Raw genomic sequence first — 60,948 nt, 5'->3', positions numbered from 1 at the left:
TTTTACATTCTAATTATGCAAATGTCAGATATCATTTTTAGTTTCAGTATTTCTTTAAGAAATAAGAAAGAGTATAAATTTCAAATAACAGGCACTAGGGGCACACTATTGGATATAGATCAACTTTTGTATCTCGTTATCTTGTCTATTTAGAATTCTTTTTTAGTTCTTTAATCCAGATGATGTTGAGGTCTATTTAATTGTGCATGTGTTTGGCCACAAGCAGTGTTGTACAATAAGCTCTACAACCTAATGCCTTTTCTTTGTAAAGCTGAAAAGTATTAGAAGCACAGTAAACAATTTAACGTATGTTACAGTCAAAAGTAAAAAAAATCTATTGACTAAAAAGTCGTCCTGCGCTTAATCACCTTATAACAAGGCATAACATTTTCTTAAGTTCAAAATAACTAAGATTCAAGTTTAGAGATTTAAAAAAAATATAGGTAAATACAATCATTTGGACTTTATACCTATATAATTTTTCTTTAGATACAATAGCTGCAAATTGTTAAAACATATTTTGGTATCTATTTTTGTACCCAATAATACCTCCTAAATAAACTGACAGTTAAACGTATACATTTCTTAATCTTATTTGGTACGGAGTCCTTTTGTTATTAAGATTTTAAATTTCTTCTCCAAATAAAGATCTGAACATGAAAAGTTTAAAAAAAAAAAAACCCTCACATTTATTTTTATATTTTTAGTTTTTTGAAAAAACAAATCACCTCCTCCCAATCTTTTTTTTTCCCAAATTAATCTTTAAAATATATTCCTTCCCTTTTTTTGTACAATATAGATTTAAATCTGACAAGTTCTAATTATTGTCACTTTTGCTTGTCAAGTTAGTGTCAAATGAGTGTCATGGGGGTGAATTTAAAAAAATTTCAACAGCTCAGCTTACAGACGTACATATACAGACATTCTCCTATTATATGTAGGCTAAAACCTAAAAACAATCCTATAATGAAGTGAAATGCTATTTTCAGCTTATGAATGTAAGTAGCATTAAGTTTTAAAAAAAAGGAGGCTTGTTCTCTGTTTTAAAGATGCCAAGACAAACTAGATGAATAGTGATTCCCCTTTTTTAAACCCAGGGAGTTTAACAGTAGCTTTGATGTCTAAGGAAAAAATGTAGAAATGAGCATTCCAGGAGTTGACAGAAGGTTAAGACTAGCAATACATGTAAACAAGAAGAAGAAATTTTTAAAAAATTTAACATTAAAAATGTATTCATTTAGACATATATATTGCGAAGGTCATTTTGTGGTCAACATTATTCACACTTTTCAGAGCAGTGGTGTAGCCAGGAGTTTGCCACATTTGGGGGGCTCATGGGGCTTGACCTCTTTGGGGCTTGGCCCCTGCATTTTGCCTAATATTTAATATTTAATGTAAAATACAATTTCAAGCACTCATTTGGGTGGGGGCCTAGGGAGATTTTCAAATTCTACCTTCCCCTCTCTAGCTATGGTACTATGGAAGTTTTAAAAAAAAAAAAAAAAATAAATAAAAAAAAAATAGAAAAAAAAAGGATTGTCAATGTTTCTGCAGTAAGACTATTAGCTATTCTACCTTTTAATGGTATTATATTGTGAGTTGGACTTTTTTTTTTAACTTGTCCTTTACTTAATTACAGTTGTTAAAGAAATTCCTGAAAATAAAAATAAAATAAATGCAGCTAGGTGTTGCCTGTGATTCTACAAAGAATCTTTATGTTGTTAAGCATGATGTAGTATAGGATAACGTACACATTTGCTATGTTTTCCTCAGACAGCCGGTGTGTTGTCTCCCTTTAGTGCAATCACACAATGCTTTCTTTTGAGTTCTCTTTAGAGACAAGGGTTCTAATATTTGATTTGAAGAGCATTCTTGACAATTATTGTACTTTTAAAATCTGAAAAAATTTGTTCTTGAAGAAATTCTTGTAACGTTAATTTATTTTTAAAATCAATTTATCTTATTACAAAAATTCCTTCTCATCAGAAGATACATACATCCATTTGTCAATCAAGTTTTACATGTTAAATTTAGATTTAGACTCTTATCTATAGCAAAAGACTATACTGTTTCAAAAAAATTTAAAGATTTGCTTAGTTTGAGGGCCATCCCAAAAAAAGTAATAAAAATTTCCTTGAAAAAATGTTTTTTGGATTTTAGGAAATGATTAAGTTTTTGAAACCTTAGTGCAAAACAAAAGTGTTTATTGTTCTTTTACAGCTTTCAAGGTAAAACACTACCCTACTCATAGATTTTCTAGTCCAACTACTTTGTACTACTCAATAGTCCAACTACTTTGTACTTCTCATCTCAACTGCTAGTAATTCACTTTTTTTTTCCTGTCTCAAGATGAAAGTTAAAAGAATAAAATCACATTAATTCTAGAATGATAGAAACTTTATTGGCTTAACAATGTTTTAAACACGTTTGATTGTAATGAAATTATGTCATAGGTTACAACAGTTAGAATTATGGGCAACTTGTCCAATTAGATTATCTCATTCCCATAATGCTAGTGCTAAAGAACAGTCCAGAATAAGCTACAGGTGTAGTTCTTATTTTCCTGTTTACTGAAACTGTGCCTATATTCGTTTACTTTTTTTTTTAATTAGAATTTGGATTTGTTCTTTTATACATAAATTAACATTAATAATGACAAAACACACACGTTATACAAATCTTATTACTTATTTGATTATTGATGTCTGAATATCTCAAGACATCATTAGAGTTAATTTTATTCTCAAAAAACATTTGAAGTTTTCTTTTTTGCATCATACGTAAGTAAATTACCGTTTTCAGTCATCACCAGGATTTGAACCCAATATCCCCTGATTCAGTAGCCAAGTTCTTTACCACTTGACCACCACATCTTTTTGCATCATTTTTCTTTTACTTTTTAATTTACACAAGAAACTTTCTATATTAGCATTTCAGTTCTGTAGTACTGAATGTTTTTTTGTTTTAAAGTTTAGTTATATGTATGCATTTCAAAGTAAGATCATAAGTTATATGAAACAATTTTCTTTCCACGTAGCATTTTCTGAGACATCAGTTTTCAGAAACTTGACCATTTTGTTTCCTTTGCCAAGATTTATTTTTGTCAATATTGTGCCTCAGCAAATGATGTCCTTTAAACAATACATATATTGAATATATATAGATATTGAACAAATGTATCACTACAGAGAAAAGCTACATTCTAATTTTTTTTTGTATTTGTGTTTTTTGTCTAAGACCAAGATTTATTATATTGTTCACACAGTGAATGATTATTTTTATTTGTTGCTCATTGTTTCAACTTTTCTGTGATGAATTTATTCAGTTAGCTTTCTACTTTTTCAGTGACGTTTGCTAACTATTTTTATTTTTTGATCTTTAATTACAGTTTATGATTCAGATCTATAATTTTGTGTGTGTGTGTATAAATTGATTTTGTGTTCACAGCCAGAGAAAATATTGTGTAAATGTGACATTTAAATGTATAAATTGATATATATATATATATATATATATATATATATATATATTTGGTAAAAAAATTTGTGACCAATATATTATAATTTTACAATGTTTGTGTATAATTTTTTTAAAATACTTAGTTCTATTATGCTAGTTGTTTGATATTAATAAGTTTTGACTTATTGTTACTATGAATTATGGCCTTGGTGAAAGATTCTTGTGTTTGGGTTTGTTTTGAGAATTACTGCTATAATTAAAATACTTCCCAGCCTGCCATTTTCTATTAAAACAAAAGTTGATAAAAAAAATATAAAAAAGAGTTTACTGAAGATAAGAGCTTGAAATGGAAATAAATATTAATTTTTAGAAAAAAAAGGCTGACCTTAGAAATCCTAAGTTTGACTGATTCAGAGGTGGCCTTTGGGGTTGGCTTAGCTAGTAGGATAACAACCCCAGGTCTTACGGGGGCCACCCACAAAAAAGATAATCTTTTTTTCTGCGTCAGCCCATTGTGCAAATATTCATGGCTCTGATATGATTTATGGTTGCCTTTGGCTGATGGTTAATACAGGTATATCTAGCCTTACAACTTACAATCTAATTAGTGCTAGATAGTTAATTGAAATAGTTAATAAACTTGAATCTTTTTTTAGCATCCAATAAGTTATTTGAGAAAATGTATAGAATAATTGAATGTAGACAAATATATTTTTTTGTTCATTTCTATTTTATTATGTTTATTATTCAAAAATATTTTTGTCTCGACACAAAATGAACTGCACTCTAGGTATATTTTGTGAAGTGTTTTTTGTTGTAGATATATACAATGCCTCACACACCTATATTTTGCTTTATGTAAAAAAAAATCAAGAAATGCACCATCTTTCACTTTTTCATTACCACACCATACATTTTTTCACAAGAGATGACATTATTTAACTTATATAAATCTTCTTTTGTACATTAACCATAATACTTCTCTTTTTTAAAGTAATCTTGTTGTTTTTCTTAAAGGGACATAAACTCGTAATTTATACTGTTGCTATTTTTTAAAGACTGCAAATTATTTATTAACTCCCTTTCCCTATCTGTACCGGCTACTAAATTACTGGTAATTTTTTTTTTGTTTTGTTTTGTTGTTCTCGTTACCTGTATATATAACTCTATGTGAATGCTATTTATATGGATTGTTATGATCTTATAAAATGGAAAAAGAAGGCCAATTTGTGATACAATTGTTGATACGTCTATTTATATAACCACTGATCTACTATTTCAATATTATACACATTATGATATACCTAAATGCTATATGATAATGTTCTAAAGTTTAAAAAAACAAACCACACGTCATTCAGGACACAGAGTCTAGTGAGCATGATGTGAACTAATACAATTAGAAATAAAACAAAGTATATCAAATTGATATCGTCGTCAGGTTTGTTATTGTGTTTTCCTAGTTTTTATGTTTATTTTACATTATCTTGCACATTTCAAACGTTCTTTTAATAGAGAACTTGGTATTAGTTTACGAGACTAGAAACGCTAAATCAGGTTTCTCTTATATTTTAAGAATATGCAGAAAAAATGCAGATTACAAATATGTAATTTAATTTCCTCGGAGATAAATAGTTTTTAAAATATAAATTTTTAGGTTTTATTTCTTATTACCATATATTGTCATTGGAAATAGCCAATTTGGTTTTAAGGCTTAATACTAGACTATCTCCCTTGAATTACTTGCCAACATTTTTCTGTTTCTGTTTTGTCTTTCTTTCTAGCAGCTATTAGATCTAATATTAAAATTCATTTAAAATAATAGCATAAGAACAAAAAACTCTCTTTAAAAAAGTTATTGAAAAAATGAAGAAACAACTTCATCAATTTATTATTAACATTTTCTTAGACCTTCATTTCAGTACATACACTTAAAAATGCATAAGTTGACAGCATAAGAACAAAAATCTCTTTAAAAAAAGTTTAATATAGATAAGGGATATAAATATGCTTAAAAACAACATGGTGGTCAGTAAATGTCTCTGGACATCTAAACTATTACCTAGAACTTAATTAGCCTACCCGTGTGCCAAGATAGTCGTGGATGGTGATTAGAAAATTGCTGCCAAGTCATTGTTGTTGTTTTTTCATGCAACACGTTCCAAGCGGAAAATCCTTTAAAAAAACAAGGTTACAAAGACAGTTTGTGTGGAAACACAAACTCGAAATCGGCCCCCCGAAGTGGTCCACCCAGGCAGGTAAAAAGGCAGGTTTCAATATTTTCAGAAAGAACATTAGAATAAAAAAAAATCTATCAAAGACAAATGACAGAGAAGAATTTAAAAAGAAGGTTGGCAGATCTAAAGGGAAAGAACTCCGCCCTTAAAGCTATTCCCCCTTCCATCCCAGTTCCGTTCCAGCCCATGGCAGGCTCTGGCCTGCTTTAGCACATTCAGATTTCACCTGGGCCTTTCATTACCACGCCCAAGCCCCAAGCTGTTGTAAATGTGCCTCCACATCATCAATCCAGCGTATTCGTGGTCTGCCTTTGGGTTGCCTGCATTTTTTTTTTTTGCCTTTATACAATTTTCGCTTCTCTGTTTTCTGACATTCTTTCAAGGTAACCTGCGCAGCGAGGTATGTTCTTTTTTTATTTCTGACACTATCGCTGAGTCTTCATACAATTGATGGTTAGTGCGTGTCCTCCAGCCTGTTTCATCTTGTATAGCATCATAGATTATCCTAATTATTTTTCGTTCCCAAGTATTTAGAATATTTTCGGTTGTCTTTGTCAGAGTCCAGGTCTCACTTGCAAAAATTGCTGCTGATCTTATTATGCTTATGCTATATGTATATATATATATATATATATATATATATCAATAATGTATACTGCATTTTCCTTATTCGATGTCAAACAAAAATAATTAATTACCAATAATTAATTGACTTGTTTAGTGTTAGGTACAATAAATAATTGTTTAAAGTATCAAGTTGATCGGATGATGCGTGAGGGAGAAATAGTGTTAACAATTATTTAAGAGGACTAAACCCAACAACTTTAACCATATCTGTGAATGTTGAAGTATTAGTTTCCCTTGTTGATATCAAACAAAATAATTCATTACCAGTAATTAATTTTCTAAATTGTTTCATGTCTTGTCTATGCCAATGAATAATTGTGCCAAGTTTCAACTTGATCAGAGAATTGGGTGTGGGAGAAATAACGTGTGCAAACTTTTTACCAGACAGACAGACACACAGATAGAAAGACAGACAAACAGAGTGAGTTGATATAAGCTTTGTAAAAACACAATTCACAGCCAACTGCAGATTGAAAGAAACATTTGCATTTAAGACTAAGACGGCTTTATTGATACTTAATGAGAAATTTGATGTTATTACAACAACAATTAGGAACATTTACGCAAATAGAACAGACACAACATAAAAGAGTTCATTGAGTTACTACACGCAGGCGTCTTGAACCTTTTCGTACTTCCTAGTCAACGGGTAGCGCTGATCCAGTCTGACAGAGTAAGGAACGTATGAGTTTGTACAAAGCTTATATTAACTCACTGTCATTCTGTAGGGTAAAAAAATGTGGACACGTTATTTCTCTCTCACCGAAATTTCACACAATTATTCCTGACAGCTTATGAATCAATCAAAAAGTTAACTAATTTGTTAATTCACTCTTGGTAATTAATTATTCTGTTTAGTATCTTGAACAAGGGAAAGAAATCGTGCTTGACAGAAGTGGTGGTATAAGTTGAATTAATCCCCTTGAGGACTCGAGCCCCGAGTGAACTCTTTTTGTATGCATTCATAAAACGATCAAGTAAACATTCACAAGATGCCCCCCCCCCCCTTTTCTTCCCTCCCCCTTTCACAACTGCTCCAGACAAGTGATAGGGTCAAAGTGCATCGAGAAAGCTAAAAGCTAGACAAAATCTCGTGATCAATAAGTGTTGTTGTTTTTTTTCCCCGTATATATATATAGTAGATTAGTAGTATCAGTTGTTTGTTCCTTCTGAAATCTATTGGGTGTTCTTTAGTTTTTTTGTGACATGAGAATGGTTTACTCGCAGAAATGATCAATAATGTTATAGTTTACACGGTAAAATTAACAATAGTTTATTTAATTACAGAATCAGTTACCAATTTTATTATAGTCGCTGAGAGGTTTGGCGCTTGGCTTCAAAACCTGGGTTCCTCGTTTCCAATCTTGGTAAAGACTGGGGTTTCGAGTTTCGGGATTTTTAGGGTGCTCCTGTATCCTCCCAACTCGTAATGGATTCCTGACTTTAGTTGAGGAAAGTAAAGGCGGTTGGTTGTTGCGCTGGCCACATGACACCCTGCTCGTTAACCGTTGGCCAGAGAAACAGATGACCTTAACATCATCTGCCCTATAGATCACAAGGTCTGAAAGGGGGAACTTTAGTTTGCTTGGAAGAAGTAACCTATGGTTCATATAGTGTACCATTATGCTAGGTGATTGTAACAAATCTTTTGAGGGTATTGCTGGCGTTATTAGCTTAGGTGTTGATACTGGTGTTGTCTTTTCTCCTGAGTGTTGTATTACTTTTTGCTAACGCGGGATGTCGATTAGTTCTTATCATCATCATCATCATCAAACTCCATTAGAGTGAGAGCTTGAGAGGCTCAAATCCTCTCTTGCAAAAGCCCTGGACAGAAACCCTGTTGTCTTGCGTAGTGCATACATGTCGCCATACAGGTCGAGAATTTTGGGTTTCCCAGACCTGTCGAGACGGAGATCAGCAAGTCTGGGGGAGTCAAACAGAATATGAGGCACGGTTTCCTCTTCTTCCCCGCAGCGAGGGCACCGTGAATCGAAATTTGGCCATAGCCGCGAGAAATATGAGCCAACAGGACAGTGGCCTGTCCTGCACTGTGCTATAATAGCTTGCTCTTGCCTCGACAGCCTCCACCACGGGGAAGTGCGGTCAGGGCGCCTCATGCGCTCCCAGACTCCACGGGCTTTTTGGGACTTGTCCCAGCACTCAAACCACTTTTCCATTTCTTTTTTTTGTATTATAGCCAGGGCTTGATGAAAGCTTACAGCCTGATCAGTGGGTGGAATTTGCCCTCCCTGGTGGGCCAAAGAGTCTGCGATTGTGTTGCCAGTTCTTATAACTTAAGTAGCACAACTGATATCAGAAATAAAAAATTAACTCATCGATCAGCAGACGATATACTTTTATTAATATAAAATGAAATACACAATCCAGCCTTAGAGGCACAAATAAGGATGAACAACCAGAATCACTTGTAAAATATTACATCCAATATACTTCATAATTATGACTAATAGTTATATTTTACCAGCGGAAGTAACCAAGGGTATCATTGTTTACCGGCAGAAATGTTTAAAAGTATAATAGTTTACCAGCAGAAGTTTAATTCCTTTTTTTTTCGCCGGCACAATGAAACATTATTTTTCTAAATATTAGCCTGGTCTTGTGGCCAACACGTCGGGCTGCCCTCACGATGGATAACTTACAAGTTTTAAAAAACTGGAGGATATATAAAACAAGTTTTCAAAATTCCTGTCTACACAATATTTCGAACCTGACCTTTATTCTGGAAGAAAATGAGCTCTAAAAACTCAAAAATTTGTAGGGTTTGTTTCCTAGGAATTGGGAAAACAGTGAAAGTTTAACAAAATTTTTTTTTATGATTTTAAAATCATTACATAGTAAATTGTATTAATACCTAATACCCTAGTAATAGCTTTTCCTTCAGAAATCTTATATTGACCATATTGTGGTCTTAATTGTTATAAGGACAGTGTCCGTCTGTCACACTCAGATCTAAAGAAACTAGAAAAGAATTGAATAATATTATTTTCACTGAAAAAACACATGACAGAGTGTCTGTCGTTGTTAACCTATTTTAAACATAATCTCCCATTAGATTTATGTATTGTTTTAGAATTGGCGTATGTTTATGAACAAATCACCGCATAATTAATTTTATAAACTAAACGGTTTGCTTTTAGAAAAGAAAAAGTAGCCGTTGCACCTAAACTTTGCAAGCCTCAACTCATTCAAGTAACATCTGTACCATATAAGATAAGATTAGATTTGCATAATTTAAAAAAAAATATGCTAATAGTAATTTATTTAAGACTTGTTTTCCTAACTGATATTGAAGAAACTGGAAAGTTGTTTTCAACTACTGTATGAAATATAACAGACGACAAAAGACGGAGCAGACGATGAGAAGGAACTCAAACCGTGAAAGACTGTCACGTCTGCGTCATATGTCACAGCTTGATCGTTCGCTGCATTTTAAAATTTCCTCACTCTCCTTTAATCTAACTTAATCTTCGGTTTAATGATTATAGCTTTGGCGTTTCGGCTGCATTAAGACTGCTGATAAAATGACTTTTTTAAAAAATGTACATGAAGTTTATATAACTTGTACGAAAGCAAAAGATCAATGCTTTAAGAGTTGGGAATCTGACAAAAAATGCAGATGTGCTTATCATTTAAAAAAAAAAGAAGGGCCAATATTTGAGCGACACCAGATTGGTCGGATTGTGGAATGCTGTCAGTCGTAAGTAGGGAAACCATATGTACAGATTATACCCATCGGTATCTTGACAAAACCTATCATGTCCATCGGTATCTTGACAAAACCTCTCATATCCATCGGTATCTTGACAGAACATCTCATGTTCATCGGTATCTTGACAGAACCTTTCATGCCCATCGATATCTTGATACAATCTCTCATGTCTATCATTATCTTGACAAAACCTCTCGTCCATAGGTATCTTAACAAAACCTCTCATGTCCATTAGTATCTTGACAGAACATCTCATGTTCATCGGTATCTTGACAGAACATCTCATGTCCATCGATATCTTGACAGAACATCTCATGTTCATCGGTATCTTGACAGAACCTTTCATGCCCATCGATATCTTGATACAATCTCTCATGTCCATCATTATCTTGACAAAACCTCTCGTCCATAGGTATCTTAACAAAACCTCTCATGTCCATTAGTATCTTGACAGAACATCTCATGTTCATCGGTATCTTGACAGAACATCTCATGTTCATCGGTATCTTGACAGAACCTTTCATGCCCATCGATATTTTGATACAATCTCTCATGTCCATCATTATCTTGACAAAACCTCTCGTCCATAGGTATCTTAACAAAATCTCTCATGTCCATCGTATCTTAACAAAATCTCTCATGTCCATCAGTATCTTAACAAAATCTCTCATGTCCATCAGTATCGTAACAAAATCTCTCATGTCCATCAGTATCTTAACAAAATCTCTCATGTCCATCAGTATCTTGCCAAAAACTCTCATGTCCATCAGTATCTTGCCAAAATCTCTCATGTCCATCAGTATCTTAACAAAAGCTCTCATGTCCATCAGTATCTTAACAAAATCTCTTATGTCCATCAGTATCTTAACAAAAGCTCTCATGTCCATCAGTATCTTGCCAAAAACTCTCATGATCATAGGTATCCTGACCAAAGCTCTCATGTCCATCAGTATCTTGCCAAAAACTCTCATGATCATCGGTATCCTGACCAAAGCTCTCATGTCCATCAGTATCTTGCCAAAAACTCTCATGATCATCGGTATCCTGACCAAAGCTCTCATGTCCATCAGTATCTTGCCAAAAACTCTCATGATCATCGGTATCCTGACCAAAGCTCTCATGTCCATCAGTATCGTGCCAAAAACTCTCATGATCATCGGTATCCTGACCAAAGCTCTCATGTCCATCAGTATCTTGCCAAAAACTCTCATGATCATCGGTATCCTGACCAAAGCTCTCATGTCCATCAGTATCTTGCCAAAAACTCTCATGATCATCGGTATCCTGACCAAAGCTCTCATGTCCATCAGTATCTTGCCAAAAACTCTCATGATCATCGGTATCCTGACCAAAGCTCTCATGTCCATCAGTATCTTGCCAAAAACTCTCATGATCATCGGTATCCTGACCAAAGCTCTCATGTCCATCAGTATCTTGCCAAAAACTCTCATGATCATCGGTATCCTGACCAAAGCTCTCATGTCCATTGGTATTTTCACAGAAATTATCTTGTCCAATCATGTTTTATTATAATAATTTTCCTTCTCTGAACGTTTGGCACTAAATGTCTAGACTGAATAGTGTGATACCCTTTATTTATTATTGACTATTCGCCAATAATATCTTAAAAATTTAAACTCAATCGCAAATGCTTCTCAAGAACTACTTACACTGACTACATTTCTGAACTATTATTACAAAGAGAGTTTGTGTTATCACAAAAAACTCACGGGCGGCCTTCACCAGATCAGCCCATAGACAAGGAATATTCAAGGAATATTCAAGTCATAGATTAGTTTTAATTGTTTAAAGTAACAATATTTCAAACAATCCTATAGAATAGCTTTTTATCTGAAACCAAAACTTAACAATCTATTATAAAAAATAAAATTTCTCACTTTTATTAATATTAATTTCATTGCCTAAAAGGCTTTTTTTTTTTTTTCGACCTAAACGTGACAGACCGACAGACAAACAATGCAAAAACTAATAGAGATTCTAAAACAAATACTGATAATTTAAGACTTTTTTGGGGGACTATCATACTTCCCTGTCCCCCAGTGTACATTCCGAAATGGAAATAGTCGTTATTAGTTTTGTGTGATCTGTCTGTCGGTATGTTCATCCGTCCCGTGGTCTGTCTGTCTGTCCGTCATTCCCTTCCGTTCAGATCACAGAGATTAATAAAAAAAAAAAAAGATATTGAAAATAAATTCGATGTCGTAATTTTAGATCTTGCAAACTTCTTTAGTAGCGGCTACTTTCTTTTTTTTTTTCTTTTCTAAAAGCGAAATTAAAAATTTTAAAATAAAATATGATAGCAGGTTTTTTTTTTTTTATATACACCATTTTTCTTTAGTTCATTTTTCTTTTCTAAAATATTGCATACATAAATATTTGTATTATTAAGTAAATTGTTTTCTGATGTACAAGATGTTTACAGTTGTAAGGAAGTTGGTTTTGTTGTTTTTTTTTTTGCTTTAAAAGAGAAAGAATGCATTCACTGTGTATATCAAGTGATGATATTTTTAAAAGACATTTAATAAGTAGTGCTCCATATAATCCAGTTGGATTACAACACGTGTTCTAACGGTAAACAAGTACAATTTGATAATCATTCAATAACGTCAGGTCATCTTCACGTTAAACCAAATTTTAATAAGCGTCTACTTGATACGAACATGGGTGTGGGAGAAATAACGTATTTAATTATCGAAGGGAGGCGAGGTGACTGAGTGGTAAAGCGCCTGGCTTCCGAACCGGGGGTCCCGGGTTTCAATCCTGGTGAAGATTGGGATTTTACATTTCGGGATCTCTGAGTCCACCCAGCTTTAATGGGTACCTGACATTAGTTGGGGGGAAAGTAAAAGGCGGTTGGTCATTATTCATTATTGAAGAAAATTGCTATATGTTTTGATCGTCTGCTAGAGAACCCCACAAATACGATATAAACTGGCGAGATCCAAAGCAAAAGGCAGGCGATATAAGACCCGGGTACGCCATGCTACCTCAACGTGGCACTCGGGTGGAAACGATCACTTAAGGAAGTGATTAGGCTAAATGAACAGCAAAACAAAACTCCTGTGGGAGTGTCCAAGGGAATGCGAGAGCTTTCCCATTGCACGTGCGGAGTTGAAAGAGAGCTTCCACGTCACTGTCGATAATCCACGCGCCGTTCCTCTAGGGACCGTTACATTAGTCCTGCACGGTTAGCTTGGTACAACATAGGAAAATGGCGGAGGTTCCCGGTGAACTCGGCCTTCGGCCATGCATTTTAGTCCAAGCGCCTGGGGTGCCAGATACGTCGGAAATAGCAATGATTTACATAGGCATTGACTTGGATCTCTTCCAGACAGAACGGTTGTTCACGTAGGCTTACATGCCTAGAGCTTCAAGAGCCTTCGGTTCAGCACTTTTGACAATCAAACGGCGATATAAGACGGAGCAGATAATGAGAAATAAACTTATCTAAGGGGATAAACCCCCAAATTTTACAATATCTTTAAATACTGATGAATTAATTTTCCTTATCGGTATCGAGCAAAATAATCACCAGTAATTAATTACCTAATTGGTTAATTTTTCTTATCGATTCATGCATGGCCTGGGCCTGTGAATTACTGTGCCGAGATTAGTTGTGTGAGAAATAACGTGATCATGTATCTAAGGAGACTGTGAATAAAAAGTAAAGTTCCCCTTTCAGACTTTGTGGTCTCTAGGGCAGATGATGTAAGGGTCATCTGTTTCTGTGGCCTACGGTTAAAGAGGGATGTCATGTGGCCAGCACAACGATCAACCGTCTTTACTTTTCCCCAACTAATGTTAGGTAACCATTAGAGCTGGGTGGACTCAAGAGTCGCCCAAAGATCCCAAAATTAAAAATCCCAGTCTTCACCTGGATTCGAACCCAGGACCCCAGGTTCGGAAGCCAAGCGCTTTACCCCACATAGTGTGAATAGTGATGGATTAATTTAATTCCCTACTTTCTTTGAGCGTATTATATCTAATTGAAAGTATTTTTCTTAAAAATATATAATAGACAATAGAAAAGAAAAAAGAAGACGAAACAAAGTTGATCTGCTTTTAATTATTTCACTATATCTTTGGAAATATCAGAGGTTACATTGGAATTAAAAATAAAATATTAAACAACAGGGTGTCTCCTGTTCGAATTGTACATCGTATATTTCAATTTACTCCATTGTTATAAATTCGTAAACATGTTTAAGCTTTTGGCTATATGCATGATATAAATTCATAAAGTCAACCTGATAAGCGGACAATTATATTTATAAATCTAACAGAGTGAATTATGTAAGACAGACGAAATGAGTTGTTTGATGTTAGAAAGATAGTTGAGTTGTCTACCCCTATGCTATGTTTACAGCTCCGTAGGTATTGCAAGATACATAATCTAAAATCGTTAGATTATCAAAAAAACCCGATTGAAAGACATGGCTTTGAGAACAAAGAAAGAGTCAGCTGTGCTTCGCCCATATCATTTTTTTTTTTACTTTTACATAAGCAATATTCTTCTTTGAAAACATGTATTGACTAGCAGCATGTTGCTTTCAATAAAAAAACCTTTCTTCTCGCTGAATGGATTTCCAAAACCACAGTGATAACAAAGAGGCAGGGACATAAAATATATTCACATTAAAGTTAACCTATTTAACTTATTTTTGTTTTTGTTATAAATACGAGGTTAAATTATAACCTTTGTTTTGACATTCAAGAAATTGAAATATTGATGGCTACTGAAAACAATGGTAGTGTCAGGAAGATTATAATTAGCTTTTAATAACTGGCAACTATAGTCAATTTTAAATACAGACACATAAATTGTTTACTTACAGAAATAATAATAAGAAAAATAATAAATAACAGCAATAAATGTCACTAATAAATAATAAGCAAATCAGAAAAAATCAAAATAGTGGAACAATAAAGATAGTTTCATTTAAAGCATCCCTCGAGACTTCTTATTTGGGATACACAAAATCAAAGATTGGGGTCGCGTGAGTGGTTAAGCGTTGACTCTAGTTTGGGAAAGTAAAGTTTTTTGGTCGTTGTGCTGGCCACATGACACCACGCTCGTTAACCGTTGTCCATAGAAACAGATGACCTTAACATCATCTGCCCTACAGACCGCAAGGTCTGGTCTAAAAGGGGAACTTTACAAAATCAATATTCTACATATATATCTTTGTAAAATGTTTAACATGTTTTGGATGTTCCTTAAGAGTTGAAGATAATCTACTTCCTAGTCCAAACCTCCCACAGGACGACGGGGGTTTTCCGAACGAAAGTCCAGTGAGCATACCGCACGACCAAGTGTATATATACAATGGTACAACAGTTTCTGATTCTTGAAGAGCTTCTATATTCTTTCATATTCACACACATATCTCCTTCTTCTCATCTGCACAAGCACGAAATGGTTTCTACCACTGACCCATCTTAAAGGGGATAGAAACGTAACAGAAAAGTGTGTTTGCTGAAAACTGATAACAACAAGCAAAAGATCAACCAGGACTTTTTCATCAACACAACATCCCAATAGACCAGGGGTTTCTCAACCTGTGGATCGCGACCCCCTTGGGGGTCGATTGACGATTTGCCAGGGGTCGCCTAAGACCATCGATAATATGGACTGTTGTTGTCTACTCTTCTATTGCTGTATTCGTGTGGGGTTGGTGTTCGCGGCAGAGTGGGGGATTGTAAACAGGGGTCGCCGAGCATAACAGGTTGAGAACCGCTGCACTAGACGCTACTGGACTAATTCAACACTCTATGAAAACTACACACTGGCCATTTTTCAAAACTCAAAACATTGAAGAGTTATCCATAACCAGGGCCAGTCTTATGTTAATGTAGGCCCTGAATGAAAAAGAAACAAAAACAAAAAAATAAGACGCAATGAATTATAAACCTTATCTTCTTATCTTATATAATACAGACGTTACTTCAAAAAAGAAGATGATTACGTCCTACGCGTCATGCATTTAGTCATGCATATTAACCAATGACTTAAGTCCATTGGTTTTCCTGGCTAGCTCAGGCAACCCATGCCATGCTCTAATAGCACTAGGGAAGAAGGAGTATTTGTACAAATTTGTCCTAGCATTGGTGATGAGGAATGTGCCTTTATCTTTGTGTCTTTCAGAGTATTTTATTGAATTTTGTTTTTGTATTTAAATATTATGGTTCAGTGTTCTATATCTATATATATATATCAACAAATAAGTTAAATTTATACAGCGCCGATTGCATGAATGGACTTCATGGACGATTTATGATTGCCAGACTAGAAAAAACTTTGGACATGTCACGAAGAGGAAGAAACAATGGCCTTATAACATCTGTAGTCTAACAAGTAGATCTTATCATTGGTCTTATAACATCTGTAGTCTAACAAGTAGATCTAAACATTGGTCTTATAACATCTGTAGTCTAACAAGTAGATCTTAACAATGGTCTTATAACATCTGTAGTCTAACAAGTAGATCTAAACAATGGTCTTATAACATCTGTAGTCTAACAAGTAGATCTAAACATTGGTCTTATAACATCTGTAGTCTAACAAGTAGATCTAAACATTGGTCTTATAACATATGTAGTCTAACAAGTAGATCTTATCATTGGTCTTATAACATCTGTAGTCTAACAAGTAGATCTTATCATTGGTCTTATAACATCTGTAGTCTAACAAGTAGATCTTAACATTGGTCTTATAACATCTGTAGTCTAACAAGTAGATCTTATCATTGGTCTTATAACATCTGTAGTCTAACAAGTAGATCTAAACAAGGTCTTATAACATATGTAGTCTAACAAGTAGATCTTATCATTAACGAATAGCTATGCAAGTAGACATAGAGCCATAGAGTTTTGCTCTGTTTGTGGTTGGGTCCATGTTTAACTATTTCTTTTCTCTAGAAAAAAAAAATTTTTTGTCTTGTGCAAGCCCCACGTCTAGTTTTCCTAAGCCTAAGGCCGGCCCTGTCATATGTAAAATGAAGTCATCTAGAAAAAAAAAGTCCCTTTAAAAGTATACTAAACAAAATCAATTAACCTGATTGGCAGAATGAATATGATTACAGGATTGTAATGATAAAATGAATACGATGATAGAATGAATAAGATTGCGGCCATTATTGTCATCAGCAAATAATTTGAAAAAATCAATTCCTTGCTTATGCTACAATTATATAGTAAAATATACACAAGAACGATCGTGCCCTACCTTTAAATGGGGGTGGCCACATGCTAAATGGATATTACTAATACTCAGTAATAAGAAAATAACATTAAAATTGTTTGTTTACCTGAGTGCAGTAAATGAAACCTTTTTGTGAAAGGTAAATGTTAAAAAAGTAAATACAATAATCATAATTATTTAATTACTTGTTCATCCAATCCCTTTACATGTCCGAAGTCCTGGAACTGGGAATTAGAATGAAATGTCTGCAGTAGTCTACACGTTTTCTTGAGCTGCAGGTCACTTCCAAAGGCCACTGAATACACCAAAAGGCCAAAAGAAAATCCTGTACCGAGGACAGAGGTAGACGGCGAAATATAAATCGACCAAAGGCGGAAAATGGTTATATCTGCATTGGGTGTGGCAAAATATGTAGGTCGCAGCTGGGGCAGCGTAGCCACGGAAAATACTGCATTCCTCATTTATCTTCTTATCTTATCTTATTTTATCTTATCTTATCTTATATAATACAGACGTTACTTCAAAAGAAGATGATTACGTCCTACGCGTCATGCATTTAGTCATGCATATTAACCAACGACCTAAATTCTGCCAAATCACTGGTTTTCCTGGCTAGTTCAGGCAACCCATTTTATGCTCTAATAGCGATAGGGAATAAGGAGCATTTGTACAAATTAATCCTAGCACATGGAACGAGGAATGCACCTTTATCTTTGTGTCTTTCTGAGTATTTTATTAAACTTTGTTTTTGTATTCGAAGAGTATGGCTTGTTTGCAACTTGATATTGACAAGGCTTGTTATTATAACTCTCCATATAGATAATGACTACTCATGGAGAGAAACGGAGATATTAACTAGGATTTCTTTACCTTTATTTGTTCAACCTAATTTGAATGGGGTATTCAAAGAGGATATGCCAAATATCAAGTTGTTTATTTCGGGATTAACTTCTGGAGACTTTTCCCTTTTGTGTTGCATCGTGTTTGTAAACGAGTATAAACTATAGTTAATAAACATTTACATGTTTTTCTATCTTTTTTACATGTACAGAATAGTTCTTAAAATATTAAATTAATTTAGAAAAGTTTCGTGAAACTATTCCACATTTTTACAATGACAGTAAGGTTTCTTGAAGGAATCCGGCTCACAGTCCGCTTTGCCTTTATAGAAATTTAATCTGTCGATAGAATCCCCAACAGTCACACCAAGAGGATTCTCCTGACTTCCGGATTTAATCTTTTGAAAGTAATCTTCTAGCTCTTTATCCTCACATGGTTTGGTCTGGACCGTACCTTCGTAGATGGCGCCCCCAGGAGAAGCATCAAACTTAATCTTAAAGATCCGCTTCTCTTTGGACATAAAAGACGGTAGACTCACATCGACTACTAGTAAAATATCCTTCAGCTTGAGTTCTCTGCATAAAGTTTCGTTTCGTTTGCTGTTGACGGCGGTGAGAACAACATTAGCGAGGCCTATAGAGAGGTTGGACTTTTTAGGAAGCTCCTTCAATTCTTCTTGGTTACATAAACAGAACTCCGGTGGAATGGGTACGTCCGGACACGTTCTGTTTTTAGGAATCTCTTCGAAAAGACTTATCCCATGTTTTCTTGGACCTAGCGGAATATCCCCAGGTGATTTGAAGTAAAGAAGATCTCCAAGTGTCGCGTATAAGTCATAATGACTTGTTAAACGCTTTGTGTTGATTTCCACGTTCTTGACCACATCCGGGTACTTTTCCAGAAACCACAAAGGAAAGGTCAGCACAGCGTAAGGCGAACGACTCTCCATGATGCCGTGAAGCGTTGACCGTATTGGACCCCATCGGGGCCCGTGGTCGGAAAAAGTAATTAGCAAACTGTTGTTGAGATGGCCATCATCTTTGAGGGTCTTGTAAAATTTGTACGTGTGTTCATCGACTCTCTTGTTTTCGGTCATCTCATCGTGAGATACTTTCGTAAAGAATGCAGTGGCGAAGGTTGGTGACTTATTAAATGTTTTAAGAAAACGAAGAATGTAACTAAAGTGAAAATTGATCTCGGCTTGATTTCCAATACAATGCCTACCAGAACGCCAGATATCTTTGTCTTTTTCTATGGCTACACAGATAGGATGACTATAGTATGTTGTCGGGGGAAAAAGGAAGCCCTCCCTTGTGAAATGAAAGGCCCCGATTGAAGGGAAGTCCTCGGTGTACAAAGTCCGGTAACCCGCGTTGCTGTAATCTCTCCAAATGGTGTCCAGCGGATCCAGGTGATTCGATCTGTGCCACCACAGAGAAACCTCGTCTTCGGAGCTGCCGGAAAAGAGTGTAAGAAAGTTTGGAAAAGTGTTGATTCCAGTTTGACTATACATTGACAGGTCGAACGAGTGAAGATCTTTCATTAGAAATGTGTACGTTTTGTTCATTCCCCTCAAAAGTTGATTCCTAGATACCCCGTCCATCCCGACTATTATAATATTTAAAGTCTCTTTAGGTTGCGTCGTTACTTTTCGTTTCTTGAGCCTCAACTGATCTAGCTCAGTGACCTTCTCGTGCTTAGGAACAAGTGCATGATACGTCTTGGAAACTGTATTCGTTTGATTGTCTTTACACACAACGACAATAAATTCTGTCCCTTCCGGAAGTTCAATACTGGACGTAAACCAATCGCTCCAATTTCCAAACTTGACATCTTTATCAGAATCAGGATGTCTATAAATAGATTGATAACTGCAAGATGTAAAATTAGCCACTGCTTTTGCTTTGTCTAGATCAATCATTAGTTTGTCTCCATTTATATAGGTTAGATCCGGCATGTAGCCTGAACATTCTATAGTCTTTTTATCAAGACCTGAGAGTTTTAAAATGCTTGGCTCGTATGGGTCTAGAGGGAAAAATTGGCAGGCTAGTTCTTCTGGCGTTCTCGAGAATCCATCATCTACTGCTGATTCCTGCTGGAGCGAGAAATTCCTAACACTGCTGTTGTATTTTTCAGACTTGTCCCATTTGTTAAAGGAAATAGTCTTAAAGATTGAGAGTTCTAGAAGAATGTAAGCTATACTTAAGGTCAGCAGAATAGCGAACACTTTTGGAATAAATCTAAAGAGAAAAAAACGACCATCTGTAAAAAAAAAAATAAAAAAAAAATTGTTATTTCTTCGTTGAAAAAAAAATAATTATAACAATGTTGAAGAGAATGTATATGAATTTTTATCAACGATTTGACATTGATAAAATATTTATACTACTGGGGAAGCGTGGTCGAGAGGCTAAGTACGCTTAAACTTGAACATGACTTGAATACCTATGAAAGGTGCTCCAGGTTAGACTCGAGCAGAGTTGTGTTTACCCCCCCCCCCATCATAGCGCTCGGAGCTCGTAGCATGCTATAGGCATGAAAGGAGCGCTATATAAAAGCTATAATTAATATATATTATCATTATCAAGCTTTAGCTTTTTCTTCTAAAAGCTATACGGTTGTGCAAGGCAAGGATGTCAGCTAGGGCGGCCTTAGCAGAGCGCGGGGCCCTGGGCGAGCGTCATGTGCGGGGCCCTTAGCGTTAGGGTAGACTATTTATATATATATATAAACTCATCATACTGAAACTGAACTTTTTTTTCGAAATAAAAAATCTGTTAAGAGCTTACATGGTAATTGGTATCATAAGGATACTGGGAAAATATTAAGTAATAAGTCCTAGTTTATGACAACTGATTTGGTTTTCGAAGTTGGTGATAATGAAATCTCCAGTCGCGGCCCCCTCCTCTCAGGCGCGGGGCCTGGGGCGGTTGCTTCACTTACCACCCCCTAAGGCCGCTACTGATGTCAGCCTACAAAAGACAATGATTTTGATGATTTTGCCTAGAGAATTAAAAAAAAAATGAGGCATAGTTTTTCTATCCCCAAGAGAAATGTGTCTCTATTAAGCTAGAACCAATGACACGATGGCCTGAAAAGTGCTGTGCCAGCTTTTTTTATTTAGGCGAGACCAATCGTTATACAAGGCCCATAACACTGGCCTGATACTTTGCAACCTGATGGCAGTTTATAGCAATACTTCATCGGTTGCGACGTCGCAGGTCAGTAGAGATTGGTCAAAGTTTAGGTCACAACGAGAGGTGGGGGGGGGGGGGGGGGGTAATCAGAGGGCCTAATGCGATGTTTTTTAGCGGCCCCCCGAAAGGGGTAAAGACGCTATTAGTTTTGTGTGGCCTGTCTGTCCGTCTGTCCTGTTTAGATCCCAGAAACTAGAAGAAAAAATGAAAGTCGGACATTATGATATTCTAGATAATTCAAAGTTCTGATGCAACGGCTATTTTTATTTTTTTTCCGAAATCGAAAAATCTAATTTTTAAATCAATTATGCAAGCAGTTTTTTCATAAAAATACACCATTTTTACAACTATCCACTATTAGGCTAATAGTAACTAACACTGTATGCTTTTTAGTAAGCGAGTTGACTATTTAGTATTTTCTTAACACATCTAGGCAAATGGTTTTAGATTTTTGAAAAAAAGATATTTTTTTTACAATCGTATTGCTAAATTATGTAAGTTCTCTCGTATTAATACTACAATTACAAAAAAAAATTTAACTTTTAAAGAAAAAAAATCTATTTACTATACAAATAGTTTAAACATAATTTAAAACAACAATTAATAAGTAGTATTTCATATTATCACGTGAATTGCAGAGGACAATAGTCAGCATAAAATATAAAAACTAAAGGATAATTTAATATTTTTTTTTACTAAAATGATTTTTTCTTGAGCCTTTGAATAAGAGATTGACCCTTTACAAAACAATTAGATACTCATTATAAGACATCAGTTAGGACAGGTTCGCATCTAACTTCACATTCACTTTGACCTATCCCTTGGACTGCTGGACCTTTGGGACACCACACAGGATCAGTCAACCTTCTTTCATCATTTTTCTCTGTCCTTTGCATTTGATAGAATTTCATTATGACATTCTTTCTGAAAATATTGAAAGCTGCCTTTTTTCATGCCTGTGTGGACCACTTCGGGGGCCGATTTTGAGTTTGTCTCTCCACACAAACTGTCTTTGTAACCTTGTTTTTTTATATTGTTTTTTTTTTTGGGTGGGGTAATTTTTTCGATCAATCAAACCATTTTTCTGCTACTGGTTATACCCACTTGAGCACGACGAAATCTCTTTGGCTGCTCCAAGCATAGTGTTAGTGTTCCCTGTAGGCCAGGGGTTCTCAACCTGTGGGTCGCGACCCCCCTTGGGGTCAATTGACGATTTGCCAGGGGTCGCCTAAGACCATCGAAAAAAATGGATTGTTTTTGTCTATTCTTCTATTGCTGTATGTGTGTGTGGGGGGGGGTTGGGGTCGCGGCAGTGTGGGGGATTGTAAAAGGGGTCGCCGAGCTTAAAAGGTTGAGAACCGCTGCTGTAGGCCGATGAGTATGCAATAGTTTACTAGTTCTACCTATCTGGCCACGGTGCAATGAAATAATTGTAAACACTCAAAGATATAAAGTGTCTGTCTTTCATTTGTTTTTTTCTTGACTACAATTCTCTTCATTTATCCAGGCTTGTGGACAGGGTGCTACAGTCTTATCTAATCGTAAATAATACAGACGTTACTTCAAAAAAGATGATTACGTCCTACGCGAAATGCATCCAGTCATGACATCTAATCTTATCTTATATAATACAGACGTTACTTCAAAAACGTTGATTGCGTCCTACGCGTCAAGCATTCAGTCATGCATATTAACCAATGACCTTAATTCTACCAAGTCACTGGTTTTCCTGGCAGCTCAGGCAACCTATTCCATGCACTAATAGCACTAGGGAAGAAGGAGCATTTGTACAAATTTGTCCTAGCACATGGAACGAGGAATGTGCCTTTATCTTTGTGCATTTCTGAGTATTTTATTAAATTTTGTATTTGAAGATTAAGGTTTAGTGTTTTATGTATAATTGCTACTTTACTTTTGAGTCTCCTATCCTGAAGTCTTTCTAAATTTAGTGATTTCACTAAAGGTGTTACTCTAGTCAAATGTGAATATTCGTTTGTTATGAATCTCACTGCTATATTCAATCGGCACAGGAATTACTTACTATCGGAGCACACCCTGTGTGCCAGTTGACATGTGTACTTTCCAACCATTCGTCATAATGTGTAAATTTTCATAAAGCATTGAAAACTCATATCAAGCTTGCGTTAGTAGACTTGAGTTATTGCATAACTACATAGTGAGGCGCGATGGCTCAGTGGTAAAGCGCTTGGTTTCTGAACTGAGGTCCCTTTTTCCAATCCTATTGAAAACTGGGATTTTTACTTTCGAGATCTTTAGGGAGCCTCTGAGTAGACCCAGCTGTAATTGGATGGGGGTCATGTAACAGCGGTTGATCGTTGTGGACGCCAAAATGACACTCTCTTTAACTGCAGGCTACAGAAACATATGACCTCAAAGCATCTCTGAAGGCGTTCAGCACAGACCCATCCACCTGGGAGACAGAGGCACATGACAGAGCATCATGGCGTCGCGCTGTGAAAACTGGCACACAGGTTGCTGAGGAAGGAGAGCAACGCTGGCAGAATAAAAACGCCAGAGAAGAAAAGCAAGGAAACGACACTAGCTCCAGCTGGAATAACATGCCCAGCATGCAGCCGATCATTCCGGGCACACATAGTTCTCACCAGCCACACGAGGAGGCCTAAAACCCCAGTGCAAAGCCCTCAGCCCCCTGGATGACAAAGTGGTCATCAACGAACCAAGGTGGACAAACTATATATATATATATCATGGTCTTAGCCAGGGGGGAGGGGGATCGGAATTTAGTGGCTGATTTTTTGCTTTGATTTTGTTTATTTTAGGTGAGATTTTAATACTAAACTATCACTTGCCCTAGCACAGCAAAGGAGGTTTTGAGTTTAAAACCCCCTACCAGGGGTTTTTGAGTTTTTTGAGGGGGGTTTGAGTTAAAAAAAAAACTACAGGGGGGTTCGAGTTTAAAACCCTCTACCGGGGGGGGGGGAGAATTAAAGCTAAAAAATACCTCTTCAATATAAAAAAAAAATTAATTACAAACTCAGAACCCCCCCCCCCCGAAAAAAAATCCTGGCTACGCCCATGATATATATGTATATATATATATATATATATATATAATGCAAATAGATAGATAGATAGATAGATAGATAGATGTATTAGGGTGTAATGAAAGTTTATAGAGAAAGAGAGAGGTAGCCATGTTAATCTAAATTATTGCAAAATTTACCAAAATGAATTCGTTTTAGAATCCACATTTTATGTTTTATTTTTTTTTTAAATATCCCTTGTGGTACTGAACAAAGTAACTTCAAGACTCCAGGCTTAAATACCACGAAACGTTTTTCTCAACAACTTTATTCACAATACTAAGGAGCCTATACATGAATCCGTGGACACAACATGAACATTGCAACACTTCTAGACACAGAAGTATTATTTATAGGTAAGATTAAAAAAATAACAATAACTATTATTGGTATTCGATGTGTTTACTATTTATGCGCACTCAGCTTCCTGATCTCATATTTCGTTACAGAATAGAAAGTGAAGGCGAGAGCTTTAACATTCCTGTGTACATGTACCATCTGCCTTATTGATATTTTAAAAATAATCTCTTAGCTAAACCGTGATCCCTTGATCTAAGTCACAAATATATGTGCCCTCATACCAGACAGCTTGTAGAAAAAAAGAAACACATCTGTGAGGTAATAAGTTGAAAAATATGTATGCGTGTGCATATCAGCTGATATATAAAGTAATTATATAAAATACTGTATTGCTTCCAGCCAGCGCAAAGTATTTTTTAAAGTTATAATTGGCTCGCGCAGACCAAGTGCCACTCTTTAAACTAAATGTAGTCCACAGCAGCACAGAAGTCTGAGACGGCTGTGAACAACAGATAGCCGTAGGTGTTCTATCGGAGTTTCCGTCTCCTAGACTGGCTGCAGACCAAAGCTATAGAGCCAAGTCTGCCCAATGAACGAATTGTTGATTTAGGAAATATCGTCAAATTAGAGCCTATCACAGCTAGATCTAGGTCGAGACTCTAAACGTGACATATAAGGTAAATGGCAATTATGGCGCCAATATATGTAGGTCACAGCTGGGGTATTTCTCATTAATCTTCGGACTCGAAATAATGGTTTTAGCAAGCCTATCAAGTTGTGTAGCCAACTAATAAAATCCATGTCACAAACATTGGCAACACTTTGTCATGTTGAAATAACAATGTAGTCTAGGGAATAGGTCAATCCAAATCTTAAGAGAAGTCGTCTATCTCCCTTGGACTTTTCTTGCTGTGCTCTGCTGGTTAAACCTATGACCTTATAGCAGCGGTTCTCATCGTTTTATGCTCGGCGACACCTTTTTACAATCCACCACTCTGCCGCGACCCCCCCCCCCACACACACACACATACAGCAATAGATGCATAGACAATAACAATCTATTTTTTCGATGGTCTTTGGCGACCCCTGGCAAATCGTCAATCGACCCCCAAGGAGGTCGCGACCCACAGGTTGAGAACCCCTGCCTTATAGTCTCCCCTTACTAGAAGCTCGCTCTCCAGCGGCAGACAACTTACGTCAACACTTGAAAGATGGGTGCTGACCATGGGCGCCGGCACGGGGGTGCAAGGTGTTGCACTAGCACACCTCCCCCCCCCCTGGATTTTGAGTAGACAAATTCTAGCCAATTTTGTTTGCACCATCAAAGCAATTATCTTCTTAGTAGCAAGTGAACAAGCAGTGCTTCCACTGAAGGACGGTGTGTGTAAGGATACATTAATGTTACAGTAGACTAGCCTAGGCTTAGCAGCAGCGGTTCTCAACCTTTTATGCTCGGCGACCCCTTTTTACAATCTACCACTCTGCCGCGACCCCCCCCCCAGACACACACAGCAATAGAAGAATAGACAACAACAATCCTTATTTTCTGATGGTCTTAGGCGACCCCTGGCAAATCCTCAATCGACCCCCAAGGGGGTCGCTACCCACAGGTTGAGAACCCCTGCTTAGCAGGAATTGATGGCCGACAATGTACGTGCACCCCTCTGGATTCTGAGTAGTCAAATTTTAGCCATTTTTTTTTACACCTTCTAATCAATTAATTTCTTCTAAGTAGGAATTTAACATGTATTGCTTTCACTGAAGTAAGGTTATAAAAAAAAGCTTTTATTGTAATAAAATAGAATAGACTAATTTGGAGTTGATGCTTTATTAAAGGCTTGAAATTGTTTGCACTGTAAAGGGAGTGAAATACTGTATAGCACGGTAGTCAAACGGTTAGTCCTGACGATTGTTCTTATATGCAGATAATTATAGTTATTATTATATTTAATTAAGGCCTAGAATATGTTACATTTTGTAGGGGTTTGTTTTTTTTTTTTTTTGTTTTTTTTTTTTTAATTGAATGAGAAATCTCTTTCCAAGTGATAAATTAAAAAAAAAATTTCTTTGAACAATAGTGAATAGTGTAGTTATCTTTTTTAAATGCAGCTAGGGCTAACGCCTTGAGCAGTTGTGTTTAGTGTTAGCGCTTGATAAAATTGCAGGCTAAACAAGTGCACCAGGTTACGATGGCAGAGGTTATAAGAACGTTCGTCACCGTGGTCCGAGTCTATAAGGAGCACTGGCAGCAGCTAGAAACAAAAAAAAAAAAAAATAATACGAGCATCATCCTCATGAATTAACTGCATTGGCTGGGTATTTTGTTGATGGAACTGCAAATATCTCAGGCCCTTGTCTTTGGGCGTTCTGTTTGTTAATGCAATTGTATTGGAGAAGATTTCATTGGTTTTGTACCTGATGTTCAGAGAGACCCACTGTCTTGTGTCTAGTGTCATTATCAAAGAATACATTATGTACAGTCTAAACATGGGCAAACTACTTGGCCAAGTCTACGATGATTGCCCGTGAAGGCTATCATTCAGAACTGTGTTCATGCAAGGGCCCGCAGGGGGCACCGAAAAGGGTCATGTCATTTTTTTTATAGAGATTGTTGTATTTGGTTTAAATTGTTAACGAAAAGCTTGCACGAGTTTCTCCATACATCTACAGTGACGCCGAAAAGCTGTCTATATCGTCCACAAGAAAGATATTTAAAAAAAAACTTAAAAAAAAAAAGGTTATCTTAAGGGAAAGAACTCCGCACTTACAACAATATTTCTTAATAATGTAGAACTTATTTCCCTTATTCAATGTGAACCGCAATAATTAATCATCAATAATAATAAATTGATTGACAAAACTGGTTAATTACTTAATGAATTGTTTTGATTGATACAATAAATAATGGTTTAACTATATACTTAGCCGTATCTGTGAATACTGAAGGATTGATTTCCCTTGTTGGTATCAAACAAAAAATAAATTACGAATAATTAATTAACTAATTATTGTTTGTTTTTTTTTTTAAATTGATACGTGTCTTGTCTATGTCAATAAATAATTGTGCGAAGTTTCAACTTGATCGAGAATTGGTGTGGGAGATATAACGTGTAAAAACTTTCGACCATCCCACTCTGTCTGTCTAGTAACATTCACGTGAAACCCATTTCGTTGTTGCCAAATGTTTTCCATGTTTCGGATAGTTTACTTCCTAGTCCAAACCTCCCGCAGGACGACGGGAGCGGGCAGGGTTTAAACCCTGGACCATCGAGAAGTCAGAACAACGGTCCAGCGCGCAAACCATCTTTCTCCCCCCCCCACCTTTTTTTTTCCTTTTCAAACTGGTCCTGACAAGTTATTGGATCATAACGCCTTTAGAAAGCATGAAATTGTGCTCAACAAAATGTAATTGGTAAAAATATTTTTAATCGCCACAAATTTATTAATCTTCGTTCAGATCTATTTCAAGTTTAATTGCATGACTGATCCAATCTAATTGATCTAATTAAACTTAATATCAGCTTTGGTTTTTATTTTGAGTTTTTTAAAAAATATTTTTCTTGTTTTGAATTGGCTTTCACAACGCTAAACTGTGATATGTGTCATTTGGTTATATCTTCCAATATTACATTCAGTTTTGAGTTCACCATAGAAGACAGACCTACGTCTAAATGTACAAAGCATGAATATATAGTCGATAACCAAGAATCAAACAAATGAAAGATAAACTTCAATAGTGGAAACAGCTGATATAGTTATAGTATTTTTAAAGTATTTGTTTAACTAGATAAGCTTGCCGCTTGAACTAACCGAAGTTCTTGATCCCTGATTATTATTAATGAGTTAAAGCTACGTTCTGATAACAGCCTAACTATTTGCAAAGATTAGTAAGATATAGATTTAATAGTTTAACTAGTGAATACTTTTTTTTATAATTCTACTTTCTAGCCATACGATACGATGAAAACAACCTACAGATTTGAAAAGAAACTATGTTTATTCATTCGATACCTGCCTATATGTACACATATATAATTATAAATTTGCCTATTTTTTTAAAAATACTTACACCAACGTCTCTTAAGAGGACGAGCCATCTGCTTTGTTCATGATTCTTAAATAATCCATAAACTAATCTGTAATCCTTTTATCCAAAATAATCTGTATATGTCTTCATACCAGCCCACAAATGACTACAAATGATCTACAAACCAATGAATTGAGAAATATTTATGGGTATGCTTTTCAGCAATAAAAAAAACATACTTCTAAGTAGCTATAAAAGTTCTTTCCCTTTAATGACTACATGATTTGACATTATACAATATAGCATCCTTATTGGTAACACTTGGCCATTAGTGCATTTACAATTGGGAAGCGTGTTCGAGAGGCCAAGTGCGCTTGAACTTGGCTTGGCTACCTAGAAGGGGGCTCGAGGTTCGACCCTCGACTCGGGCAGAGTTGTGTTTACTGAGCGCCTAAAGGCAGCACGGAAAACCAACTCCTAGATACCCCCTCTGGTTCACAAATGAGATTGGACCAAAAGCGCTCTGAGCATGCTATAAGCATGAAAGTAGCGCTATATAAAAGCTATAATAATAATTATCAATTGTCCACGTAGTCTAGGAAACTGATGAATCCAACTGACTCTTGTAGATTTCCAAGCTCTCTAAGGACTACTTCGTTCTTCTATTGTTTTCCCGAGAAATTCTACGCGCTGATAAAAATGGAAAAAAAAAGTGACTCCATTCACGTCACCGGCTTACTGCAGCGCACTAAAACATTTCTTTGCGAACATGAACAGGTTTTAATGAATCGATTGGCCCAATTAGACATTTGCGCACCATCTTATTTAGCCACTATTAGCCTTGTCTCCGAATTTAAAGTGTAAACAATTTATAGAGCACTTATAAAACACTAATATGTAATCATACATGGCAAATTTAATATTCTTTTTCTTCCAAAAATGCTAAAATCTATTGGGATTTATATGGGCCATTTAACTTTGTTACAAAATGCATGTTTACCATATAACGTAGAGCAGCGGTTCTCAACCTTTTAGCTCGGCGACCCCTTTTACAATTCCTCACTTTGCCGCGACCCCCTTCCCCCTTACACACACATAGCAATAGAAGAGTAGACAATAACAATCCATATTTTCGATGGTCTTAGGCGACCCCTGGCAAATCGTCAATGGACCCCCAAAGGGGTCGCGATCCACAGGTTGAGAACCCCTGACGTAGAGATTAGGCACCATCTGATGTTTCGTACTAAAACCAAAATGAATATACTTATTGTAATATTAAGAGTCTCAACGTAATCATTTGAGAAGTTTTACCGTAAAGACCTTCTTCCAAGCCACTAAGAGGCCAATAGTTGTACGCACAAGATCTAAAACGACACGACGTGATCTGAGTTTTTTTCTACATTGTTGTTAGACCCACTGGCGGATCCAGGGGGGGGTCGGTAGGGGCGATCGCCCCCCCCACTAGGCCGAACCCCCCCCCTGAAGGGGGGGGGGCGCCGACGATTTATAGTATTGTATTATAGAATTCACACAATTTGTATGCGAATTTATTACTATTGTTAATAATATATACTAATTATTATATTTCAACCTATTTTTAGATTATTTCGCCCCCCCTTCTAGTATTTTGGCCGATTCGGTAGGGTCGGGAGGGGGCGATGGCATCAATCCGTCCCCCCCCCCCCACCATAAACTTTCGAGTGGGGGGGGGGGCGGTCCTATTTATTTGTAGAAATCACAGCTTGCTAACAGAATCAATTAAATATCTATATGATTAAAACTTGTTATTGGTATTTTAACCGGTCTTTATATATTTTCGTTCACCTGTTGGCCGATTGGAAGGGGAAGAGTGAATACCTCCACCGCCCTTCCCATCTAAACCCTTTGAGTGGGGGGGGGGGCGGTCCTACTTTTATGGAGAAATCATAGTATGTGAACAAAATTAGTCGAATATCTATATAATATAAACAGGTGGAAGTGCGATACATGCAATCCCCTTCCCCCCATCGGACAAATCAATACTTTTTCTTTTTGTATTATAGTAAGAAATTACAAAATTAAAAAAAATCTGTCACTAATAAAATTTATATATGCTATAAAGTAAATTCTTATATCGAGTCGCCCAACCCTTATTCTTTAATGCAAAATGCAATCAATAGCAGAAATTATAACAAGGAGCGAGAATTAATCGTTTTCATTTTACCGCCCTTCCCCTTTCCAGACAGAGTTTGTGTAATTTGACATGAATTTATCATAACTATTTTAAGAAAGACTTTGCTTTGGAAAAGTTATAATTCAAACGAAATTTTTCAATATAACAGTCACGGTTGAGATGAGTTCAAAAGCCAGATAATCTTTTCCTAGTCGACTTTTTCCAACCTTTACTCTCATATTTTTCTAGTTAAATAAATTTAGGACTATAACTCACAATGTATGCTAGAATTTCATTGAATATTATTAATCGAATATTTTTTTTTCGGCGGCGATCCTCAAAACCTTAATCTAAATATGTGGGGTATCTAATCTTTTCAAAGAACAAATCGGTTGTATTTGCAATGTATTAAGGAACTATAAATTCATATTAGAATATTTTTCTCATTATTCAAAAGGCACTTTATAATAGAATGAATAATGAGCTGTAGGGCACGAGAACGCGTTACTGCAGTGAAGAATGCCAGAAAACGCTTTTAGCGTCGAGGCTTCACCCAGAACCTCACTGATGAATAATAAGCTGTAGATGTCAGGAGAATGCGTTTCAGCCGTGAAAAATGCAAGAAAACGCTTTTGGCGTCGGGGCTTCGCCCCGAACCCCACTGATAAATAATGAGCTGTACATGTCAGAAGAATGCGTTTCTGCAGTGAAAAATGCAAGAAAACGCTTTTGGCATCGGGGCTTCGCCCCGAACCCCACTGATAAATAATGAGCTGTACATGTCAGAAGAATGCGTTTCAGCCGTGAAAAATGCAAGAAAACGCTTTTGGCGTCGGGGCTTCGCCCCGAACACCACTAATAAGTAATGAGCTGTAGATGTCAGAAGAATGCGTTTCTGCAGAGAAAAATGCAAGAAAACGCTTTTGGGCGTCGGGGCTTCGCACCGAACCCCACTGAAGAAGCTTACAGCGCTCTCCCAGACCCCCAATCTTGCAAGAGAAAGACTGTTTTTTTTTTTCTGTTTTTTTTCGCCGAAGATTGAGAAACAGTCTTATTTTATTCTCAGATATCGAATATATATATATATATATATATATATATATATATATATATATATATATATATATATATGCTGTACGCACGTTTATGCATAGGGTTAGGGTTTACTGGGCGTTAGGGTTAGGGTTTGGAAAAAAATCGCCCCCCCCACTCCAAAGTTCTGGATCCGCCAGTGGTTAGACCTAACAGACTTTCTATTCTAATTGCCTTGTACAATTAAAAATATGGTAATTGATTATCCCCCTTGCTAAATAGCCTCCTGTGTTTGTTACTATTAATAGTGAATAGTAAAAATTATGTATTTTTTTATGGACAAAACTGCTTGCATAGTTAATTTTAAAAATTACATTTTTCGCTTTCAGAAAAGCAAAAAAAAGCCGTTGCATAACAACTTTGAATGGTCTAAAATATCATGATGTCGGATTTTCAATTACTATTCTAGTTTACGACATCTAAACTGGACGGACAGACCGACGGACAGACATTCCACACAAAACTAATAGCGTCTTTTCCCTTTTCGGGGGCCGCTAAAAATAGAAACTTGAAAATAAATTTAAAAGTTTTCTCAATAATGGCTCTAAAAAAAGGCAAGTCTTTAGATAAAAACGGCTTTTTTTGTGACGGTACGCACCGGTACAACGTACCTGCACCTTTTTGTATGTAGGGAAAAAATATTACTTTTCTTGTATTTTAACGTACCGGCACCTATTTTTTTTTTTACAAAAAAGCACTGGATATATGTATTATTATTATTACTAAGACTTTGTATATAGACATTTGTAAAGTGTAAGGGCTTCCACTTACTAGAATCCGGCCCTGGACTCATGTGTGAGCTTTCCAGGGCCCTAGTGACTTTTGTTAGTGTAATTTTGTTTCAAACGCAGTAGTCGTCAACAGAAAGATATACAAATTCGACCTGAACGTTTAAACCACTCGCTGGTATATTATGGTTAAAACTATTTTCATTGTGTGTAGTGCTATGGTCCATACTGAATGTTAGCCTGAACATTTCATTTACAATAACATAGAATAAACGAAATTCGGGTAGATATAGTTTGCATAGAGCTTTGAATAAGAAAGATATTTAAAGATGTTCAATGCATTCTATCTATTTGTTGATGCATGTTTATTTTACCATCGCAGAGTGATGATTGATAAATGTGCCTATAACAATTTTGTAGACTATTCATCACAATTTTAATGCCATTATGATCTCAGGGGCGTAGCTAGAAATTTTCCATCATTTGGGGGGCCCAAGGCTTTTCCTCTTTGGGGCCCTCTGCATTTTGCGTAATATTTAATTTTTAATGTAAACAACACTTATTTTGGGGCCTCCCTCAAGTGGGGGCCCGGGATGATTTTCAAATTCTCCCTCTCCTCCCCTCTACGCCACTGTATGATCTGAATATTTTTTTTTATCTTCTCCAATTAGGAGCTGACAAATATAGCTCTATAAGGTGGCTGGGTGGTTAAGCGCTTAGCTTCCGAACCCAAGGTCCTGAGCTCGAATCTGATTGCAGACATTGATTTTGAACTTCGGGATTTTCAGGGCGCCCATTAGTCTAACTGGTACATGACTTTAGTAGGAGAAAGTAGAGGCGGTTGGTTAACCGCTGGCCAAGGAAACAGATGACTTTAACGTTATTTTCTCTATACATCGCTAGGCCTGAAACGTTTTTATATTATTCTGGAAAAAATATTTTTTTATAAAATAAGGTGAGTTAATTTTATTGGTCCAAACCAATGGAAATTCAGTTTGACTCAAGTTGTGGGCATTATTACTATAACAAGAACAATGTATAGATGCAAACCAAGAACATGAAACACACATACACGAGAGGCGATTGATGAATTGGAATTGGAGTGTACTTCCTGGTGAGGGCAAATAATTTTAACTCTTTCTCTCCGTAATTAATTATCACATTCTGGTGGAATCAACGTTGGTATCGTCAGTTAGGAGAGAAAGAGTTAAAACACCCTGACTGAAAGTGGAATTAAATTAGTTTTTAATTTTTTTTCCTCTTTCCCCAATGGAGAGAATCCAAGCGACCACTTTGTACAGACATAATGGTCTAATTGGTGCAGAGTGTCTTTAAGAATTGCGTATGTTTCAGATAGACATCTCCATCATCCGGTAGCTGTGTTTGGGTGATATTAGATAAACATATAAAGTATACAAATTTGTTGCATTGCAATTATAAATATTTCGTTAAACTACAGTTTTACAATAGCAATAAGGTTTCTTCACCGCGTCCGGCTCACAATCTGCTTGGCCTTTATATAGATTTAATCTATCAATAGAGTCCCCTATTGTCAACTCCATTGCATTATTGTTACTCCCAGAAGTAAAATTTTGAAAGTAATCTCCCAGCTCTGTATCGTTACAGAGTTTTGTTTGGACTGTACCTTCGAAAATGGCATTCCCTGGCGTTGTCTCAACTTTAATTTTAAACAGACGCCGGTCTTTGGACAAAAGTGGCGGCAGGCTGACCACAACTATCTGTAAAATGTCCTTCACCTTTAGTTCTCGGCATAAAGTTTCATTTCGTTTGCTGTTAACGGCTCTGACTACGACTTCGGCGAAACCTTTGGAAAGGCTGGAGTTTATAGGAAGCTCTTTCAGTGTTTCTTGATTGCATATACAGAATTCCAGTGGGATGGGAATGTCCGGACACGTTCTGTTTTTAGGAATCTCTTTAAATAAACTTATCCCATGTTCTCTTTTGAGAAGAGGAATATCCAGAGTAGATTTAAAGTACAGAAGATCTCTAAGTGTTTCGTGAGTGTCAAAATGAGTTGTTAAACGCTTAGTGTTGACTTTCAAGTTTCTGGCCACATCCGGGTACTTCTCCAGAAACCACAAAGGAAAGGTCAACACAGCGTAAGGCGAACGACTCTCAATGATGCCATGAAGTGTTGATCGTATAGACCCCCATCGGGGCCCGTGGTCAGAAAAAGTAATTAACAAGCTGTTGTTAAGATGACCATCATCTTTGAGGGTCTTGTAAAATTTGTACGTATGTTCATCGACTTTCTTGTTGTTGGTCATCTCATCGTGAGTTAATTTCGTAAAGAAGGAAGAGATGAAGACTGGCGACTTTTCAAATGTACTTAGAAATCGGAGAATATAACTAAAGTGGAAATCGACCTCGGCTTGATTTCCAATACAATGCCTACCCGAACGCCAGATATCTTTGTCCTTTTCTATGGCTACACAGATAGGATGACTATAGTATGTTGTTGGCGGAAAAAGGAAGCCCTGCTTGGCATAATGGAAACCTCCAATTGAAGGATAGTCCTCGGTAAACAAAGTCCGATAACCAGCGTTGTTAAAATCTCTCCAAATCGTATCCAGCGGATCCAAGTGTTTGGATCTCTGCCACCACAAAAGAATCTCATCTTCGTTGTAACCAGAGAAAAGCGGAACGAAGTTAGGGAAAGTATTTATTCCCACTTGTGTATACATTGACATGTCGAACGATCGCAGTTCTTTCATCAGGAACGTGTACGTTTTGTTCATGCCTCTCATTAGCTGGTTCCTTGACGTCCCGTCCATTCCTATCATAATTACGTTCAGAGTCTCTTTAGGGTCAGACTCAGCTTTTCGTTTCTTGAGCCTCAACTGGTCTAGCTCAGTGACCTTCTCGTGCTTAGGAACAAGTGCATGATACGTCTTGGAAACTGTATTCGTTCCATTACCTTTACACACAACGACAATAAATTCTGTCCCTTCCGGAAGTTCTATACTGGACGTGAAGTCTTCGCTCCAATTTCCAAACTCGACTCTATGATCAGAATCAGGATGTCTATATATAGATCTGTAGTTGCAGAATGTAAAATTAGCGATGGATTTTACTTTTTCCTTATCAATTACTAGTTTGTCTCCCTTTAAATAGGTTAGATCTGGCATGTACCCTGAGCATTCTACAGGCTTGTTATCAAGACCAGAGAGTTTTAAAATGCTAGGCTCGTATGGATCAACTGGCATGAAGTTACAGGCTAGTGGTTCCGGGGTTACAGGTACCTCGTCTGCAAGTATTGTTTTTTGCAGGATGGATAAAATTCTAAAACTGCTCTTTGTTTCTTGAGACTTGGTCCATATGTTCAGGGGAAACGTTTTAAAAAAATTGACCTCAAGTAAAATGTAAACTACACTTGAGAAAAGAAGAAAAACAAACGCTTTAGGAATAAATCTGAAGAGGAGGTAATGACCATCTGTAAAAACAAAAAGCAAAAAACAAAAAGGTTAAATTATTGCTGGCCTCTAAGCAAATAATACATTTAAAAACAAATTAAGAATAATTTAAGTTGAGGATTGTTTTAAAATATTAATATTACCAATACACCTACACATCCTGTATGGCGATCTAATAGAAGGCAGGAGAGCCACCTCGTCGCCCACTTTTACGTTATACGGATGTATGCAAACGCGACATGAACCTCTTCAAAATCGACACTGCCAACTGGGAAGAGGTGGCACTGGACAGATCCACATGGAGAGAGAGCATAAAGGAAGGGTCACAGATTGCAGATGTCATACACAACAGAAGCAGAAAGAAGGGTGAAAATGCAATGGCGCCTGGTGATTATATATGCCCGACCTGCGATCGCAGCTGTGTATCAAGGATTGGCCTCTTTAGTCACACAAGAAGTTGCAAAGGGAAAAGATCGTCTCTCGAGACGTAAAATGCCACAGAGATCACCTACCCGAAGAAGATTCTTATAAACCGCTGGCAAGACAGAATTTCGAGTAAGGAACTGTAGCAAAGAAGAAAGCAGCAGCCAATTGAAGTAGATATCCTTTAGAGACGCTGGAGATGGATAGGTCACACCCTCCGATGGCTGCATCCAACATAACAAGGCAAACCTTAACATGTAACCCCCAAGGAAAGAGGAAGAGGGGACAGCCCAGGAATACATGGCGCCGCGATTTGGAAGCAGATGCCAAGCAGATGGGCCAGACGTGAGACAGTTGGAGAGACTCGCCCAGAACCAAGACGCCTGGAGGAAGCTGGTTGGTGGCCTATGCCCCAGAAGGGACCACAGGCAGAAACGATAGATGAGATATGATTACCAATACATATTAAAAGAGAAAAGAAATTTATGTAGATAATGATTAAGAAAATGATATTTGTATTCACACATTTTAAATAAATATACGCTACTGTTTAATGTAATTTGCTTCTCTATCTCTATTGTAGACTTTCACAAGAAACTAAACTATGTCATGATTTTAAACGTTGCCAACTCAATAAAAACAAAAAGAACAAGATTACAAAGACAGTTTGTTTGGCTACGATCTCAAAAACTACAAGAGAAATAAAATATAATATTTCCCTATGCGATGCGGATTGCAAAGTTTAGGATCAACGGCTACTTTTTGTTTTCTAAAAGCAAACCTTTTAGTTTATAAAATTAATTATGTAAGCGATTTTCTCATAAAAATACACCAATTCTAAAACAATACATAAATGTAAGGGAAATAATGTTATAACATGTTAACAAAGAAAGACAATTATGTAAGCGATTTTCTCATAAAAATACACCAATTCTAAAACAATACATAAATGTAAGGGAAATAATGTTATAACATGTTAACAAAGAAAGACAATTTTTTGTGTATTTTCAGTATCACTAAATCAGGTATATATATATTCGGTGTACAAGAAATGTTCACAAGAAAATATAAATATTAATTAACTGTGTTTTTTTTTCTGGTCAACTGTCTGCTAAAAGAAAACATTTAGGTTTGTTTATAATGTCTAAGTATGCACTTTGTATGTAAATAATTTTACGCATTTTTTCGTGCAGTGGCGTAACGGCCGCGGCAAGATTTGGTACTAAACAAGTTCCCGAAAAAATTTAAACAATCATATTGTATTTATTTTTTGTTTAGTGCCCCCATCAGGATAAAAGACGCTTATTTTTGTTCGTTTTGTCTGTTGTCCGGTCTGTCCATCACGTTTAGATTAGAAAATAATCATTACCAGAAGCTATTGAAAATCTGATTTAACCTGTAATGTTCCTTCTGAAACACTGTAATAGTTTTAAGTATCTGTAATAGATTGTTCCGGATGTTTTTGTGGAAATCAAATCAATGCCAACAAATGTTTGTTTGCACTTCTAACTTATATTACATTTCATTTCCGTGCTTAAACGTTGCAAAATGACATGATCAATAATGTGTTGTTTCGGTTTTGTAATGTAAATAGCATAGAAATGCTAAATGAACAATTTTAAACTGACTTATATTTTATTAACTATAAAGTTGTTCCAAATATTGTTTTTAAAAAATAAATTATGTCAAATGATTGTTTGAAATCGCATCATTTACACTTATATTCTTGGACATTATGTCATTATAGTTTAATTATCGATATTAAATTGTTTCGTATTTTCCACTTAAAACAAATTTATGTCAAATGACTTTTTTTTTAAATATCGACATGTTCATGATTTTAAAAAAAGAAAGTAATTTACTAGAAACTATTATTGAAAATCTCTTTTTAGACTTATTTTACTGTTAATTTTCTTGCTGAAACATAACAGAAGATTTTAACGATAAAGATTGTTTTGTTTTGAAAGAGAAATCGATCTTGTAGATCTTACTTTAATTTCCTTACTAATCGTTGCCAAAATTGTTCCGAATTTAATATGAAAAATCTACTAAAGACAAATAACTGTTTGAAAACCCTCTTCTAATAAATAAAACAAATAATCTTCTTCTTATTTACAAAATAAAAAAAAACGGTTCTTCCGGATTTTTATGAAAAACAATTTAAATCTATTTATGTAAAATCTCACTTCTATCTTACACTACATTTAATTTTCTAGCTGAAACGTTACAAAATCTAATTATCGTTAATATCATGTTCCCATTTTTATGGAAAACAACTTCCTAACACGAAAGTATGGTTTGAAAATCTCTCAACAAGGCTATGGTATATCTAATTTTCAGACGAGACCATCTCTAAAATTTAATTAACTTTATTAGATTTATCTCAAATTCTCTTTTTCTCTCACTATGTATATTTAAACATCCGGAACAATCTATTATAGATACTTAAAACTATTGCGATGTTTCGGAAGGGAAATTAATGGTTAATAAGATTTTCAATAGCTTGTAGAATTATTTTTTTTCGATATCAACATGACGGACAGACAGACTGACAGAGAAAAGCACAAGAAATGCGGCTTTAATCCTTTAATCTATATTATAAAGTAGAATGTGTGGAGTATGTATGTATGTATGTTACTTATAGACATCAAAACCGCTTGACCAATCTTGATAAAACTAGGCAGGAATGTTCCTTGGGTACCAACTTAGACCTTAGTGAATGTATTGTAGCCCTAAAACAAATGTAAGACCCTCAAAAAAAATAAAGTTGTCCGACTCTATTACAGCTATAGTATTTTATGGATCTAGGCCATGTCTACAATGTTGTCATGAGAAAAGATAGAAAGGATTTAGACCTAGATCTAATTTTAAGAAATACACTTTGCGCAGATAGTTTTTTACTTTGACACATGAAAAGACAAAAGAAGATCCATTGATTTCATTATATAATAAAATTAACCTTCAATTTTGTGTTTCAAAAGCATTTTTTACATAAATTAGTTCCTTATATCTGTGACTACAGATTTCCTGACGAACATTCTTTCATTAGACAATACCGTAATGAATCGCGTACTAAATATTAATTCGTTTAATTGTTTACTTTATAATCCCATCCCTAGATCTAAAACTCTAATTCAACTCTAAGATGATAAAACTTCTCTTCGCACAGATAGTTTTATACTTTAACACATAAACATATTAATTAAAGTCCATTCATTTCATATTTTGATCAAATAAACATTCAAATTTGGTTTTCTAAAGCTACATTCATTTACGAAAGCTGCGAAGCCGAGTTAAAGGCCTAGATCTATATTCATTCATGAATCGCGTACTAAACATTATTTCGTTTAATTGTTCACTTTATAATCCCATTCATTTAACAAAGCTATCGCTCTTTTCGTTTTTAATAGATAAGAATGTATCGACTTCGGGTAAACCCATTTTCTCAAAACTAATTTTATTTTCGTAGCGAAAGAGAAATAACGTGAAAGGATCATTAGCTACGTTTAACATACATCTAAATCCAATCCACTAGATTATCCAAAAGCATTTTTTACATAAATTAGTTCCTGATATCTGTGACTACAGATTTCCTGGCGAACATTCTTTCATTAGACATTACTATTACCAAATGGTTACACATTAACACATCTCTCTACTGAGTCTATTCCTAGGCCTAGGTCTAAAACTCTTATTGAACTCTAAGATGATAAAACTTCTTTTCGCAAAGATAGTTTTATGCTTTAACACATAAACATACTAATTATTGTCCATTCATTTTATATTTTAATCAATTAACATTCAAATTTGTTTTTCTAAAGCATTTTTAATATATTCATTCGCTGTTCGCTAAAGCTGCGTAGCCGTGTTGAGATAGGCCTATATTCATTCATGAAAAAAAGTTCACGCATGCGCAGCACAGAATGAACTCAATAGTCTATTAAAGCTCTAGATTAGTGTAGATTTAGATCTATGTCTACCTCAATATCTACTTTATACTTTATACACATGAACATACAAAATTTAGTCTATTCATCTGAAATTTTAATCAAATATATGTAGGCCTACAAGCAAATGTTTTAATTTGAAAAAAAAAATGGATTTAAGCCTATTAGCTATTTTGATTTCATAGTTTCATTCACACTATTTTTACTTTGACACTTTCGCTTTACTTATTACATTATTATTTCGTTTAATTGTTTACAAAACACTCTCAGTGACTATATCGACAGTAATGCGCAAATAAAGACCCGCGGGTCGCGGGTAACATATGTCTAGTATATATATATACAGAGACAGAGAGAGTGAGAGAGATTTATATGGATAGCTTTCATGGATAGAAAAACATCTGCACAAAAAAAAGCAACTAACTCTTTAAAATTAAGAGACCTTTATTTAAGTATCTTTACTTGCTCATTATAAAATTAACACTTTTTTTTCCAGCAAGTCTAACACTGAAGTGATCATGATTACACTAGCTTTTTTTTGCCTTTTTACTTTAAGAACATGTTTCTGGGGAGGGGGGGGAGGGTCTGAGTGGTAAAGCGCTTGCCTTCCGAACCCACGGGTCTTGAGTTCCAATCCAGGTGAAGACGAATTTCCAAATTGTTAGCGTGCCCTTGAGTCCACACAACTTTCATGGGTACCTGACTTAAGTTGACGAAAGTCAATGCGTTTGGTCGTTGTGCTGGCCAGATGACACCCTGCTCGTTTACCGTTGAACAAATAAGCAGATGACCTTAACATCATCTAAACGGGAAACTTTTATTCATGCTTCGCTTTAAACTCATAAATCTATATCTAATTGAAAGAGATACCTACAGCCTAAAATGCAGATATCCATTTAAAAAATAATTAATACTAGAATTATTAGAACCAGAAAAAGTTAAAGTAATTGAGATTATTAGTAGCAGTAGTCAATGTTAGAGAAAAACAGGAAGTATAATAATTACAACTTATAAGACATTCACCACAAGAATTGCTTGCTAGCGTCATTTTAAGTCCATATTTCTATTTGCCAATTTTCTCCAATATTCCTGACTCAAAGACGTCAAGAATTTACACGTCTATTTAGGCACACTAACACATAAAATGTATTGAATTTATCCAGATTTTGAAGAGGTACTTCGAGAACATACGAACCGTCTCTAGATATGGAGTATTCGTATGAAAGTCAAACCTATTTATAGTCCAGCCTTCAAAAATTAAAAAAAAAAAGTAGTTTTGTTGGTATTTGATTTTCTTTATCAACTGGTTTATCAGACTTAACGTGACTTGGAACAAAAAATGAAAGAAAGTTGATACAGTCTCTGTTGTTATCAGTATCTGCCATCAGTAGTTATTGATATTGTCGACAATTCTCAAAACTAAATTATAATCCCCTGTATAAGGTTAATTCACTTATAGTCCGACCAACCTAATACTCTAGAAACATTTATATGAAAATTCATTAGGTCTAGAGTAAAGCAATACCCATATCACAGCACATCATCTAACCTATGAATTAATAGTTCTATATAGCACCAGCGGCCAACTTACAACATTATAGATCTATGCACCACTATCAGTTACAGTGGTAGCTGATAGTCCACCCGACTAACTATAGAATGCTTCCAATGACATGCGTCAAAAATAGCCTCAGACAATCAATCCAACTCATGGCATTCAGGTGTGTTCCGCTGAACGCTAATAATTAAAAGTAGAAAATGCAAGGGCGAGTTACAGGAGCCCAAACCAGTAAGCATTGGGCAGGAGGGTCTCCTTAGCCTAAACTAGCTACCCACCTAGGAGAAGGAAAACTTAATTCAATTCAATTTTGCAGGACCTGCAGCTGTATCTATGGGAGCGGCTAGGTGGTTAACCCTCTGGACAAATCAGTAGCAGGTGAAGATATTAGCCAGCCTATGAAATTATAGATCTCTGTAGCAGGTTCAGCCTACTTGTAGGATCAATTCAACTACTCTAGGAAGAAACATATGTTTAGGCAATCAGGTTCTATAACCCTAGTCGAGAGTGGATAATGTAAAAAAAGGGAATGTAAAGAAAGGAAACAAACCGAAATTTAGAAAATACAGCAATAGGTCTAACATATCCTTACCTTTTTATAAAGTCAGAGATCGGACTCTACAGTCATCCTTGAGTTTATAGGAAATGAGATTGTACTAATCGTTGACCACTAAAAAGGTGCTTTTAATTGTTAGTTATTATAATTTAAACCCATTAGGGTATAAAGGCAGCACACTCCATACCAGATTGTTTAAGAGCCTGAATTTTCTGTTCCTGGGTTCGAATCTCAGTGAAGTCCAAGATTTTAAATGTCGGACTCTTTAGGGTGCCCGTAAAAGTCCACCCAGCTGTAATAGATTCCTGACTTTAGTTGGGGGAAAAAAAGGGTGTTTGGTCTTTGTGCTGGCCAAAGTGGTGTGATAATAATAACAATATAATAAAATTACTAAATATTCAGTCATGTTATCAGCCAAAGAAAGGGGGATAACTGAACTAATAGGCATCTCGTTGACCCTAAAGATTCTTTAAAAGATTCTTGTTGCTTGTCAGTAGATAGTATTAGTACTGTACTGCAGGACCTGCAACATCACCAGAAAATTCCTCAGTAAACACTAATATATACTACTACTACTATATACACATACCTTATTTCATTTGCAAATTCTATGAAAATAGCATAGACATGTGGTCCCATACAGAAAGGATATAATAAACCGTTGGTTACAAGGCATGCACTTATGACATTATACAAATAAACTTTATTTCACACATTTCAGGTCTCTTATAAGCAATCCAAGAACTACTACCAACTATATTACAAGTTTCATAATAGCACTGTTATTAATTTTAAAGCAGCTTAATTTGTATATATCATGCGGATAGATTTTATCCAAAATGTAAACCATATCGACTATGATAGTGTGATTATGTTTTCATTTTGCTGTACACGATAACTTGGCTCTACTATAATCGTGTGGCATAGTATGCTAAAAAGTCTCTTGAAGGTACGAAGGAAGGATATGACCATAAACAGGTATAATGAGCCAAGGGAAACAACAATAAATATATTGTGAGTATACATTGCACGTACACATTACTTCCCCATGAATAATATAAACATTGAATCCAAAAATCCTTCACTTTCGTCTATCTCTTAGTCTGTTGGACCGTTGGGGCACCACACAAGATCTGTTGACTTTTTTTCTCCGTTCTTCTCTGTCCCATTGCTAGGCCTGTCCATTCTTTTATGTTGTCTTCCTACCAATTTCTCTGCCTCTTCTTTTTCCTGGTACTTTGCGAGTCACGAACACCTTGTAATATGGCCGTATGGAGACAGCCCTTCTGATATACTTGGTAATAAATTCACTTAGAGCCCAATTCTTGAATTCATGTTTATTATCTACAGTTTGAAAACATCAACGCTGTTTAGAAAATTACCTTTTTTTTTCCTTCATAATACGTATGCTATTTTCAGATAGATTAACTTCGTCTCGTTACGTCAAGTCTCTTATTTTCTTATAATTCACAGACTTTACTTCATATGTTTCTTCAAGATGTAAGAGCAAGACGTTCTTCGTATCAATATAGTCGTGTATGTTAATAAGAGACATGAACTCTAATAAGTCATTTGTTTTCTTGGCTAATTTAAGCCACCCGGTTCATGATCTAATGACACTAGGAAGAAAAGGTACACATAAAAATCAGACCTAGTCTATGTCATGAGAAGCCCCCAATGTCATGCGCCTCTGAGGGGGTTGTGTGTAATTAAAATCGATTAAAATAATTTAGTTTTGGGTGTCGTTAGGCCTAGGGGTTTCTAACGACACCATAGACCAGCACTCATTACAGGTTGGGTAAACAGAACACACAGGTAGCGTACAATAGAGAAGAGGATACCTTTAGTTAACAAGATAAAATGGTGAATGTAATTACTGATAAACATGGAAGGGATAACAATGGTGGGCAGAATAATGATAAATCTTTACGTAGTGTATCTATGAGTCAAGATAAATGAAATAATCAAATCATAATATTACCTGATGTTACAAATATGAGTGTCCTATTGTTTACAAAGTGGAGGCTCAGTGGCTGGACGGATAAGCTCTTGGCTTCCGAATCGGGGTACGGGGTTCGAATCCTAGTGAGTACTGGGATTTTTAATTTTGGGATTTTCGGGGGCCTCTGAGTCCACCCAGAGTACCTGACATAAGTTGGGGAAAAGGAAAGGCTATTGGACGTTGTGCTGGCTACATGACACCCTCTTTAACCGTAGGCCACAGAAACAGATGACCTTTACATCTTTTGCCCTATAGATCACAAGATCTGGAAGGGGAACTTTACTTTACTTTTCTAATGTTTATAAAACTTTATTAATCCTGCGTTAAGTTTTAGACCTCTCAGATGTTCATCCCTCTGCCTTGGTGCTGTAGGCTGTTCAAGATCGTTAGCGTGAGTATCAGCGTTGGGAGGTGCCAACTTCAATTGAAAATTGAGATTTAATGGCTTCAAAAAAAGAAGATGATTACGTCCTACGCGTCATGCATTCAGTCATGCATATTAACCAAGTCACTGGTTTTCCTGGCTCGCTCAGGCAACTCATTCCATGCTCTTATAGCACTAGGGAAGAAGGAGCATTTGTACTTATCTTATCATATCTTATATAATTCAGACGTTACATCAAAATGTTCAAAAAAAATTTGCGCATCGTCTTCTGAGTCTAGATTTAAATGCCTATCATTGGAAGTATTCAATTATTTAAAACAAAACATGGCGCAGTTCGCCATAGTGTACCAACTATGAGATAACTGAGTACTTATAAGGTTGCTTCAAGTTAATTAAAAGTATATCTTATCTTCATTAATATGTTTGTACCTAAATGTAATATAACTACTTGTAGATTCTAGATGTAAAAGTAGATCTAGATTTAGACTAGTTCTTAAGAGTTCTAAATCGGAAGGTAAAATTTTTCCTTTCTTTATATCTGACATTCATAAGCTATTCAGAGCAAAATATTGGGTCTTTAAGATGTATATGACTAAGACTTCTTTATTCATCCTTATGGAAATCTGTTGTGATTACAAGGACTCTTTTCTCATATACAGACAACACAACAGAAACATTCACATAAATAGAACCGACACAACATACAGAGTTCATTCAGCTACACACAGGCATCTTGGTCCTTTTCATGTTTCCTGACCAACGGCTGGCGTTATAGTCTTACCAAGTACGAACGAGTTTTTGTACCGTTCTGTTCTTTTCTTGAACGACAGTAGTCGCCCACTTGGCGACGTCTTGACGTAGTTATGATAGAGGGGGTGGCTGTTGTCTTCCAAGATTTTTCCAAGTTTTCTTAGAGATTTCTCTTCAGAAAGTGATTTTTGATGCCCTCTTTATAAAGTTTTCTAGGCTGCACTACAGTTTAGATAAAGCGTTGCCTTGCCAACTAGTTAATCCGTATGTGAACAGATTTTGCATAGTCGTGCAGCAAACATTATTTAAGATCTTGTTTAGTTTAAAGCTATTGAGTTTTTGAATAGGAAGAATAGTCGCTTGGCTGTTTTCTTTGTCAGAGTTCCAAGGTGGTTTTCCCATGAGACCTTTTTATCTATGATGACGCCTAGATATTTATAAGATTTCACTTGTTGTATTGATGTAGTCTTTATCTGGAGTTAGTGTAGCATCTTTTTTTTTTCTTTCTGAAATCTTTTATAAATTCTTAAGTTTTTTGTGACATTAAGCTCTACATAGTTTTCAGTGCACCAGTCTGTTAACTCTTCTATCGTGCTTCGATATGGCAGTATCATCAGCGAATTTAATTAGTTTAACTGAGTCATAGATGCTTCTTATGTAATTAATGTAAGGAGTGTACAGTACAGGAGAAAGTACACAACCTTGTGGAGCACCCGTACATAGTATTAGAGTTGACGATTCGGTGGTGTTGACTTTAACATACTGATGACGAGGTCTTATCTTTTTTAAAAGTATTTTTAATGTCTTGTTTTTTTTTTGTAACATCCGTGTACAGCATTAATTAATCTATTAATTTTAAATTAGAGCACATTTCTTTTTTCACATCGCCATCGGTCTCTTGTTTTTAGACTTAAATTAATCTATTTCTCTTATCTTATCTTGTAAATTACAGACGTTAATTCAGCAAAGAAGATGATTACGTCCTACGTGTGTCTCTTAGTCAATCTAGTCAATGACTTAAATTCTGCCAAGTGATTGGTTTTTCATGGCTGGGTCAGGCAACCCATTCCATGCACGAATAGCACTAGGGAAGAAGGAGCATTTGTTCCTAGCATAGAGGACAAGGAATGTGCCCTTGTCTTTGTGTCTTTCTGACTATTTTATTAGGTTTTATTTTTGTATTTGAAGATTAAGATTCAGTGTTTTATTATAATTGCTACTTGAAGGGTTACTAAATTAAATGATTTTATTAAAGATGTTACTCTAATCAAACGTAAATATTTTTTAAATAAATATCATTGTTCTATTTTGTTCATTTGATGCATGTTGTATAAAGGCTTTATTTAAAGTCAAAATAAATACATTAATAAATGCATAGAACTGGACTATCAACCTTCTAAAATACATACACACATAGGTCTACTAACTCATGCACATAAACACACAGAGACATTATTATGACCATAAATTAGGAATAGGCCGAAATATCATGTTCTTTTAAGCCGGTAACAAGTTCTGACAGTAACAGTAGGGTTTGTTAAAAGGGTTCAGCTCACAGTCTGCTTGGCCGCTGTATAAATTGAGCCTGTCTATAGAGTCTCCCACCTTAACGTGCAATGGATTGCTTAAGTTGCCTTTCCATAACTGTGCCAAGTTATACAATAACTCTGCATCTGTGCAAAACTTAGTCTGCACAGTGCCTTCGTAGATGGCGTCGCCTGGAACTGTCTGAACCTTAACTTTAAACAGGCGAACATCTCGGGTGTTGAGACTAGAGACGTTAGCTGTTCTAATTTGTAAGACCGCTTTTAATCTTAAAAGGGAGCAAACAGAGGAGTTGGGCTTTCTGTTCACAGCGCTGACCACGATGTCAGCTAAACCTCTTGAGATGTTAGAGGAGACATGGAGATCTATCATCGTCTCCTGGCCGCACAGGCAAAATTCCATCGGTATGGAAGCGTCAGAACACGTCCTGTTTCTAGGAATCTCTTGGAATAGGCTCTGGCCGCGCACTGATGGTGCTAGAGGGCTCTTTTTTCTAGCTTTAAAATACAGAAGATCTCGAAGTGTTGCGTGGGTGTCAAAATGGGTCGTCAAGCGTTTTGTGTTCTTCTGGAAGTTTTCCACAACATCCGGGTACTTCTGAATAAACCAGTTCGGAAAAGTAAATATGGCGTACGGTGCGCGGCCTTCTACGATGCCGTTAGCCGATTCTCTAATAGCCCCCCAACGGGGACCGTGGTCAGAAAATGATATAAGCAAAGTATTGTTAAGTTTACCGCTATCCTGTAGCAGTTTATAAAAGTTATATGTATGAAGATCTGCCATGTTGTTTCTCGTCGTGTCATCGTGCGTAAGCTTCTTCAAGAAAAGAATGGCGAGATATGGATTCCCCTGAACTGTTTCTAAGAAAGTATTTAAATAGTCAAAATGGAACATAGTTTCTGGAGTATTGCCTATACAGAATGATCCCTGACTCCATATGTTGTGGTCATGCTCCAATGCTAGGCAGATGGGACGACTGTTGTACGTAGTAGGCTGATATAAAAAGCCTTTTTTCAAGTAGTGTAAAGCGCCAATCGTAGGGTAGTCTTCAGAGAACAATGTCTGGAAGCCAGCGTTTGTGAAGTCCCTCCATAATGTGTCAAGGGGGTCTAAGGGTTGCAGCCGTTCCCACCAGCTCTCAACCTCTTCAGCAGTGTGTCCGGATAAGAGAGGAACGAGGTTTGGGAACGTGTTGCTCCCAACCTGATTGTGCATGGACAAGTCAAAGGAGTTGAGCTCCCCCATGAGGTAGCTATAGGTCTTGTTCATTCCTCGCATCATCTGGTGCCTTGAGGTTCCGTCCATGCCTATCATTATAATGCTCAACGTCTCGGTCGGATCGGACTCGACTTGGCGTTTCCTGAGCCTTACACGGTTCAGCTCAACCACATCATTATGTCTGGGCACACGTGCGTGATACGTCCTAGAAACAATCCCAGACGTACTGTTCCGGCACTCGACAAGAATAAATTCTTCAACTTCCTGAAGCTCGACAAAGTTTGTAAAAGCTTGACTCCAGTTTCCAGACTTCACGATATTATCAGTATGTCTGAACAAATTTCTATATTTACAGGAAGTGAAGTTTTGGACATGGAGTATCTTCATCTGGTCCACCAAGAGTCTGCTTCCGTTAACGTAGGTCAAATCTGGGAAGTAGCCGGAACACTCTACAGCTTTTTTATCGACTCCGGAAATTTTCATGATGTTTGAACTGTAGGGGTTAATCTCCATAAATTTGCAAAATGTTGGCTCAGTCCATTGCTCTTCCCTGAAGATACTTTTTAAGTGAACTAAGAGGACTCTGGTTTCAGATGTCTGCACATCCAGTCCACCACTGAAAACAAACTCCACAGCGACAATACAGAGAGCTGCGACGGCTAGCACCAAGAAGAGTTGTCTGTTTCTATAGTAAGCAAATACTGAAAATGGAAAACAAGATATTTAAATACATAGAAAAAAGCATAAGACCTAGGATATAATTATTTTGAAATATTGCATTTTTGGAAGAAAATCATTACATTTATTTACCATATAACATGTAGCTCACAAAGTAACCTTTACAGGGTCACACAATGGTGCTTTGTAATACAAGGAAACTAGCAAAGTGTTACAGGGATAACTAAAATGGACACTCCTTTAATTGGGAACAGCGTTTGGAAACAGAAACTCAAAATCGGCCCCCGAAGTGGTCTACCTAGAGTCTTCACCAGGATTCGAACACGGGACTTCTGGGTTAATTCAATGAGTTAGTTAATAAATAGAAAATATATTTTATAATGAACCATTGACACTTTTACCATTGTGACATTAAATGCAATTTTTGTACAAATGCGCAAATCTATGAATGAAGCTTGAGATTTTAATGAACAAGTCCATGACATTTAAAAAAAAATTTACCTCCCCTGAAGTTTTTCATTGAAAAAGTGGTGTAATTTTTTTGAAAAATCTGCTTGCATATTGCCGTACTTAAACAATAACAAAAACCATTTTACATTCAAAGCTTTATTACACTGAATGACAAACAACTACACACACAGTAGAGTTCACAACACGAAATAAGGTCAGTACACAGTCTAACAAATGTAAACAAACACTAGGGGCGACAATCATATAAACAAATTCACGACACATATATAATTTTAAAAATTAGATGCTTCACTTTCGGAAAAAGAAAAAAGTAGCCGTTGCATCAGAAGTGTAAATGATCTAAAATATCATGATGTCCCATTTTCATTTTCTCTTCTAGTTTCTGAGATATAATCGGGACAGACGGACGGAGAAACAAGCGACACAAAACTAATAGTGTCTTTTCTCCTTTCCAGGGCCGCTAAAAAAAAACAAAACATAAAGTTAGAACGTAGATCGATTTCTCTCCTAACTGACGCTACCAGCGTTGATTCCACCAGAATGTGGTAAATAATTACGGAGAGAAAGAGTTAAAGATTGGGCTCAAAGGCTAAACGCGGAGGCACGAAAATTCAAAACCAAGATCTCATCCCCCAGGAAGTGGTCGACAATGAACTAAAAAATATTAAATTCCAGAATTTGTCTGTTTAAAATTATATGAATAATAATAATAAAAAATAATAATAATAATGAAGTCTTGATTATGTTGATGCCTATTATGAAAAAGACAAGAAAGATAACTTCTTACATCGATTGCAACGTATTTTATTCATTTTTATGTCCCTTTCATTGGGCTTTTATGTTTCGTCTAATTCATCATGCCACATCTCATCACATCATCCCATCACTAATTTTGATGTTCTCAATTTTCTTTTCATCTGCAAAGAAAAAATAGTTTTATAAGTATACCAGTACACTAAATACGCTTTTGTTTTTAAAGATTTTATTTTATAATTGTTATATAACGATGGCGGCGTAACATAGGTGTTTCGCGTAAGCGCTTAAAAGATCAGCTCAGGCGCGATCAGCTCAGCTCAAGGGCATAGAGGAAGTAGCTGGCAGCAGATGGCCTCTGAAAGAAATAGTTGTAGAGCTCTCACAAAGGCTGTGGGACAAATATTTAAGACTCAAAAAAAAAAAAAAAAGCCATTTGTCACCACCTCAAAGTTGGTGCCATAGAGTAGAAACCCTAATTCTGTATTGTGTATGTTAATTCCATATTGTGAATCTTATTCACAACCCATGTTGCACTAAGGTGAACACTTTTGACCTTAGGTGAACCAGAGAGTTAAAGGCAGTCAGTCCACATAGAGATCTTGTAGCAAGCACTTGATAGAGAGACACTTAATATATAGGCAGTAGAGTTAGATGTTTAAAGTAGTTGGTTATAGAATAGTTACTAAGTTCTTATATTGGTAATATTTCTGTTGGATTAATACTGACCATTCCTGGGTCGCATTGTATATCGTATTCACCATGTTATATTAAACTTATTTGTGTCTGCTACATCCAGCGTCATTTCATTATTCTGTGATTTATAACCGGAACCCAATGTCACCACCACGCCTACATTGATGAACCGACAATAATAGCACAGCATCAAACATAACTACAGCCACATTCATAATATCTAAAATAACCCGGTGACACCATTATTCAAAACAGGCGCAGAAGACGGAAAGAAAACTTGATAGACCGCCAGCGGACAACGACTTTGTCTGCATAAGACTGCAGGAAAATATGTAGGTCGCAACTGGGTCTACACGAAGCCATAATCTTCTGAATCGATGAAATAGCCATTATCAGTGGCGTAGGTAGGGTGGGGGAGAATTTTAAAATCTCAAATGAGTGTTTTTTACATTAAAAATTAAATATTACGCAAAATGCAGGTCCCACAAAGAGGTCAAGCCCACGGGGCCCCAAAATGATGTCAAATTATTAGCTACGCCTCTGGCCATTATTATAACGATGAGGTAGCTTCTAATGATCACCTTGAAGGAAGTAAATGATCTATTAATTTTACCTAGTAATAGTAATTCCGAAGATTAATGAAGATTGCAATATTTTCCGTGTCTACGGAGCCCCGTCTGTGACCTACATATTTAGCCACAACCTGGGCAAGCATAACCATTGTCCGCCGGTGGTCGATTAAGATTTTCTTTTCGCCGTCTACGCCTGTTCTCGGAAGCGGAGTTTGGTATTGTTACCTAGTACTAGTAGCGAGTAACTTATCTTATGAAAAAGAGTCGTTACTTCAAAAAAAGAAAAAAAAGATCATTAGGTCCTACGCGTGTTTCTAGATCAATCTACACATACATGTTGATCAATGACTTAAATTCTGCCGAAAACAGTCCCAGTGTGACTTTATTGTCAATTACGAGCTCCCATGTGACCTATAGCTAGAATTTAAATTGTGCCGGCGCGTTCTTCCCGTGGTATGATGGTTCTGTTATAAAGATTAAGTATAACCTCTAGGCATGTAATTGCGCTAATGTATACCAAATAAGTCTTAACAAGTCCCAAGTAAACATATACATAAATGGTGTATGTACAATTAAAGTCAATTAGATAAACTCAATTAAAAATAAATACACTCTTATAATTACACACTCTAAGATAGTATGATAAGGCGCACAAGTTATATATATATATATTTATATATATATATATATATATATAAAAGTTCCCCTCTCAGACCTTGTGGTCTATAGGGCAGATGATGTAAAGGTCATCTGTTTCTGTGGCCTACGGTTAACAACCGCCTTTACTTTTCCCATTAGAGCTGGGTGGACTCAGAGGCGCCCGAAGATCCTGAAATAAAAAATCCCAGTATTCACCAGGATTCGAACCGGTCTCCGGTTCGGAAGCCAAGCGCTTTACCGCTCAGCCACCGCGCCTCATATATTAGAAATAAATTTTTAAAAATCAATCCTATGCCATTTGGCAAATCTAATGGGTCATTCGGGAAAAACTTTCTAAGCCACTTTTAAGATCACAGGCTTCAGTTCAACACATGGCCACTTTTAGTCATGCTAAGGTCTAGGCTTCAGGTCAACACATGACCTCTTTTAGTCATGCTAAGGTCTAGGCTTCAGATCAACACATGGCCTCTTTTAGTCACGCTAAGGTCTAGGCTTCAGGTCAATATATTGGCCACTTTTAGCCTGTCGCAACTATCTATTTAGTTTTCTAATGAAAATATACACTATCTAATAGCGCCGCTTTCATCAATAGGCGATGACGTCATTTGTGCTATTTTATTTCTGTGCAGTATTTTTTTTCTCCCCTTGTCGCTACGTCGTAATTTTGAGTTTAAAACCCCCTTCAGAGAAAAAAGCAAATTACACACTAAAATTCTTTGAGCGTAGCCAAGCCAATTGGGGGTTTTGAGTTTAGACCTCCCCCCTCCTCCAAATGGCTTTGTTTAAAGTTTAAAACCCCTCCAGATGGTTTAGATTTAAAATCCCCCTACAGAGAGTTTTGAGGTTGAAAACCTCTCTCTTCAATATTATACTAAAGCAAACTAGAGTCACCAAATTCTGTGAGTGTAGCTTAGGGGGTTTCGAATTTGTTAAAAAAAACAACTCAAGAGATTTTTTAGTTTAAAACCCCCCAACAGATGATTTTGACCTAACGCAAACTATAGCACCTAATTCCAAGAGCGTAGTCAGAGAGGTTACACTTTTCTACCAGTGGTTGGCTCCATCCATCAATAAAGTGCAGTGAATAGTCATCTGCCGAAATTGAATAACACTAAGACAGATTTTAGGAGTCAGTAATAGAGATCGGGTCTAAATCAAGGAAATCCTATGCCGAACTGTGTGTCGACCCATTAATAAAGTTGTGACAGAGCGTCGCATAAGGTTTGCGGGACATGTTCTCCGACAAAATGAATTACGCATAATAAGAGTTGCGATGACATCCTAGTACAACTTGGCGCCACACATTCATGGAGGTCCTTAGAGCAGGTGAGAAGAGGCTTCAGACATAAGATGGCTGCCTGGTCGTGCGGTTTGCGCGCTGGACTGTCGTTCGGATTTATCGACGGTCGAGGGTTCAAACCCTGCCCACTCCCATCCCCCGTTGTCCTGCGGGAGTTTGCACTAGGAAGTAAACTATCTTCAACTCTGAAGGAACATCCGAAACATGTAAAACATTTTACAAAACATTGCCAGTGACAGAATTTTGTAGAAACAGCTTGCCACCAAATGCGCCGAACGGCGCTGGAGGGTCTAAGTAGGTAAGAATAGCACATTAGGTTTTTTGAAATAAAACTTTTTTAATACCAGGATAGTGCACTGTAGATACCTCAGAATGTGCATTTTGTTGGCTTTCAATACCGGAAATAGTTCTCCCATCGCTCCACCACACCCCTCCACTAACTCCAGGAAGAAGCTACTCTAGGGCACAATAAACGTCTTCCGAAAGAATGAAGAGTCAGAATGTAATAAAGATTAATTATGTACACACACATACATACACACATACATATTTTTTTTTTCGCGGTGGGGGGTTGGGATGCTGGGGGGAAGGAACCCCACCCCCACCCCCCCGAAAAAAATCCTGGCTACGCCCATCTCGGACACCATATTACAATGTAATAAAGATCAGTTATGTACACACACATACATACATACATATATATTATTTTTCGCGGTGGGGGGCTGGGATGCTGGGGGGAGGGAACCCCCCCCCCCGAGAAAAATCCTGGCTACGCCCATCTCGGACACCATATTACAAGGTGTTTTTTTTTATTTGAAATAATAATTCAGTAGTTAATGGAACTAGACTTTGATTTAGTAGTTTCTCATATCATACTATATGTACTTGTATTCATTTTTTTCTTTCCCATTAGAGGTAAGTCATTTCATTGTATAAATCTTGGATTAAATTTATAGTGTAATTATAAATCCCGAAACACATCGTTTATTAATTTATGTTCAACTGGGTGTGTATGGTGTCACTTGGTGTGTCTGTTAGGCTGAACCTTAGGACTGAAATATATATAATAAGAAATTATAAATTAATTATAACACACATGCACATTGCAATCCCAATTACAATTTTAATACCTAGACAACTTAATAATTATTAATTAAATAATCTTAAGACCTGACATAGCCGAAATAAGGTGTTGATGAGCTATGAGCGCCAGGGAAACCCGCTTATAGTCATCCGTTCGGCAAAGGATTTTCAATGATTCAAAACTAATTTGAGCTCATAAGACGTAAGGCTAGATAAACGTCACGTTAGGGAATAAAAAATACATTTACCCCGAGATGAATATTAGCAGGGTTAAAATATACCTTCACTTCAGTCAAGTACAATTTCTTTCCCTTGTTCGAGATACCAAACAAAATAATTAATTAACTAATTGTGGTTTGTTTGTTTTTTTAAATTGATTGTAGAGTTATTTTTTTATTGATTCTAGTGTTGTCAGGTAAAAGAAATAAGTGTACAAAATTTCAGCTTGATCTGAGATTGGGTGTGGGAGAAATAACATGCACTAACTTTGTACTAGACAGACAGACAGACATACAGATTGATCTACATACAACACTCGTTATGTGATGTTATCGTTCCATCGTTTTCTGTTTGACGAAGTAAATAAAGCAGATGAAAGGAGAAAGATGTATATGTATGTAATGTTTATTGACATAATGTCTAAGTGTCTTACCTGCAAAATGTCGCCTCTACGTCATATCTTATTTTAATTTATTTAAATTTGAAAAAAGAAACAAACGAACCGTGAAAAGCTGTTGTTTTTTTAAATCTACTCTTAAGTTACACTTATTCGACCTGTTTAAATCAGAAGGGGTCTTGAGTGATAAGGACTGAAATTTGTCTATTGGCCAAAGCTCAATTGGATACAACTTCTATTAGCAAAAAATCTATAAGAAGCAGCTCTATTTACAATATCTTATCTCTCTTAGCAACAGTTCTAGAAGCAAGAGTTGTATCAGTAACATTTTTTTTAGCAACAGTTCTGTTAACCACAGCCCTAATAGCAATAGCAATAGCCAATTAAGGGAAGGGAAGCTCTCACTAGTGGACAGAGAAAATGCACTCAAAACTTCTCTAAAAGCCTTGACTACTGTCAATCAAAACAAGAACAGAGCGATACAAAAACTCGTTCGTACATCACTCGGTCAGACTATACCAACGCCACTCGTTGATCAGGAAACACGAATAGGACCAAGATGCCTGTGTGTAGTCGCTGAATGAGCTTCCTATGTTGTGTCGGTAGTGTTTATGTGTATGTTTCTGTTGTGTTGTCTTTAAATGAGAAAAGAGTCCTTGTAATCACAACTATATATAAGCAACAGCTTTGTTTGCAATAGTTCTATAAGAAACAGCTCTCTTAGCAAGTGCTATTAGCAACAGCTCATTTAGTAACATCTGTAGTATTCATGTTTTTCTTAGCGTCTTCACTTAACTCCTTTAATAAGTTACATCCATTTGTGTTTAAGAGGAATTATAGCCTCTATTCAACTGGGTGACCCGAGATGGTCGAAAAATCGATTGCGAAATTTCTATACATACAATAGTGAATACTTTTTCTTGTGTGTTCTAATAAAGGCAGGTTTAATGTGTTAAATAAATTCCACGTTATTGACGTTTCTGTATTAAGTTAAGCAATGCAACTGCAAGTCTAGTGGACAATTTGTCTAAAGAAATAGTTAAACGCGTCACACAGCCTCAAGATGTTATTTATCCTAAAGCCGGCCCTGGATCCAACTGAACGTATGACGAATTAATATATAGATTATGCTAACACAACTTGCATAATAGTTTACAAAACTCACCTTCACGCAAAGTCATATGTCGGCAATCATCTCTGAGTCAACTTTAACCTATACTTAAAGAATTTTAAACACAGTGTGTATCGAGAGGGTGTAGTTATTTCCAATCACGAGCTATATATAGTTATGGAAATTTAACCAATGCAAACCGTTTAGGTACCATGTGACACGTATTCTTTCCGTAGCTAAAGATGCTGTAAGACTTAAATTCTGAAAATTCTGAAAGACCTATGCACCTTTATAAGCAGATTTTTTGGTTACAGGAAACAAACAGCGATCGAATGCAGTTTTATTGTTGGCCTACCATAAACGTCAATCATTCCCGGCCCACAGTTTGCACAGAAGGATCAGTCGAAGTAATAAAATACCGTACTTTTAGCCCCACTGAAACACCGTAGTGGGTTATTGGGTTATAACCTCCTTTTTTTGCGAAAGCCATATAGATTGTGTCGTTCTTTGTTTAGGTATGCTTCTGTAAATAAGCAGGAGTAACATTAATTATCGAGTTCATCCTATAGCATTCTGGGGTGTGAGGTAATTTTATTAAGATATGCAATAATTTTATAAACACTGAGCATTTTAATTTAAAAAAATTAATTAATTAATAAAATGCTAATTTCATTAAGCTGTGCTCCAGATATCATAGTTTTCTCATCAAGGTTGTCACATAAATAAGTAAAACACCAACCATATGCCCTTTTTTTTTTTTTTTTTTTTTAAAAGACAATATCTCTTATATATAACTTATAGAGCGATTGGAATGAATGTTAGATTAAAACAACAATGAAACATTTTTTTACCGCCCCACTCTTCCCTCTTTCTAAAGAAAGGATCCTGGTTATTCAAATGTATAGATCTAGTTCACTTTCTAGAAATATCCTTAGAGCCGTTTTTGAGGTCCAGTTTTCGCTCTTTATGAAGTTCTGCCTTGAATAGCGATATTGTAAAAATTAATTATCAAGGAAAGTAAAAAAAAAAAAGTAAAGTTTCCCTTTCAGACCTTGTGGTCTATAGGGCAGATGATGTAAAGGCCATCTGTTTCTGTAGCCTACGGTTAATGAGGGTGTCATGTGGCCAGCACAACGACCAACCGCCTTTACTATTCCCTAACTTACGTCAGGTACCCATAAGAGCTGGGTGGACTCAGAGGCGCCCGAAGATCCTGAAATTAAATATCCCAGCCTTTACCAGGATTCGAACCCCAGACCCCGGTTCAGTAGTCAAGCGCTTTACCGCTCAGCCACCGCGCCTCCTTCAAGGAAAGTGGTATGGCTGAAATTGATATAAAATGATAAATAATAATAAAAATAAAATTACTTTATAGTATAAGATTATATCAAACTATGCCTATCATAGGATATCCAAATATGACCAACGAATAATTTTGCGACGCGGAACCGGACACAAAGGAACGAGACAACAAAAGTTCCGAAAGCTGAAAGCCGGGTCCTGCAAAACTTACCCTTGTGGAACATCACCAGAGAAAGCGGATAATGTCCTTCAAATCTGCATACTCTAGCGAGAGGCCCGAACAAGACACTGGCTCCAATTCTCCCTCCCGACGCCCATTAAATAAAAACCATATGGAGAACTATCTGATCTGGAAACCACCGCGCGGTTCATCTCAGATTTAGGATTACTGATCTGGAGACCACTGCCCAGTTCATCTCAGATACAAGATTACTGATCTGGAGACCACTGCCCAGCTCATCTCAGATATAGGATTACTGATCTGGAGACCATTGCCCAGCTCATCTCAGATATAGGATTTCTGATCTGGAGACCACTGCCCAGCTTATCTCAGATATAAGATTACTGATCTGACCACTCCAGCATAGACAATAAGAACGAAGAAGAAATATATTAATTTCAATTTGATATAATAATTTTTAAAAAATACATTAGAAAAATAAATGCTGCATTTCTGATTTGGAGATAATCTTGTCTGGTGGAGAATTAGTCCCTTAGACATAAACAACCGAGACCAATCTTTAAACTATTGGTCTCCACTGACCTCTCAGTGTCACGTCACTGGTCTGCAGTCAGGCCTACTGCAACAATTGATTTCTCAACAACGTAAACAATCTATGAACTAGTCTGAAATTTTCTTACAATCAATTTCCCTCATTCCACGAAATAAGACTGTACGATACAATGATATTTAATATTTAAGATTTAGGATCCTCTTTACCAAGTCTATATGAAGAAATACAATGTCCGAAAAAATCAATATCTGTAACTATTTGATTTACAGTAACTCTACAGAGTCGCTTCCGTCTTAAAACATGACCGCAATGAGAATCTCTGAATCTGTGACTCGCTTGTGAGGAGAAAATACTGTGTCATAAATAAATAATTACGAAAAAAATTCGAAAACAGAAACAGACAGCTTAATCCGATCTGTTCAAACATTATTCAAGGCTAAATATATGACCCAGGTGTAGCTAGACTGAGTCCAGTCATAAAAGTTCTGATAAATATCTCTCTGGTTAGTTTCTTTATTTATAAATTATGCACATATTGTGCATGGCATGAGATTTAATCTTCGCTGTTGGCTTGCTGTATCAGTTTGTATCCGTCTGTTCATATATATATTAATATTTATTAATTTTTTCAACGCAAAGCCATCATGATTTTTTAAAAATTTCAAACATCTGTTAACTTCAAAAAATTTATGTGGCATATTTTTTATGTGGTCAATATTTTGAAAATATATTTTGATTACAATAACTTATGACATATCCGGCCGAAAACCCATTGTATTCCGGCTTTCAAACTTTTGCCGACTGGCCATTGTGTAGTCGCAGATGGCTTTCTCCATATGATTAGTCACTATAATGTCTGTATACCATATAGTATAGGTACCCAATCTCTAGTACCAATCAGTTCTTATTTAATATTATTTCAAAATCTGTTTGACTTGTATACATACTAAATTCATTTTTTTTTCATTTCTTTTAAATGTTAGTAATATGTATAACAAAAAAAAACACTTTATCTAGAAATAAAAATATTTCTATAACATTATTTTAGATTTTTAAAAAGTTTATTGTAATGTTATAAAAGTATACGAGAAAATCACCTCCCTTAATAATACATTTTAAATTTTAAAAGTGAATAGTTGTAAAAATGGTACATTGATATGAAAAAAAAAAAACACTGACTGCATATTTAAAAGTAAAATGTTAAAAAAAAACAAAAGTAGACGTTTCGAAAATCGGATTTTTAATATTATTTCTAGTTTTTGCGATCTAAGAAGGACGGACGGACGGACGGACGGAAAGAGTACACAAAACTAATGGCGGATTTTACCCTGTCAGAGGCCGCAATAAATATTGTTACAGTTTTGTCTTTTTATCTTTCAGTTTCATTGACAGCTGGGTGGTATAAGTAACTACCTCAAGTACTAAAAGTCGAGATGTAGAAGTGAACGAGTGTGACTTTCTGTTTAGTCTGTTCAAACTTATCGTAGACTAGATGTGTTGAACTAGATGTTTTGGTCTGGCTAAATAAAGACAATGAAAAATTGGATAATAAAAATGATTGGAACTTTGACAATATGCAGATATATATTCTTTTTTAATTGTAGTCAATATACAGAAATATATTCTTTCCTTCTTATATATTGTGTGTGGTTGTATCTCTTAACATGTGTATAGTCAATTTATACTTATTTATCATGCATCTCAACAAAGCTTTCAGAAGGTCATGAGATAAGCTAGATCTATATTCAATATTCTTGTAAACATCTAACTAAATTTATTACACTATGCGTTCCATATGTAACATCGCTCATAACATCTTTGTATTTCCTTTTTAGTATCTCTTTGCTTTTACCATCCTCCATTTATTCCCTCTCTCCTCTCTCTCCTCTCTCTCTCTCTCTATCCCCCTCTCTATCTATCCTCCTCTCTCTCTCTTTCCACTCTCTCTCTTCTCTCTCCTGTCTCTCTTATCTCTCTATCCTCCTCTCTATATATCCTCCTCTCTCTCTTCTTTCCACTCTCTCTCTCTCTTCTCTCTCCTCTCTCCTCTCTCTCTCCTCCTCTCTCTCCTCCTCTCTCTCTCTCTTTCGACTCTCTCTCTTTTCTCTCCTCTCTCTCTTCTCTCTCTATCCTCCTCTCTATCTATCCTCCTCTGTCTCTCTCTTTCCACTCTCTCTCTCTCTTCTCTCTCATCTCTCTCCTCTCTTTCTTCTCTCTTCCTATCTCTCCTCTCCCACGCTCTTTCTTCTTTCTTTTCTCTCTCTTTCCCACTCTCTCCCGCTCCCTCCTATTTCCTTCTCTCTCTCCTCTCTTTTCCCTCTCTCCTCTCTCTCTCTCTACCTTGTCCCTATCTCTCCTCTGACACTCTCTCTTCTCTTTTTCCCCTCTCTCTCCCACTCTCTTTCTCTCTCTGTCTATCCTCTCCTCTGTTCTCCCTCTCTCCTATATTTCCTCTCCCTCTCTCTCTAATTAGTCTAG

The 60,948-nt window shown here is 36.2% G+C and overlaps 3 protein-coding genes across 4 annotated transcripts; all 3 read right to left on the bottom strand.

The window, feature by feature from the left end:
• Positions 1–14,121: 14,121 nt before the first annotated feature.
• LOC106069869 (uncharacterized) lies at positions 14,122–26,127 on the bottom strand. The gene is made up of 2 exons (XM_013229632.2): positions 24,518–26,127; positions 14,122–20,377 (listed from the first exon to the last, which is right to left on the bottom strand). Exons 1-2 carry the CDS (start codon positions 24,543–24,545, stop codon positions 18,372–18,374), a joined length of 2,034 nt encoding a protein of 677 aa, XP_013085086.2. The 5' UTR covers positions 24,546–26,127; the 3' UTR covers positions 14,122–18,371.
• Positions 26,128–30,377: 4,250 nt separating this feature from the next.
• On the bottom strand, positions 30,378–41,960 carry LOC106069868 (uncharacterized). 2 transcript variants are annotated; one of them, XM_056014763.1, is made up of 2 exons: positions 41,486–41,960; positions 30,378–36,130 (listed from the first exon to the last, which is right to left on the bottom strand). In XM_056014763.1, exons 1-2 carry the CDS (start codon positions 41,526–41,528, stop codon positions 34,125–34,127), a joined length of 2,049 nt encoding a protein of 682 aa, XP_055870738.1. In that variant the 5' UTR covers positions 41,529–41,960; the 3' UTR covers positions 30,378–34,124. The 2 variants fall into 2 exon arrangements, with proteins under 2 accessions (XP_055870738.1, XP_055870739.1); XM_056014764.1 differs by having other exon boundaries at positions 41,504–41,959.
• Positions 41,961–47,206: 5,246 nt separating this feature from the next.
• LOC106069867 (uncharacterized) lies at positions 47,207–56,728 on the bottom strand. Its single transcript, XM_056014645.1, has 3 exons — positions 56,489–56,728; positions 50,431–50,560; positions 47,207–49,195 (listed from the first exon to the last, which is right to left on the bottom strand). The coding sequence occupies exons 2-3, from the start codon at positions 50,453–50,455 to the stop codon at positions 47,229–47,231; spliced, it is 1,992 nt and encodes a 663-aa protein (XP_055870620.1). The 5' UTR covers positions 50,456–50,560; positions 56,489–56,728; the 3' UTR covers positions 47,207–47,228.
• Between the last annotated feature and the right edge of the window lie 4,220 nt (positions 56,729–60,948).

Source organism: Biomphalaria glabrata, chromosome 16 (genome assembly GCF_947242115.1).
Source record: "Biomphalaria glabrata chromosome 16, xgBioGlab47.1, whole genome shotgun sequence".
Lineage (NCBI taxonomy): Eukaryota > Metazoa > Mollusca > Gastropoda > Planorbidae > Biomphalaria > Biomphalaria glabrata.
Note: the sequence above shows the minus strand (reverse complement) of the source record. Positions and strands in the feature narration are given on the sequence as shown.

What these genes read in the sequence shown, in the direction of transcription:
- LOC106069868 (XM_056014763.1), bottom strand. Translation starts at nt 41,528, where the DNA reads ATGACGCTAGCAAGCAATTCTTGTGGTGAATGTCTTATAAGTT. An exon ending in TGGTGAATGTCTTATAAGTT is followed by an intron (nt 36,131 to 41,485) that starts GTAATTATTATA and finishes TTGTTTTTACAG; the next exon opens with ATGGTCATTACCTCCTCTTC.
- LOC106069867 (XM_056014645.1), bottom strand. Translation starts at nt 50,455, where the DNA reads ATGAATAAAATACGTTGCAATCGAT. An exon ending in TAAAATACGTTGCAATCGAT is followed by an intron (nt 49,196 to 50,430) that starts GTAAGAAGTTAT and finishes TTCCATTTTCAG; the next exon opens with TATTTGCTTACTATAGAAAC.
- LOC106069869 (XM_013229632.2), bottom strand. Translation starts at nt 24,545, where the DNA reads ATGTGGATTCTAAAACGAATTCATTTTG. An exon ending in TCTAAAACGAATTCATTTTG is followed by an intron (nt 20,378 to 24,517) that starts GTAAATTTTGCA and finishes TTTTTTTTACAG; the next exon opens with ATGGTCGTTTTTTTCTCTTT.